The following is a 72,089-nucleotide window of genomic DNA, read 5'->3' as shown; positions in this document are numbered from 1 at the left end:
ATGACTTGTCTTTCATTCACTTTACAGTGTCTTCCGCAGAGCATAACTTTTTAATTTCAATGAAGTCCAACTTATCCATATTTTCTTTCATGGGCTGTGCCTTTGGTGTTGTATCTAAAAAGTCATCACCTAAACCCAAAGTCTTCTAGGTTTTTTTCTTATGTTGTTTTCTAGGAGTGTTGTAGTTTTGTCTTTTACACTTAGGCTCAAGATCCATTTTGAGTTTCTTTCTTTTTTTTTTTTTTTGAAAGGTATAAGTTCTGTATCTAGGTTCATTTTTCTGCATGTGGATGTCTATGTCATTGCTTTTAAAAATTCTATTAATATAGTGTATGACATAGATTTATTTTCTTGTCCTGCTTGATCACGGTCTGTAAACCTTTTAACGTGCTGCCAGAGAACAGTTTTCTACTATTTTGTTGAAGGTTTTTCCATTTATATTTATAAGCAACATTGGTCTGTAGTTTTGTTTTGTTTTTCCTTGTGATGTCTATGGCCATGGTGTCAGGGTAATACTGCCTCATAGAATATGTTCAGAGGTATTCCTCTTTTTCTATCTTTTGGGAGAGTTTGAGAAGGATTGGTGTTCATTCTTTAAAGATTTGGTAGAATTCATTAGTGAAGTCATCTTGTCTTAGGCTCTTCTTTTTTGGAAGTTTTAAAAAATTATTTGTTACAGATTTATTTATTATTTTAGGTAGAGAACATGAGCAGGAGGGGTGTAGGGAGAGGGCTATCCCATGACCACTAGACTACCACCCAAACTGAAACCATGAATCAGATGCTTAACTAACTGTGCCACCCAGGCAGCCCACTTGCTGTAAGTTTTTGATCGCTGCCTCAATCTCTTATTATAGGTCTATTCATATTTCCTGTTTCTTCTTGCATCAGTTTTGGTATTTGTGTGTTTCTAGGAACTTACATGTTTTATCTAAGTTAACCATTTTGTTGGTATACTATTATTCATAGTATTCTCTCTCTCTGAAAAGAAATGGACTCTCTTATAGAGAGAGGGAGAGAGATTTTAAGGAATTGATTGGCTCACACAATTGTGGAGATTGACAAATCCAAAATGTGGGTAGACTAGCAGGCAAGTGGCCTAGTTAAGAGTCAATGCTGGCAGCTCCAGTCCAAAGGCAGTCTGCTGTCAGAATTCCCTCTTCTTTAGAGGGTCATTTTTTTTTTTTAAATGCTCTCCATGTGTATGTGGTACCTTTTTAAAAAAAATTTATTTTTTAAATTTCTTTTCAGTGTACCAGAATTCATTGTTTATGTACCACACCCAGTGTTGCATGCAATATGTGCCCTCCATAATACCCACCACCAGGCTCACCCAACCTCCCACCCCTTGCCCCTTCAAAACCCTCAGATTGTTTCTCAGAGTCCATAGTCTCTCATGGTTCATCTCCCCCTCCGATTTCCCTCAACTGCCTTCTCCTCTCCATCTCCCCATGTCCTCCGTGTTATTTGTTATGCTCCGCAAATAAGTGAAACCATATGATAATTGACTCTTTCTGCTTGACTTGTTTCACTCAGCATTAATCTCTTCCAGTCCCATCCATGTTGCTACAAAAGTTGGGTATTCATCCTTTCTGATGGAGGCATAATATTCCATAGTGTATATGCACCACATCTTCCTTATCCATTTGTCCATTGAAGGACATCTTGGTTCTTTCCACAGTTTGGCAACTGTGGCCATTGCTGCTATGAACATTGGGGTACAGATCCCCTTCTTTTCATTACATCTGTATCTTTGGAGTAAATACCCAGCAGTGCAATTGCAGGGTCTCATAGGGAAGCTCTATTTTTAATTTCTTAAGGAATCTCCACACCGTTTTCCAAAGTGGCTGTACCAACTTGCATTCCCACCAACAGTGTAAGAGGGCTCAAGGGTCATTTTTTTTTTTTTCCTGTTTAAGGCCTTCAACTACTTGGATGAGACTCACCCACGATATGAAGAGTAATCTGCTGATTTAAGTGTTAACCACATCTAAACCACACTTTTACAGAAATGTCTAGAATAATGTTTGGCCAAATCTCTGGTACCATGGCCTAGCCAAGTTGACACATGAAATTAACCACAATTATTTAGAAGAGTATTATTTGATTTCCACATATTTATGAGTGTCCAAATTTCTTCATTATTGATTTCTAAATTCATTCCATTGAGGTAGGAGAACACATATTATTTCTAGCATTTAAAACATATTGAGGCTTGTTTTATGACAAGGCATGTAATCTATCCTGAAGAATGTTTCTTATGTACTTAAGCAAAATATGTGTTCTGCTACAGTTAGATGGCATGTTCTATAGATGTATATTAGGTTTAGTTGTTTCCAGTGCTGTTTAAGTCTTCTATTTCCTTGTTGATATCCTTTCTAGTTTTCTATCCATTACTAAAAGTGGAATATTAGAGTGTTCAACTATTACTGTTGAATTATCATTTCTCTCTTTATTTTGTCAGTTTTTGCTTCGTGAATTTTAAGGCATAAGTCTGCTCATAATACTATATCTTCCTGGAGGATTGAACCTTTTATCATTATAATAGTATCCATGTATCTCTAGCCATATATATGTATCACTAGCCATGTGTGTGTGTGTGTGTGTGTGTGTGTGTGTGTGTATAATTTTAAGTATCTTCTGTCTGATATTAGGATAGTTCCAGCTTATGGTTGCTATTTACATAATATATATTTTTTATGTCCTTTTACTTTCAACTTATATATTTGAAATTGTTGTGTTTCTCCCTTAGAGAACATATACTTGGATGTGTTTTTATTATTCTAGTATGATAATCTCTGCCTTTTTTGGGGCTTGTTTATTGAATGTTACTCTTGATATAGTTGGTGTGTGAGTGGAAGAAGGGAGACTTTGACCTTCTAGCTGCATCTGCCTGAAATTTAGTCCTGGTAACATGTAAATATGGGGAATGAGAAATGCTGGCAATCTGCCCATCCCAGAAAGATATCATAGTCCTCCACTGGGAGGTGGGGGGCAATAGAAACCCTGTGTTCTGGTCATACCCAACTTGAATGGAGTTTCTATCCTGTTGAACTTGTGGTTGGGGAAGCCAATAGATTGTAGTTCAAATGCTGAAGACACTTGTAATTCTCATGGTTTTAGTAGATTGGTAGATTTAGTCCATCTTTAGTAACTTTTCATAAATAAATATTTTGTCTCTTGCTGCATGCCCTTAGCACAATTGCAGATTTTTTTTACATGGTTGTTTTTATTTTTTATTTTTTAATTTTTTACTAACATATAATGTATTATTTGCTTCAGGGTTACAGGTCTGTGAATCATCAGTCTTACACAATTCACAGCACTCACCATAGCACATACCCTCCCCAATGTCCATAAACCAGCCACCCCATCCCTCTTCCCACCTCCAGCAAACCTCAGTTTGTTTCCCAAGATTAAGAGACTCTTATAGTTTGTCTCCTTCCCTGGTCCCATCTTGTTTCATTTTTTCCCCTCCCTTCCTCCCACGACCTCTCGCCCTTCTCAGATTCCTCATAGCAGAGAGATCATATGATAATTTTCTTTCTCTGATTGACTTATTTCACTTAGCATAATATCCTCTAGTTCCATCCACATCATTGCAAATGGCAAGATTTTGGTTTTTTTAATGGCTACATAGTATTCCATTGTATATATATACCACATCTTCTTTATCCATTCATCTTTTGATGGACATCTAGGTTCTTTCCATAGTTTGGCTATTGTGGATATTGCTCTATAAACGTTCAAGTGCACATGTCCCTTCGGATCACTACATTTGTATCTTTAGGGTAAATGCCCAGTAGTGTAATTGCTGGATTGTAGGGTAGATCCATTTTCAACTTTTTTATGAACCTCCATACTGTTTTCCAGAATGGCTGCACCAGCTTTCATTCTCACCAGCAGTGTAGGAGGGTTCCCCTTTCTCCACATCTTCACCAACATCTGTTGTTTCTTGATTTGTTAATTTTACCCATTCTGACTGGTGTGAAGTGGTATTCACTGTGATTTTGATTTGTATTTCCCTGATGCTGAGTGATGTGGAGCACTTTTTCATGTCTATGAAAAAGCGTCTATGTCTGTTGGGCATTTGACTGTCTTCTCTGCAGGAACGTCTGTTCATGTCTTCTGCCTATTTTTGTTTGGATTATTTGTTCTTTGGGTGTTGAGTTTTATAAGTTCTTTATAGATTTTGGATACTAGCCCTTTATCTGATACGTAATTTGCCAATACCTTCACCCATTCTGTCAGTTGTCTTTTGGTTTTGTTGACTGTTCCCTTTGCTGTGCAAAAGCTTTTGATCTTGATGAAGTCCCAATAGTTCATTTTTGCCCTTGCTTCCCTTGCCTTTGACAATGTTTCTAAGGAAGAATTTGCTGCAGCTGAGGCCTGTGTTTTCTTCAAGGTTTTTGATGAATTTCTGTCTCACATTGAGGTCTTTCATCCATTTTGGATCTATTTTTGTGTGTAATGTAATGAAATAGTCCAGTTTCATTCTTCTGCAGGTGGCTGTCCAATTTTCCCAACACCTTTTGTTGAAAAGACTTTCTTTTTATCATTGGAATTCTTTCCTGCTTTGTTGAAGATTGGTTGACCATAGAGCTGAGGATCCATTTCTGGGCTCTCTATTCTGTTCCATTGATCTAAGTGTCTGTTTTGTGACAGTACCATACTGTCTTGGTGATTACAGCTTTGTAATAGAGTCTGAAGTCTGGAATTGTGATGCTGCCAACTTTGGTATTCATTTTTTAAAAGATTTTATTTATTTATTTATTTGAGAGAAAGAATGAGAAGAGACAGTATGAGAGGGGAGAGGGGAGAGGTCAGAGGGAGAAGCAGACCCCCAGCCGAGCAGGGACCCTGATATGGGACTAGATTCTGGGACTCTAGGATCATGGCCTGAGCCTAAGGCAGTTGCTTAACCAACTGAGCCACCCAGGCGCCCCCAACTTTGGTATTCTTTCTCAACATTCCTCTGCCTATTTGGAATATTTCCTGGTTCCATATAAATTTTAAGATTATTTTGAAAAAAAAAAAGCTGATGGTATTTTGATAATGATTGCTTAAGGTAGCATAGACATTTTCACAATATTTTTTCTTCCATGAGCATGGAACATTTTCCATTTCTTTGTGTCTTCTTCAATTTATTTCATGAGTACTTTATAGTTTTCTAGTACAGATTCTTTGTCTCTTTGGTTAGGTTTCAGTAAAGTGTCAGGACATAAAATCAATGCACAGAAATCAGTTGCATTTCTATACACCAACAGCAAGATAGAAGAAAGAGAAATTAAGGAGTTGCACCCCAAACCATAAGATACCTAGGGATAAACCTACATGGTTGTTTTTAAAACAATTTTTTGCCAGTTATACTTAATTCATTGAGGAATGGGTCCACAGACCTCCTTGCCATTCCTGAAGTAAAACATATTTTGGGGATTCTATTTGACTAGCATTTTTAAAAAAAGATTTTATTTATTTATTTTGACACAGAGAGAGAGAGAGATCACAAATAGAGAGGCAGGCGGGGTGGTGGGTAGCAGGCCCCCTGCCAAGCAGAGAGCCCAATGTGGGGCTTGATCCCAGGACCCCGAGATCACAAACCGAGCTGAACACAGACGCTCAGTCCACTGAGCCACCCAAGCGCTCCCATTAGTATTTTTTTTTATATCAGGAATTCTGCCTTTATTCTTCCCCTATGAAAATTTTAAGCATATTTAAACCCATGAGATAGTTTTAAAAGGCTTTGTGTGATAGGTTCACACATGGTCTAAACCAATGCCAGGTTGCCTAATCTTTCTCTCTCTCTCTCTTTTTAGCTACAATCATGGTCTTTATTTTTATTTATAATTTATATTCCACATACTTTTGGAAAAGATTTGGTCATATAACAACAACACATCTGACACTAAATAATTAAAATAAAAAATAAAAGAAGATTAGTAATTAAAGGAAAGAGAAAAAAATTGAAGTACCATGTATCTCTAGCCTGGAATTATTATTATTTTTAAATTTTTTTATATTTTTATTTTTTTAGTGTTCCAAGATTAATTGTTTATGCACCACATTCAGTGCTCCATGCAATACGTGTCCTCCTTAATACCCACCACCAGGCTCACCTAACCCCCCACCCCCACCCCTCCAAAACCCTCAGTTTTTTCCTCAGAGTCCACAGTGTCTCATGCTTCATCTCCCCCTTTAATTTCCCCCAATTCACTTTTCCTTTCCTTCTAATGTCCTCTGCATTATTCCTTATGCTCCACAAGTAAGTGAAACCATATGACTTTATCTGCTTGACTTACTTCACTCAGCATAATTTCCTCCAGTCCCATCCATGTTGATACAAAAGTTGGGTATTCATTCTTTCTGATGGAGGAATAATATTCCATTGTATATATGGACCGTATCTTCTTTATCCATTTGTCTGTTTTATTATTTATTTATTTTTTATTTTTTAAATTTAAATTCTAGTTAGTGGACATACAGCTCAATATTGGTTTCAGGAGTAGACTGCAGTGGTTCATCATTTACATATAACATCCAGTGCTCTTCCTAACAAGTGCTCTCCTTAATACCCTTCACCATCTAAAGAAATGCCCTCCTTAATATCCATCACCATCTATCCCATACCCCATCCACTTCCCCCTCAGTTTGTTCTCTATAGTTGAGTCTCTCATGATTTGTTTCCCTCTCTTTTTTCAACCTCTCAAATGTTCATTTGTTTTGTTTCTTAAATTCCACATATGAGTGAAATCATATGTTATTTGTCTTTCTCTGGTTGACTTATTTTGCTTAACATAATACAGTCTAGCTCCACCCACATCATTGCAAATTGTTAAGATTTCATTCTTTGTGATGGCTAAGTAGTATTCTAACATATATATATCACCTCCTCCTTATCCATTCATCAATGTCTGTCAACTGATGAATGGAAAAAGATGTGATATATATATATATATATATATTCTGTTCATATATATATATCGAATACTTCTCTCTCTTTTTGTAATGTTTTAATTTTTATTTAAATTCTAGTTAGTTAACATATACTGTAACATTAATTTTAGGAGTAGAATTAAGTGGTTCATCATTTACATAGAACACTCAGTGCTTATTATTTTTTTAAATTTCTTTTCAGTGTAACAGAATTCATTGTTTTTGCACCACACCCAGTGCTCCATGCAGTGCATACCCTCCATAATACCCACCACCTGGCTCCCCCAACCTCCCATCCCCCGCCCCTTCAAAACCCTCAGGTTGTTTTTCAGAGTCCATAGTCTCTCATGGTTCATTTCCCCCTCCAATTTCCCTCAACTGCCTTCTCCTCTCCATCTCCCCATGTCCTCCGTGTTAATTGTCATGCTCCACAAGTAAGTGAAACCATATGATAATTGACTCTGTCTGCTTGACTTATTTCACTCAGCATAATCTCTTCCAGTCCCGTCCATGTTGCTACAAAAGTTGGGTATTCATCCTTTCTGATGGAGGCATAATACTCCATAGTGTATATGGACCACATCTTCCTTATCCATTCATCCGTTGAAGGGCATCTTGGTTCTTTCCACAGTTTGGCGACCATGGCCATTGCTGCTATAAACATTGGAGAACAGATGGCCCTTCTTTTCACTACATCTGTATCTTTGGGGTAAATACCCAGGAGTACAATTGCAGGGTCTCATAGGGAAGCTCTATTTTTAATTTCTTGAGGAATCTCCACACTGTTCTCCAAAGTGGCTGCACCAACTTGCATTCCCACCAAAAGTGTAAGAGGGTTCCCCTTTCTCCACATCCTCTCCAACACACGTTGTTTCCTGTCTTGCTAATTTACACTCAGTGCTTATTACAAATGACCTCCTGAATGTCCATCGTCCACTTTTCCCATCCTCCACCCCTTCCCCTTCAGCAACCCTTAGTTTGTTTTCTATACTTAAGAGTCTATTTTATGGTTTGCCTCCTTCTCTCCCTTTTTCTCTTTCCCTTTTTCTGCTTTGTTTCTCAAGTTTAACATATGAGTGAAATCATATGGTATTTGTCTTTCTCTGACTGATTGGTGTTACTTAGAATAATACACTTTACCTCCAACCACATCACTGCAAATGGCAAGATATTATTCTTTTTGATGGCTGAATAACATTCATGTATATATTATACATTTATATATTATATAGGATCCTATATATAGATATATCTATATATTGGATATAATATATAGGATATGGGATGTATATATAATATGTACTATGTAACATGTATATATATGACATGTATATAGCATATCTTCCTTATTCATTTATCAGTCAATGGATATTTGGGCTCTTTCCATAATTTGGTTATTGTTCATAATACTACTATAAATATCAGTGTGCATGTGCCCTTTTGAATCAGTATTTTTTTTTAAAGATTTTATTTATTTACTTGACAGAAATCACAAGTAGGCAGAGAGGCAGGCAGAGAGAGAGAGGGAAGCAGGCTCCCTGCTGAGCAGAGAGCCTGATGTGGGGCTTGATCCCAGGACCCTGGGACCACGACCCAAGCCAAAGGCAGAGGCCCAACCAACTGAGCTACCCAGGTGCCCCTGAATCAGTATTTTTGTCCTTTGGGTAAACACCTAGTTGTGCAATTGTTAGGTCTTAATTAGTTCTATTTTTTACTTTTTGAGGAATCTCCATACTGTTTTCCAGAGTGGCTGCACCAGTTTTGCATTACCACCAATAGTGAAACGTTCTCCATTCCCTGCATCCTTGACAGCAAGGGTGTTGTTTCCTGTGTTGTTAATTTTAGTGATTATGACTGATATGAGGTGGTATCTCATTGTAATTTTTATTTGCATTTCTGTGATAATGATTGATATTGAGCATCTTTTTGTGAGCCAGTTAGTCATCTAGAATGTTTATTCACGTCTTCTGCCCATTCCTTGACTGGATTATTTACTTTGATAAGTACTTTATAGCCCTTTATCTGATGTGTCATTTGCAAATATCTTCTCTCATTCTATAGTTTGCCTTTTGGTTATGTTGATTATTCTCTTTACTGTGCAGAAGCTATTTATCCTGAAGAAGTCCCTATAGTTCATTTATGCTTTTGTTTCCCTTGCTTTAGATATGTGTCGAGCAAGATGTTTCTGCAACCAAAGTTGAAGAGCTTGCTGCCCACATTCTCCTCTAGGACTTTAATGGGTTCCTGTCTCACATTTAGATCTTTCATTCATTTTGAGTTTATCTTCATGTATGGTGAAAGAGAATGGTCCAGTTTCATTCTTCTGCATGTGACTGTCCAATGTTCCCACCACCACTTATTGAAGAGACTGTCTTTTATCCATTGAATATTCTTTTCTGCTTTGTCAAAGATTTGTTGATCATAGTGTTGAAGATCCATTTCTGGGTTCTCTACTCTGTTCCATCAATCTATGTGTCTGTTTTTGTGCCAGTGCCATGATGTCCTGATGATCACAGCTTTGTAACATTGCTTGAAGTCAGGAAATGTGATGCCCCAGCTTTGGTTTTCTTTTTCAACATTCCCCTGGCTATTCCAGGTCTTCTATGGTTCCATACAAATTTTAAGATTGTTGCATCTCTGTGAAATATGTTGATGGTATTTTGATAGGGACTGCTTTGAATGTGTAGATTGCTCCAGGCAGCATAGACATTTCCACAATGTTTGTTCTTCCAATCCATGAGTATGGAATATTTTTCCATAACTTTCTGTCTTCCTCGATTCTTTCATCAGTGTTCTTTAGTTTCTAGAATACAGATCCTTTACCTGTTTGGATAGCTTTATGCCTAGGTATCTTATGGTTTTTGGTGCAATTGTAAATAGGATTGATTCCTTAATTTCTCTTTCTTCAGTCTCATTGTTAGTTTATAGAAATACAAATGATTTCTGTACATTGATTCTGTATCTTGTCACATTGCTGAATTGCTGTATGAGGTCTGGCATTTTGGGGTGGAGTTTTTTGGGTTTTTCACATAAAGTATTATGTCATTTATATATAGAGAGAATTTGACTTCTTTGCCAATTTGAATACATTTTATTTCTTTTTATTGTCTGATTGCTGAGGCTAGACTTTTAGTTCTATGTTGAACAATAGTGGTGAGAGTGGGCATCATTGTTGTGTTCTTGACCTTAAGGTAAAAGCTCTCAGTTGTTCCCATTGAGAATGATATTCACTGTGGACTTTTTATACTCAGTTTTTATGGTATTAAGGTATGTTCCTTCTATCCCCATATGTTGAAGAGTTTTAACAAAGAAAAGTTGATGTATTTTGTCAAATGCTTTCTCTGCATCAATTGGGGGGATCCTATGGTTCTTGTCTTTATTAATGTGATCTGTCATGTTGATTGATTTGCAAATGTTAAACCATCCGTACATTCCAGGAATAAATCACATGTGGTCATGGTGAATAATCCTCTTAATGTATTGTTGGATTCTATTGGCTAGGATCTTGGTGAGTATTTTGGCTTCCATGTTCATCAGGGATATAGGTCTGTAAGTCTCCTTTTTGATATGGTCTTTGTCTGGTTGTGGGATCAAGATAATGCTGGCCTCAAATTAGCAAGACAGGAAACAACGTGTGTTGGAGAGGATGTGGAGAAAGGGGAACCCTCTTACACTTTTGGTGGGAATGCAAGTTGGTGCAGCCACTTTGGAGAACAGCGTGGAGATTCCTCAAGAAATTAAAAATAGAGCTTCCCTATGAGACCCTGCAATTGTACTCCTGGGTATTTACCCCAAAGATACAGATGTAGTGAAAAGAAGGGCCATCTGTTCTCCAATGTTTATAGCAGCAATGGCCATGGTCGCCAAACTGTGGAAAGAACCAAGATGCCCTTCAACGGATGAATGGATAAGGAAGATGTGGTCCATATACACTATGGAGTATTATGCCTCCATCAGAAAGGATGAATACCCAACTTTTGTAGCAACATGGACGGGACTGGAAGAGATTATGCTGAGTGAAATAAGTCAAGCAGACAGAGTCAATTATCATATGGTTTCACTTACTTGTGGAGCATGACAATTAACACGGAGGACATGGGGGGATGGAGAGGAGAAGGCAGTTGAGGGACATTGGAAGGGGAGGTAAACCATGAGTGACTATGGACTCTGAAAAACAACCTGAGGGTTTTGAAGGGGTGGGGGATGGGAGGTTGGGGGAGCCAGGTGGTGGGTATTATGGAGGGTATGCACTGCATGGAGCACTGGGTGTGGTGCAAAAACAATGAATACTGTTACGCTGAAAAGAAATAATAAACAAAAAAGATAATGCTGGCCTCATAGAATGAATTTGGAAGTTTTCCTTCTATTTATATTTTTTGAAACACCTTCTGTGCAATAGGTATGATTTCTTCTTTAAATGTGGGATAGAATTCCCCTGGAAAGCCATCTGGCCCTCAAATCTAGTTTTCTGGGAAATTTTTGATGACTGCTTCAATTTCCTTGCTGGTTATTGGTGTGTTCAGATTTTCTACCTCTTCCTATTTTAGTCTTGCTAGGTTATAAATTTCCAGGAATGCATCCATTTTTTCTAGATTGCCTAATTTATTGGCATATACTTGCTGACAAAAATTTCTAACAATTGTTTCTATTTTCTTTGTATTATTTGTGATCTCTTCCTTTTCATTCATGATTTTATTAATTTGGGTCCTTTCTATTTTCTTTTGGATAAGTCTGGCTAGGGGTTTATCAATCTTATTAACTTTTACAAAAAACCACCTTCTAGTTTCATTGATCTGTTCTACTGCTCTTCTGGTTCCCATTTCATTTATTTGTGCTCTAATCTTGTTTATTTCTCTTCTCCTGCTTGGTTTAGGCCTTCTTTGCTGTTCTTTCTCCAGATCCCGTAGATGTAAGGTTAGTTTGTGCACTTGGGATTTTTCTAATTTTTTTGAGAGAGGCTTGGATGACTATATTTCTCTCTTAGGACAGCCTTTGCAGTATCCCATAAATTTTGAATGGATGTTTTCATTCTCATTAGTTTCCATGAATTTTTAAAGTTCTTCTTTCATATCCTGGTTGACCGATTCATTCCTTAGTAGGATGATCTTTAACCTCCAAGTGTTTGATTTCCTCCCAAATTTCTTCTTGTGATTGCACTACAGTTTCAATGAATTGTGGTCTGAAAATATGCAGGGAATAATCCCAATCTTTTCTTATCAGTTGAGACTTGATTTATGACACAGGATGTGGTCTATTCTGGAGAAAGTTCCACACGCACTCAAGTATTCTGTTGTTTTAGGATGGAATGTTCTGTACATATCTCCAAAGTTCAAGTGGTCCAATGTATACTTCAAAGCTTTTGTTTCCTTGTTGATCTGCTTAGATGATCTCTCCATTGCTGTGGGTTGAGTGTTGAAGTCTCCTACTATGAATGTATTATTGTTGATATGTTGCCTTACTTTGGTTATTATTATTATTATTTAAATATTTTATTTATCCATTTGACAGAGATCACAGGCAGAGAGGCAGGCAGAGAGAGAGGAGAAAGCAGGCTCCCCACAGAGCAGAGAGCCCTATGTGGGGCTCGATCCCAGGACCCCGGGATCATGACCTGAGCCAAAGGCAGAGGCCTTAACCCACTGAGCCACCCAGGTGCCCCAACTTTGGTTATTTTTTAAAAGATTTTATTTATTTATATTCCAGAAAGAGAGCGTGCACAAGCAGGGGTAGCCACAGGCATCAACATGGATGGAATTGGAGGATATTATGCTAAGTGAAATAGGTCAAGCAGAGAAACACAATTATATGGTTTCACTCATATTTAGAACATAAGGAATATTGCAGAGGATTATAGGGGTAAGCGGGGAATTGAATTGGAAGAAGTAAGAGAGGGAGACAAAGCATATGAGATTCTTGACTTCAGGAAACAAACTGAGTGTTGTGGAAAGGGAGTTGGTGGGGGATGGGCAACTGGGTGATTGGCATTAAAGAGGGTACCTGATATGATAAGCACTGGGTGATATACTCAAATAATAAATCTTTGAACATTATAAAACTATATAATAATATATATAATATACATTATACATATATAATATATATAATTATATATATATAATTATAACTATATAATAATATAGTTCTGTACCTTGGCTAATTGAATTTAAATTAAAAAAAAAAAGGAAAATTTTAGTTTGAAAGATAAATGTGTAGTGAGAACACACCTGTAGCTCAGTATACTATTTTCCCTTGGCGTTGGAGTTTTATAGTCTTGTGGGATCCATAAAATTGTAGTCCACCTGTTCTCCCAGTCTGTCTTCCAGGTAGGGGCCTGCTGTGCTTCTTCTCAGGTGTGTTTGCCTGGGGGTAGTTGCGCCACCCCCTGTCAGGGGGATGGGCTTAGTGGAAAATGGTCCTTTGTGTGGCTTTTGTTTCCTGGAGGCTTTCCGTGCCTCTTCAGAGGATTAGAGCAAAAATGCCCAAGCACAGATATCTGGCCCAGATCTGGGAGATTGTGGTTCTCCTTCTTCAATAAACCTCTGGGACAAACTGTTTTCACTTTTGTGTGTGCCTAACTTAGCAGACTCTTTTGGTGCATGCTCACTGCAATCCTCCCAAATGGGGAGTCGCAGGGACCCATGAGCATCACTGCCCTTTGTGCCATTACCAGTGTGAGTGGTTGCAGGCTCATGTGTGCTCCCAGCTCATGCCTGGGTGCCACCCTACTGTCCTTTCTGGGGTCGCCATTGCCCTGAGAATTGTTGCATAGTCATGAGCACAGCCCTTTCATCATCCCAGGGGATGGTAAACTGTCCCCACGTTCCAGTCCTTTTCAGGGTGCTCAGGCAAAGAGCAGTCTCTGTACTGGTCTCACTCAAGGTTTATGTTGTCCTGAGCTGGGAGTCCCTCCTGAGCTTGCTGACTGTAACCAGTTTCACAACTCCACTGCTTGGGCACTCTATCTGTTCAGACACCCCCATTTTTTTTAATGATTTTATTTATTTATTTGACAGAGAGAAAGGGATCACAAGTAGGCAGAGAGGCAGGCAGAGAGAGAGAGAGAGGGGGAAGCAGGCTCCCTGCTGAGCAGAGAGCCCAATGTGGAGCTCAATCCCAGGACCCTGAGATCATGATCTGAGCTGGAGGCAGAGGCTTAACCCACTGAGCCACCCAGGCACCCCTCATACAACCCCATTCTTTCTGTATCTCCTGGGATCCTAAGACCACAAGGATCCACCAAGAATTCTGCCCTTTTCATCCTCTGTGCCCCTTTCAGAAAGGGATGTCTCTCTCTCTCAAACAGTTTTCTAAAGATTCTGATTTTGTGTTCTGGTGTTATATCAGTTTCCAGTAACCAGCTTATGGAGCCTCCCCCTCTACCCCCCCATTTATCTCCCTGCAGGTTTACAACTCTGTACCTCCTACATTGATTTTCTACTTGTAGAGTTCCACTTATATTTTCTTACATCTCAGGCTGAATTTGTGGGTGTTCAGAATGGTTTGATAGATTTCCAGCTAAATTCAAGGGACCAGATGAAACGTGGTCCCTACTCTTCCTCCACCTTGATGTTCTTTCCCTAGAATTTTTTTTTTTAAATCAATGAATGCTGCACTTGTCAAATGCTTTTTTAAAAACATTTATTGAGAGGATCAAATGGTAATTATCAATTCTTTTATTAATGAGGTGTATCATGTTGATTGATTTGTGGGTATTGAACCACCCTTGCATCCTAGGAATAAATCCCACTTGACTGTGGTGAATAGTTCTTCTAATATATTTTGGATTTGATTTGTTAGTATTTTGTTCAGAATTCTTTGCATCTGTGTTTATCAGGGATATCGGCCTGTAATTCTCCTTTTAGTGGAATCTTTGTCTGGCTTTGAAATCTAGGTAATGCTGGCTTTGTAGAATGAGTTTGGATGTTTTCCTTGCATTTCTATTTCTTGAAACAGTTTGAGAAGAATACGTATTAATTCTTTAAGTGTTTGGTTGGATTCCCCTGAGAAGCCATCTGGCCTTGGACTTTTGTTTGTGGGGAGATTTTTGATTCCTGTTTTAATTTCTTTACTGATTATGGGTGTGTTCCAATTTCCTATTTTTTCCTGTTTCAGTAGTTTATGTTTTCTTGGAATTTATCCATTTCTTTCATATTTCCCCATTTGTTGGTATAAAGTTTTTCATAACATTCTTTTATAATTGTTTGTATTTCTGTGATTGGTTGTGATTGCTCTCATTCTTGATTTTCCATCCTTTTTCTTTTCTTTTTGATAAGTTTGACTAGGGGTTTATTAATTTATTAATTCTTTCAAATATCCAGCCCCTAGTTTATTGATCTGTTCTACTGTTTGTTTGTTTTTTGGTTTGTGTCTATGTCATTTATTTCTCATTTGATCTTTATTGTTTCCCTTCTGCTGGTTTTAAGCTTCATTTGCTCTTCTCTTTCTAGCTCCTTTAGATTGTGTATTTGAAATTTTTTTTGTTTCTTGAGGTAGTCCAGTATATAGACCTATACACTTCTCTCTTATGATTGCTTGGTTGAATCCCAAAAGTTTTGGACTGTCGTGTATTCATTTTCATTTGTTTCCATGTATTTAAAAAAATTTCATCTTCAATTTTCTGGTTGACTCATTCATTCTTTAGCAGGGTGTTCTTTAACCTCCATGTATTTGTGGTCTTTCCAAATTTTTTCTTATGGTTGACTTGAAGTTTCATAAAGCTGTAGTGTTTAAAAAAATGCATGTTATGATCTCAATCTTTTTGTATTTGTTGAGGCCTGATTTGTGACCCAGTATGGGATCTATTCTGGAGGATATTCCATGTGTATTCTCTGCTTTAGGATGAAATGTTCTGAATATATGTCTTAAATCCATCCGATCCAGTGTGTCACTCAAAGCCTTTTTTTTTCCTTGTTGATTTTCTGCTTAGATGACCCATCCATTGCTATAAGTGGGGTATTAAACTCTCCTACTATTATTGTATTATTATCCATGAATTTCTTTTAAAAGATTTATATATTTGGGTGCTTCCAAGTTGGGGCCATAAATATGTACAATTGTAGATCTTATTGATGGGTAGACCCTTAATTATAATATAATGTCCTTCTTCATCTCAGTCCTTTAAACAGCCTGGTTTAAAATATTATTTTTCTGGTATAAGTATGGCTACTCTGGCTTTTCTTGTTGTCCATTAGCATGATTGATAGCTCTCCATCCTCTCACTTTCAATCTACAGGTATCTTTAGGTCTAAAATGAGTCTCTTGTAGGCAGCATATAGATTTTTTTTTTTTAATCCATTCTGATACCCTTTGGATTGGAGTATTTAGTCTTTTTACTTCAGATTACTTATTGATAGAAATGAATTTAGTGCTATTGTATTACCTGTTAAGTTATTGTTTCTGGAGATTTTCTCTATTTCTTTCTAGTCTTTGTCACTATATTTTCCCCCCATCGAAAGAGTCTGTTTTCATATTTGTTGCAGGGCTGGTTTGTGGTCATCAACTCCTTAGGTTTTGTTTGTCTGGGAAATTCTTTATCTCTCATATTCTGAATGACAGCCTTGCTGGATAAGTGTTCTTGACTACTGATTTACCCATTAAGCACATTAAATATATCATGCCACTTCTTTCTGGTCTGCCAGGTTTCTGTGGAGAAATCTACTGCTAGTTTCATTTGTCTTCCCTCATAAGTTAAGTTATGACAACATTTAAGTTAAGACTTTTTTGTCTTGCTGCTTATAGGATTTTACCTTTATCTCTATATTTTCCAAATTTCACTATGATATGTATTGGTGTTAGCTTGCTTTTGTTAATTTTGATGGGAGTTCTCTGTGCATGCTGGATTTGGATGTCTGTTTCCTTCCACAGTGTGATGGGTATTAAGGAGGGTTTGTGTTGTGATGAGTGCTGGTGTTATATGCAACTAATGAATTGTTGAACACTACATCAAAACTAATGATGTACTATATGTTTGCTAATTGAACATGAAAAAAAATAATTTTTCAGTTATAATTTGTTCAGATTAACCTTCTGCTCTTTTTTCCTCTTTTCTTCTGTTGGTAATCTCATGATACAATTATTATGCTTTATGGAATCACTCAGTTCCCTAATTCCAGAATCCTGATCTAACATTTTTCTTTCCCTCTGTGTTTCAGCTTCATTATTTTCCATAATTTTATTTTTTATTCACTTACCTGTTCCTCTACTTCTTCTATCCTTGTGGGCATTACATGCAGTGGTTTTGCATCTCAGTTATAACATTTTTAAAATTTCAGCCTGACTAGTTTTTAGCTCTTTTATCTCTGAAGTAAGGGACTTCCTGGTGTCTTCTATGCTTTTCTCAAGCCCAGCTAGTATCCTTATCATTTTTGTTTTAAAATCTGGCTCAGGCATATTACTTATATCTGCTTTGATTAGATCCCTGGCTGTGACCTTTTCTTGTTCTTTCTTTTGGGATGAATTCTTCCCTCTTGGCATTTTAAGCATGTCTCATCTCTGTTAGGAAAGCCTATTATGTTTCCTGTCCTGATTTTTTAAAAGGTTTTATTTATTTATTTGACAGACAGAGATCACAAGTAGGTAGAGAGGCAGGCAGAGAGAGAGGAAGGGAAGCAGGCACCCTGCTGAATAGAGAGCGTGACGTGGAGCTCGATCCCAAGACCTTGGCATTGACACCTGAGCTGAAGGCAGAGGCTTTAACCCACTGAGCCACCCAGGCGCCCCCTGTCTTGATGTTTTATTAAGAAGAGATCATACCAGCAATTCCACTATTAAGTATTTACCCAAAGAATACAACATTCCTGATTTGAGGGGGCACATGAACCCTGATGTTTCTAATAGCATTATCAACAATAGCCAAATTACGGAAAGAGCCCAAATGTCTATCTACTGATGAATGGATAACAAAGATATGGTACAGAGCTGCAGGGCAGGGTGGGCAGGAGGGCCCTGGCTGGGGTGGGTGTTGGTGCAGGGAGTCCAGCAGGAGCTGGGGGGAGGCAGTGGGCATAGAGTCATGGTGGTGAGGTCACCAGTGGTGGCTCAGGGAGGGCAGCTGGGAGGAGAGGGGAATGTGGGGGTGGCTCCGCAGAACCAGCATTGGCTGGGGAGCAGTGGTGAGTTGGGGGCAAGGCCAGGGCTTTCCAGGCTTTGGTGAAGCTGCCACAGGACCCATCTTCTGGTGGTCACCAGAGTTTGCCGTGATTGTTGCTTCCACTGCCACTCCCCCGGCTGCCATCTCCTTCTCCTCGGCCACTGCCTCCTCTTTTTCCTCCTCCTCCTGGGCTGGGCCTGCCGTGTCTTGTCCCATCGCAGGGAGGCACCTGCTGCAGCTGCCTCCTTATTCATCCTCGGCACCACAGGTAGCACAGGCATCAAGATGTCCAACGCAGTGGGCTGCTGGGAAACCAGTCATGCCGGAGCTGGTACACAGCCTCAGGACTGCAGCTGAATGTGCCGCTAGAAGTTGGTTCTCACAAGTACAGTCTACAGAAAGACCTGCAACCCATCAGGATATACGTGCTGTGGGTCTTGTGCTGCTCATGCTTACAAACAGGTGGATCCATCTACTATCCTGAGAACCTTCAACCTTCTCTTCATGTGCCCCTCTCTCCATGTGCACTTTCCAGGGTGGATTTATATAGGACAACTCTGTGTGGCCTTGTATTGACTGAAAGATTGACGGAGAACTATGGAAGACAGGAATGTTTGAACGCGTGTCTCTGTAGACAGATGGAGATGAACACAGCACTGAAATGCATTTGCCTTATACAGCTAAAGCCATGGAAAGCCATAAGGATGAGTTAACCATTATTCCTGTACTGGTTGGAACTCTGAGTGAGTTAAAAGAACAGGAATTCTGAAAACTCTTTAGTAAATATCTAGTGGATCCTAGTAATCTCCGTGGTTTCTTCTGATTTCTGCCATTGGGGCTATGAGTATTATAGAACAACTAGGCCCTGTATCTTTTAGTGATTACTTGATGAAGTGCCAAAATACTCTATGTGGAAGACATCTCATTGGGGTGCTATTAAATGCTATCACAGAGCTCCAGAAGAATGGAACGAATATGAGCTTTTCCTTTTTGAATTATGCCCAGTCAAGCTAGTGTAGAAACTGGCAAGACAGCTCAGTGAGTTATGCAGTGGGAGCACTCATGGTCCACTGAAGCTCTGAATCCTCAGGGATGCCACCTGCACATACTCCTTCTCTGTCCAGGGCCCCCGCCTAGCCCTTACCAAGATACTGGTCCTGGCTTAGGGGGATTCTGAAACCTCAAACTAATAGAACTTTCTTCTCTTCTTTTCTAGTAGGTGTAGTTCTTCCCTTAACTTCAACTCATTAAAAAAATGCTTTATAGTTTAGAGCAGTGGAAGGAAGACTGGCATCAAAATATTTTGATCAAAGAGGATGGCAATGTGAAGGCCCAGTTGTGGCAGACAGTTTTTTGAAAGTAACTTGTAAAGCAGTTACCATATCCTAAATCTGTACTCTTTGCAGACTTGTGCACATATATTTCACTTTCAGAATAGTTTTGCAAATTGCACACAAACAAACAAAAAGGGTGGAAGCTTTTTAATAAAGAAATTGCATTTATAAATGATCTGTATTAGAATACAATAAATCTCCAGTTATAGTCGATTATACCCATGTCGTACAACAGATACCTTCTTTTTTAGTCCCTAAAAAGGGCTTCATAACTAAAAAAAAAAAAGTTGTGGTATATAAATACAGTAGACTATTACTCAGCCATCAAAGAGGGGCCATTTGAGGGGCGCCTGGGTGGCTCAGTGGGTTAAGCCTCTACCTTCGGCTCAGGTCATGATCTTAGGGTCCTGGGATCAAGCCCCGCATCAGTCTTTCTGCTCAGCAGGGAGTCTGCTTTCCCTTCTCTCTCTCTGCCTGCCTCTCTGCCTCCTTGCGATCTCTGTCTGTCAAATAAATAAATAAAAACCTTAGAAAAAAATCTTGCCATTTGTAACAGCGTGGATGGAGCTAGAGTGTATTATGCTAAGCGAAATAGGTCTGTCAGAGAAAGAAGTACCATATGATGTCACTCATATATGGAATTTAAGACAAAACAGATGAACATGGGGGAGAGGGAAAAAAGAGAGAGGGAAACAAACTGTAAGAGATTCTTAATGATAGAGAACAAACTGAGGGAGTTAGGCTTTGGATAGCATAAATGGCGATGGGTATTAAGGAGAGCACTGGTTGTGATGAGCCCTGGATGTTATATGTAAGTGATGAATCAGTAAATTCTACTTCGGAAACCAATATTACCCTCTATGTTAACAAACTGGTATTTAAATAGAAACTTGAGGTGCCTGGTGATTCAGTCAGTTAAGCATCTGCCTTTAGCTCAGGTCATGATCTCAGGGTCTTGGAAATGAGCCCCATAACTTATCTTGGGCTCCCTTCTTAGCAGGAAGTCTGCTTCTCCTCCCTCTCCTTCTATCTCTCTCCCCCTACCTTGTGCACTCTCTCTCTCTCAAATAAGTAAATAAATAAAATCTTTAAAAAAATAGAACCTTGAAAGCAAAAGAAGAAGAAGAAGAAAGAAGAAGATGAACATCATTTCATGAAGTGTTTCTGGTGTACGCCGTGTGCACTCTGCTGTTGTGTTTTGGCTGCTGTTTCCCTTAGGTCAGTCCTCTGCAGTGTTTCTCCTCACCTGCAATGGGGAGTGCTTGGACCTTGGCCAGTGTGAGGCAAGTTTTAACTAGCTATACTTCGTTATGCTCATTAAAAGAGATACGATCCTATTTCCACTAGAGCTGAAGCTTTGCAGCACTGTATGGTCTGTAGACTTGGTGTGTGCATAGGGTTTGTGCTGGTCTTCTTGGGGAGAGACTTGTTTCTCTGGTTCTCAGGCATACTTGTCCTAGTAAAGAAGTGCAGCAGAGCATAGATGGTTGGGGATTGGTGAGGGCAGCTGAGGCCTCCCTGTGGGCACTGTGCTGCTCAACCGAAGTCAGGCAATGCTGTTGGGTAGGGAGATAAATGGTACCTGCCCTTTACCTTGTTCCTGGAAGGGGGAGTTCACACCTGCCATTGTCTGAGAAGCCCTCACAGAAGAGCAAACAGTCTCCCTTCCTGTGTCCCAGGGTCCCTCAGATTCTGCCTTCACCCTATCTATATTGAGGCCCTCTGCCCACCACACACCCCAGCACACCTGTGTTCTATATCAGGCACACTGGCTGTTTCAAAACTCCAAACTTTAGGGACTGGGAAAGGTGTGGACACATGCTCATTCTGCTGGGGCTGGTGCTGGTTTGTCCCAGGAAGAAAGTTGCATGAATGTGCAGGAGGTTGGAGTCTAAAGTGCAGCAAAAAGCTGGTGTCCAGGTTAGCTGCCTTCAACTAGTGTCTCTGTCCCTATGCTAAGGAGCTGGGCAGCACATTGGCATCTGGGCTTTTTTGTCTCTTGAGAGGTGGTGCTCCCTCTCCCAGATGCACTCCAAGGAGGGGAAACGTGCATCCCCATGTGTCTCAGGCATCCTCAGATTGCTGCATCTGCTCTTGGGTCTTTGTTCTTCACAGCAGCACCACTGCACCCACTGGGCTTCACACTGGCCATGGTGCAGACTTCTGAAAAATCAGTCTTTCATCTCTGGTGGTTCTAAAAATATCATGATAATTAGCCTCTCTCATTTTCTAGTGAATGGGTTTGGAAAAGTGTTTTTCTTGCGTGATCCCCTGTGCACCGCTTGCTCTACTGCTCTCTTACTCTCTCTCTCTCTCCCTCTCTCTTCTCTGGGACCAAGGCTCCCTCCCCTCCCTCAGCACGCATGATTCTTTTCTCCCTCAAATCATGTCTCCACACCTCCTACCTTCCATGATGTGGCCTCTTTGCTCCCTCTAGTTTGCAGTTTTGTTTCTCAGTCCTCAAATTGATTTCTTGGGTGTTCAAAATGTTTTGATATTTTTCTAGCTGTGTTTGAGGGACAAGGCAAGCATAGGGTCCCCCTACCAGCCTGCCATATTAGCTCCTACCCTCTGCCTAATCTTAATGACCATATTTGGACTCAGAAAAGAGACTTGAACCTGGGGACTAAAGCTCCAGAGCAGTTAGCTCTGTTGGAATAATACATCTGATACTAGACTGAATTCTGTCTTATAATGTCTTTCCTGGGGTAGGAAAGGGGGAAGGACATGGGTCAAAGTCACACAGCTCATGAAAACCAGAAATAGAAACCAAGTCTATATTCTGTATACTCCTCTTGTCACCAACATCAATATAGACGCTCCCCTGTTTCACCCTTTAATAACTAATTTAATATGTCTGAAATGGCATTATATTCCTAAATGAAAATTCCATTTGAATGAGTCACAAAGACATGGGAAGCCTGTCCTTATACCCATGAGCCAATAGACACAGCTCTGGAAGCAACTTGCAGGAAATAGTCTCATGAGTTGTCTGTTTTCAGCTGCCTTCTCTTGTTTTATTCTTCCTTTAGGTCTGACAATCTTTCTTAACTCTTCTCCATTCTAGCTGCTGTCTTTAAAACAAACCAAATAAAAGAATGAGGTCTATGCCCTAGGGGTTCACAAGCATATATCTGGAACTTCCACAGGGTTTCCAATTTTATTTTGAGAAATATAGTAAAAGAAAACCAAAATAAAACACAACCAGCACTACCGTTTGTCATCACCATCAAAGTGACTGGAAGCTAGGGCACCTGGGTGGCTCAGTGGGTTAAGCCTCTGCCTTTGGCTCGGGTCGTGATCTCGGGGTCCTGGGATCGAGTCCCGCATTGGGCTCTCTGCTTGGCAGGGAGCCTGCTTCCTCCTCTCTCTCTGCCTGCTTCTCTGCCTACCTGTGATCTCTATCAAATAAATAAATAGAATCTTAAAAAAAAAAAAGTGACTGGAAGCTATTTGTTACATCTTACTGAAGTAGGCCAGTCTTGCCTGCTGGTGGAGGCATATTCTGTCACAGGTTGGTGGGATGCAGCAGGCAGCTACATCCAGAAAGAGCCCAAGTTTTGTTCTGGTTCTCACAGAGGAAGCAGGATGGAAGGAGGGTCCTGAATGATCCTTTTTTTCTCCTGCATCCCCATTTTCCCTAATTTCCATTGTTCTGTCTCTTTTTATGAAGCCTCCACTCTTGTGTCTACTCTACCATCTTCCCATTCCCTAGGGAAACTCAACTCCACTGCATCCCAAAGGACACAGAGCCTCATCATTTGTTTCTTTCCGGGGTCTCCCCACTACCATCACTTTGGGCTCTGGCCAGCTGTTAATGGAGGCTGATTTCTGTCCAGGGTTTCTGGTTCTGATGGATAGAAGGATGAGCAGGGAGATAGGTAAACAGACCCAGTTCAGACACAATAGTGGGAGGTTACTTCACTCACTACTCAGAAGGTAAAATTCAGTGTTAATATTCTTCCCAAGACAATGTAATTCATTTATATCAAGAAAGTGTGTCTTCTTGTCAATATGACTTTGACTCTGCTCCACTGCACATGGCCATAATAACCTTGGCTTGATGTGTAAGGGATACTGGTTAGTCTGGCTCGCTTACCACACTCATTGGAAATGATGTAATCAGTGGAAAATTGATTATTTCTCATTCTGTTTTGTAGACAAGGGGCAGGAAGTCATCAACTTCTTTCATCTAGGTATATATTACTTATTTTACCATCTTACAGATAAGAAAATTGTGACTCATGGAGAAAAGTTAGCATGTAACTAGTAAATTGCAAAACTAAAACACCTCTCTTCTGCCAATAAGGCCAGTGCTCTTTGCACCTCCTCTATGCCATTGTGAGAAGAACCAACATAAAATGTTGAAATGAGCTGAGGAGGGTGTGAATACTGGTCTTTTGATTCTTCCATAAACTGGTATTCCTTTGCTCAGTCCCTTAAGCAAGCTATATTCTTCTTCACCAATGAGCCTTTTTTGCTCATGATTTTTGCCCTCTCCAGGGAACCATCTGATCTCCTTTCCCTTGTCTGGTCCCTTCTAATCTCTCAGAGAAGTCTCCCTCCCTCAACCTTATTCTTTCCTACCTCAGCCACCATTTTGTTTCCATCACAACTCTTCGATTTGCAATTATCTTTATTTGTCTGTTTACTTTTATTTTTAAAACGTTTCCTTGTTTGGTTGTAGTTGTTATCAGCTTAAAAATCTCAGGGAAGGCAAGGAACTCCTCTATCTCATTAACTTTGTAACCCCACTACCCAGTGCTTAACATAAAGGTGGTAACACATGTTTGTGGAATAAATGAGGACATTTAGGTCTTTATTGTCAGAGAAAGGGTGGGGGGAAAGGAGCCGTCATTTTCATTGAGTGCTTTTTGTGTGTCCGCCACTGTGTGAGTCAACATCTGTGTGAAATAGCATTGCTCTTCTTTTGTTTTGATGGAGATGGTGAGAATCTCATTAAACGAGGTTACAGAGCTAATAACTGGTGTAGCCAGGTGTCAAGCCAGGCCTGTCTGTTAGTTTTTGTTTTTCCTCACCAGTCCGGTGGATGTCCACAGTAGTAGATCATACAAACAAACTGGTTTTATAATATTGACTACAACGATTTTTCAAATATGCCTTGTATTTAGAGCATGGCGTTTTAGGGAAATGATCATATTGAAAACTGCCTGATGTGATGATTGATTTAGTGCTAGACATGTCGCCTACCACAAAGGAAGCCCAGGGAAACTGTCAGTGACTGAGTTAATTGACAATAATGGCCTAATTTCCTTAAGCTAAATTTATAATAGTATATGCATTGTACAAAGAGTATCTCAATCTTTATGATTTCAGGTGAGGAAGTCAAGACTCAGAGAACAAGTAAGTAAGTGTTTAAGCTTAATCCCTCAGTAGGTAGCAGAGGTGCACTCTGAGGCCAGGCTTCGCCTTAGCCCCAGCCCTATATGACTTTGGTATTCCCCTAGTGTGGTGTCACTGGTGTAAGCTGAGTGGCAGCAGTGGGAGCCATCGTTTTTAGAGCCCTTACAACATGATAGGTACATACTAAATGTCTGCCCAAGTGATCTCTTCTAACCATCAGAACAACTCTTAAGAAGTAGGTGGCATTGTATTTTTCCATTTTGCAGATGGGGAACCCAAGACTGAGAGGGTCATTATCTGGCACAGGGCAAGGACTGTTGGCAGGGTTGTCTTTCAGAGCACTGCCATACTCACTGAGTGCTGTGTGCAGGTCAGGAATACTGGAAACAACATTTTTAGTTTGCTTTCACATTTCCAAGTTGGAGGGAGAAGCCAGTCAATGAAAGCTCCCTGAAGTAAATACAGACAGAGAGCAGGTGAAACATGGGGGGAAGTTCTCAACTGGGATACTTAGCTGAGTTTTTGGCTTGGACCCCTATTGGGGTTTCTGCTCTCGCTGCCCAACCGTGCTCACCTCCGCATACTTATTCCAAAATAGAGTGGACCCCTCTGAGAACTCACCTCCAAGATTTGCTGATGGTTTAGGGAAACTCAGGAGAAGCCCATTTCCAACATAGGTTTCAGATTCACACCCCAGAGAGACTGTCCACTATCTGGACGAGTTTCAGCTTATTCCTGTTGAATGGTCATGGGGACATCCAGCCTTGTTGTCTTATAGGGATAATACCGGCACAGTGCCTGAAACGTGCCAAGTATCCTTAATTTAAGAGAAAAATTTAGACAGTGTGTTGAGACCCTGCCTCTCTTGGGTCCCTGGACTTTTTTGCTAGTCAGAAGGAGGGTTTACTTTGGGGGCACTATTTTTTTTTGTAACGCCTTATGAGTGATCCCAGCCTTCTGGCTCTGAGAGTCCCATGCTGACTACAGAGAGGAACAAAGAGAAGGAAAGCAGGTCAATATTCCCAACCCTGTGAGGAGACACTGGCCCCACATGAGTTGTGTTGCAGTGGAAAGAATGTTGGCCCAGGTGTCTTAAGGCCTGGAAGAGAGGCCTCTCTGGGGCTTAGCCTCCTCATCTGTCAAGGGGGTTTATGATACCCATCTGTACACTATCTAGACCTCGGGATGGGCAAATCTGAGACCGCTGTGAGTGGCTGCACATAGCCCAGTTCAGGATCTGCAACCACATCACACACGATCAACCCCTGCTTCTCATGCCATTGTTGTTACGTGACGGAGAAAACACAGTGGGACGGGGTGAGGGTTCCAGGAGGAAATGCACAACCAGCAACCACTTCTTCAGGGTCTGATGGTTCCATTTTACAGACGGGGAGCTCAAGCCCAGTGGGCCAGGTTAATAAATCACTTATTTATGAGGGGCAAAAACTAGATTCATGAAGTCTTTGGCCCTTTTGCCCGGGTGTCTGGTGCCTTCTGCGAAGGATTACTGTCGCTTAGCCTGATTCTCCTCTCGATTCTCAGTGTATTACCAGAGTGGTCCTTGGGGCTGTTATTGTGTTTTTCAAGTCTTCCATCTTTGGCTGGGGAAAGCCCAGTGCACAGGACCTTTTTCTCACCCACATCCTGCTAGATGTGGTGGCTCCTGCTACCACCTCTCCCACTGGGCTCTCCCAGGTGGCTGGAGTGAAGACATAATAAAATTCGGTTAGGGAGGGAATTACCTTTGTTTAGGAAAAGGCTGTTGTCACCAGCCTGAAGGCAGAAAGGGTGAAGAGGAGAAAATGAGAGATGGCCAGAGGCTCTGCTTATAAAAAATGACTTAAATTTTGCTTTCTTCATGACACCAGTGCTGCAGACCCGACTATTTAAAATTGAATCCTGTTTCCCCCAGCATGGTTGGTCCTTCGCCTTTGCTTTTCACTGTCTTTTTGCTAGAACAATCACAAAATTCTACTGTACCCTGTCATTTGCTTATTTATCACTATTTATATTGTCTGTCTCCTACTCTAGACTACAGTCCAGGAGAGCAGTCTCTTTTCGTTCAGATACTTCCCAAATGCCTAGAGCAGACCCAATGCATGGTGCAAAAAAACCCAACCAAACAAACAAAAACCAAAAAACAACTCACCGCCACGACCATCACAAAAACAAACAAACAAATAAACAAACAAAAAACCCCCCAGACCCCCGAAAACCCAGCAAATATTTATTGGATGAATGAATGGGTCTGGGAAAGGGAGGGAGAGCTGAGCCACCAAATACAGAGTGGCAGCAAACGGATAAGGGGTATTTTCAGGAGCAGGGAACTCCAAGTCTAACTGCAGGCAAGGGGTGTTGGTGTGATGTGCCCCCAACCCCTGTATGCTTGGTCCTCCTCACCAATCTTGTGTGTGTGTGTGTGTGTGCATGCACGCATGTGGTTTATGATGTGTGTGATTTGAGTGTACATGCATGCCAGTGTGTGCATCAGTGTGTAGGAGTGTGTGTGTCTGAGGTGGCAAGGACTGCAGAAAGATGAGAAGCGCCAAGAACTCCAGTTCACACTCAGTGCTCAAGAGCATGCATGGCTTGGTGTGAAGGTGCTGGGAGGGGCTGACCTAGGCTCTCACCAGCAGTGGCTTCCCAGACAGTTAGGCTGTCTGAAGTGCCTAGAGTCTTGGCGGTGGCAGCAGTGATGTTTGTGGGCCCCTCACTTTGGTGTATAGACTAGGCTTCATGGCCCCTTTACCCTGCAAGACTGTATTGTGGGTTTACCTTCATCTTTGTTGGACTTAGAGAGGTTAAGACAGTGGCCCCAGAGGGCCTGACCCCCTTTCCTGAGCTGCATGGTCCCCATGTGGCCTGATTCTGACTTCTGACTCTGCCTAAGCTGTGTTACCTTGGACAAGTCTACGTTTCTCTTCTGTGCCTTGGTTTCTTCATTTGTAAATGGCCCAATGAAGATGACTGCCTTATCAGGCTGGAGTAAAGTGATGCTTGTGATTTATTAACAGATATTGGAATGCATTCAGTGGACCAACAGGAGACAATGTCAGGGACACACCTTCCTCTCTTGCATGTTACGCCAAAGTCGGGCCTTAACCAAAGTCGCACCCAGTTTCTGGAGGTCTAAGAGGGTTGACCAACAGCACAGCTGCCAAAGGCTTAAGCCGCCTGTGGCCCTATGGCTTGGCAGAGGCCAGTCTGGCCCAGAAGCCTCTCCCTGCAGGCAGCCGTACTTCCTGATTGTTCAGTCACCTGCTATATAAGGCCCTTCACACACCTGCTGTAATCCTGTGCTGGGATCCACCTTCTGCAGGGCAGTCTCCAGGCCAGACTCTGAAGGTGAGGGGCTGAAGCCAGCATGTGGTCGGGGGTGGGCAGCTTAGGAGAAGCTGAAACCAAGAGAGGGGCATTGAGGGATGGCTGGGGTCCAAGACATTCTCATGGCTCTTGCTCCTTTTGCAGTGCTCAGGAGAAGGAAGTCTGGACAGGAGAGGTGTGTGGGCTGGGGTTTGCTCTCCGTTGTGCTGTGTCCTCTTCTTCACAGCTGCGTGGAACTTGCCTGTGTATAAAATGAGAGCAGATGTGGAAAGACTCTTTCAGAAAATATCCAATGTAGATGAGTGGGAAGGACTTTGCAAAGGGGTTTTTCAGATGCTACTTGTTCTCCGTTTCTGTTTGAGGTCTCCTGCCCCAGCTGCCACATCGCTGATTTCTCTCCTCAGAAGTGGTGAGCAGGGCCCAGGATTTTGCCACTTCTAGGCTCTGACTCTCTGCTGTGTGTTTCTGGGCTGGATCCCGATGTCTGTGGGCCTCCTTTTTTCCTCCTGAAAATGAGGCTAATAATCAGGCTTATACCATAAGAAGAAGTGATTTTTGCAGCTGACATGGCTGCTGTGACCTCTTTACCCTCATCTCTTTCCATCCCCTTCCCTTCTCCACAGTCACAGGCTTGAGAGGCCCTTCCCAGGAAGTTCTACCTCTGAGCCTCTCTCCCTACAGGGGTTCCAGGTGTGGAGGGGTGAGCAGGCAGGGGGGCATGCAGAATGCAACACACGGAACATCTACCAAAAGTTCCAAACCAGACATTCTTAATTTTTCTCCTTGAATTTCTGTATGATGTGGCCCTTAGATGGGCCCCTCTGCCACCCTTGACTGAACTTGTTTCTCTTCCTTTCCGCCAACCCCTAATAAGTCAACGAAGGGGTCATAGTTGCCGTGGTATATGTGGTGTGGTGTGTGTGTGTGTGTGTGTGTGTGTGTGTGTGTGTGTGTGGCATATGTGTGGTGTGGTGAGTTGAGAGGTGGGAGGCTAGCTGCAGCTTCTAGGTAAAGGTCCCGTCTCCCTTGGTAAGTAGAGCTATCATGTTGCCACTCAGCTTTGGAGCTGGAAAGATGCAGAATGAAGTCCTAGTTTTGGCATACGAGGCTGGGGGACTTGGGGCAGCTTTTCTTCTCTCTCCATGGGCAGGTTTCTACCTGCCAAGTGGGGCTATAAGCCACACTGTGCACTGGGAGTTTCTGCAGTGACAGGAATGTTCCAGAGTTGTGTTGGCGAATATGTAGTCACTAGCCAGGTGACTGAGAAACATAATTTTTTTTAATTCTTTCATTCCTTCAGTGAGTCTAAATTTAAGTAGCACATGCACTTTGTGGCTGCCATTTATAGGCTAAATGAGCTAACAGTCAGGAAGGACTCAGCACAGAGCTAGAGGCTTCCCCTCCGTGGGGCTCTGATACACGGGCAAGTTGAAATTCTGGGATCTCTCATTCAGGATCCTAATAAATACAGGTAACTTAGCTCTCTGATGACTGGTGACATACCAGTCGGAGGTGTGCTGGGGCTTCTGGTTCCTTCCTGCAGGTTGCGTGTGTCCAGGCCTGGGTCTCTGGGAGTCCCATCTGTTGGAGGCAGTGTGTGTGGTGATTAGGGGCCTGGGCCAACCCGAGCTCTAACATCTCCCAGGAACGTGATCTTGACTTTGACTGGTTTATGTGGTCTCTCCGGGACTTGATTTCCCCTCTGGAAGGAGGGTGATGCTCACAGTAGTCCCTGCTTGCTACAGTGGAGGCATTTCATGAAGTAATGAACATGAACTGTTCAGAATCAAGTAAGTGCTCAGTAAGTGTCTACCTATTGGGGTGGTGATGACAGCGACAGAGGCCCTAAGTGAATTATGTGACTGTGAACAGATATTAGCTAGAGAGCTCCATTATGCTCTGGGAGAGGAGAGCCCAGCTTTCTTCTTGGACCCCATCCCCCGTGGGGCCGGCAATCATCTGCCTGCCTATGCTGTGTCTGAAGTGGCTGTGGGCAATGCTCAGGCTGTGTTTTGTGTCTCTGTGTAGATGCTTCTATAGACATCCAGGACTGGGGACAACCCAGACCCTGGCACAGGTATAATGGCAGCATGGAAACTGTGTCACAGCTCTGTGCTCCCAGCTGAGAGTGCCGATTCCTTCCGTCACAAGGATAGGCTGTGTGTGTGATGTGTCGAAGTCTGACTGCAACCCTAGGGGCTTTTGTACCCCAGCAGCCTTGCAGGCCCCCTGACTGCCTTCTTTGTGTCTCTTCAGGCATAAGGTTCTGTGCCACCATCCTCATCCTTGAGAGACACCAGGTCCTGAACCATGAAGAGCATTCTTGTTGCTGCTATCATCACAGGATTCGTGGTGGCAGCTGTAGGTGAGGGAACCCACTGACACCCCTTGGGAATGAAGACCTCTTTTTGTACTTCATCAGAGTCTTCTCCCTTGGTGTTCTGGGGTCCTGTCCCATGGCCTCTATGTCAGGTTGTGGTCAGTGGAGAACATGAGACCCCTCTGAGCACACTGCTCTCAGAGGAGCTGCTCTGTGCTGTGGGTCTTCCTATTGGGAAATGGTGGGCAGAGATGAATGCGGGTGGCTCCATCACACAGCCTCAAGTTTGGGGCATCCGAGAGGGAAGGGATGCTGTCCTGACTCTTCTTTTGCCCTGAGCTGGATGTGGTGCTTTGTCCAGTGTACAGTCTATAAGTGTCCCCATGAGTGTTGGCAATGCTGTCCATCTTGTCTTCCCAGAATCCCTACATTGTGTGCAGTGTAATTCATTGACAAACCCTTGTAACAACAGCATCATCACTGAGTGTCCCCCGGATGCCAATGCCAGCTGTACCAGTTTCATGACCAACTCTTCTTTAGGTGAGCCTGGGATGCCATAACCCCTGTTTTTGGGATTTGCATGGGGACAGGAGCTAAAGAGGGTGGTCAGGGAGGAAAGGAAGGCTGAGGAAGGGCCAGGCTATGCAAAGACAGAGATGGGGTGATGAAGATGCCTTCCAGAAGAAGCAGCACACAGGAGTGAGATGAGAATGTAGGGGCAAGCAGACAAGCCCCGCAGAATTGCTGCCCTTGACTGAAACCTCAATCTAGACCTATACTGGTGGATGTGAGAAGCAGGGGCGGCTCTTCGTTAAGTTCCAAAGCAGGCGATTTGCTCTGGGTACTTGCATTCTTCCATTTTTTTGCATCCTTCTTCCTCTCCTCAGTGCTCCTTCCTGTTCCAGACCTAACAGGCTTTCACCCAGTGTGATTTGCTGGCATGATTGTTACCTCTCTCCCAGAGCACTTAGATTTCTTATTAACTTTTATTGTGGACATTTTCAAATATGCATAAGAACAGGAAGAAGAGTGTAATGAATTGCCATGTAAGCACTATCCTGTGTCAACAATGATCAAAATTCTGCCTTTTTTTATGGTGGTATTTCATTTCATTTCATTTTTTTTTTAAAGAAGATTTTATTTATTTATTTGAAAGAGAGGGAGTGAGAGAGAGAGAGAGAGAGAAATCATGCACACAAGCCGGGGGAGGGGGAGCTGGAGGGAGAGGGAGAGAGACAACCAGATTCCCTGCTGAGCTAGGAGCCTCACAGAGGGCGATTCCAGAATCTGGAGATCACGACCAGAGCTGAAGTCAGACAGTCAGATGCTCAACCAGCTGAGCCACCCAGGCGCCCCTGCAGTGGTATTTTAAAGCAAACTTAGATATCATGTAAAGTGCACTCAAAATACTTCACTATTTATCTCTGATAAGGACTTTTTTTTTCTTTTTATGTAACTACTATATCACTATATACCTAAGAAAATTAATAGTAATTCTTTAATTTCTCTATTAGAAAGCCATCTTAGACATGTCCCAATTGTTTCTGATGTTGTGTTATGGTTGATGTCTTAGAATTTGGATACAAACAAAATCCTCACACAGCATTTTGCTGTTAGGTCTGCTATTTCTAACTTGTTTTATAATAGCTACCATCACCTTTGTTTTGTTTTGTTCAACACCATTGATTTGTTGGAGAAACTGGAATGTTTGTCCTATAGCTGTCCCATATTCTGGCTTTGGTTGATTGCTTCCTTGTGGTGTCACTTCTTTTTTCCCCTATTCCTGGTGTTTTCTTGTAAATTGGACCCATACTGCTCAGTAGAACTATTTTTAATAATGGAGATGTTTTTACCAATGCTGTCCTATATGGTAGCCACATGTGGACCGTCAGCCATTTAAAATATGGTTATATGACCAAAGAGCTGAATTTCAAATAGCCACATATAGCTACTGGCTACTATTCAATAGCTCTGGTCTAGAAGCTCGAATGTATGCAGGTTTAACATCATATTGCACGTAGGACCATCACGTCTGCTTGGCTGTTTATAGAGATGCTAATACAGGTCAGGGGGCCTTGGAATGTTGGCCTGAACCACCATTTCCAAGCTCCCCATCAGTCCTTGACCTGAAGTTTAGCCTGCATCTCTGCTCATCTCCTGCTAAAGGAAGGAACTACTTTATGGGGAAGGGTTTTTCTGTTTGCCAGGAAATTCTCTCCAGTGTCTCTGAAATCACATTGAACTGAGGGTATGTTTTCTGCTGTTGCTTAAAGCAGTCACTATTCAGGGTCTCTGCCCTTTCTGAAACCACCTACCCAGGACTGACAGTCTGTGTTTCTCTTTGTGTAGGAGCAGCCAACATATACCAGGACAAAGCCTGCTCTGCAGAGAACTGCAGGGAAGGCAGAGACATGGTTGAAGCCTTCACTGTCCATGTGTCCGATAACGTACACTTCCGCTTTGTAAGCCAGTGCTGCCAAGGAAAGGAGTGCAATGAGACCAGTGATGCTCTGGGTGGGTGCTGGCAATGTGCCATCCTTCTTCTATCCTCCCAGCTCTCTCCTTTCCTTTTCCACCTCTGGTCCTCACCTTCTGGTGGACATCTCAAGTCCAAGCACTTCATTGTATACCTGGGTAACATCAACAGCTGACTTAAAACAATTGCTTGGAAAACAAATGGGAAAATCATTACTGCTGTCATACTTTCCTCTTTTCTCAGTATAGACAGAAATCAAAGCACTCCAAGTTGTATGGAATTAGATGCTTATTAGTATTTCTCAAACTTTGTGGCCCCAGGCCCTATTTTAAGACTCTAAATATTCAAAATTATTGAGGACTCTAGAGAAATTTGATTCATGTGAATCATACTGTCAATATTTGCAGTACTAGAAATTTCAAAAATTCACAGAATTTCCAAAAAATTTTAAAAATCTGTATTTAGTTCACCAAGAAATAATAAACCCATTACATGTTAACATTAATAACATTTTTTAAAAGATTTTGTTTATTCATTTGACAGAGAGAGATCACAAGTAGGCAGAGAGAGGCAGAGGGAGAGGAAGGGAAGCAGGCTCCCTGCCCAGCAGAGAGCCCGATGCGGGGCTCGATCCCAGGACCCTGGGATCATGACCTGAGCTGAAGGCAGAGGCTTTAACCCACTGAGCCACCCAGGTGCCCCATTAATAACATTTTTATATAGAAACTGTATCTTCCAAAACAAAAAAAATTAGTAAGAAGAATGGCATTTGTTACATATTTTCTCAAAGCTCTTTAATTTCTGGCTTAATAGAAGACAACTGGGTTCTCAGATTTGCTTGTGCATTTGGTCTGTTGCAATCTCTCATGCCATGTAGCCTCTCAAAAACTCAGTACATTCATGAAAGAAAGAGTAAAAGAGGCAAAGAACATCTTAGTATTATCATGAAAATAGCTTTGACCTTGTGGACTCTCCAAAAACGTTCTTGGGGATACCCAGGATTTCCTGGACCACAATTTGAGAACCACTGGGCTATACCAAAGCTCTCTTTTTGGAGATGAAAACATGAGCTAAAAAGGCAAAGTTAATATGCCATAGTTCTGGAGTACAGGTCATTCATAGCAGAACTGGGTCTCAGTATAATTTTGTATTAAGTACTAAATAATGGCGTATGTTCATCTATTCGGAGAAAGAATTAGTAATAACTATACACCTATTGGCTAATGTGCAGAATAGCTGGCTAATGCTGACATTGATTGGTTTTAGATCAAAATCTTACCTTTCCCTTCTCAGCCCAACACATCCCTTGACCAGAGTTCTTAAAGACTGAGTGATTTGTAAGGGGAGGTCTGTGAGTTTGTGTGCTGTAACTGTTTTGATGGGACAGGAGGTTAGGTTGACTGTTGTCTTTGTGCAATTGTCCCATTCTTAAGATCTGTCTGGCCAGGATCTTTGCTTGCTTGTCCCCTTTGGTACAAGGCAGTACCATGTTCTATGTTATGACTGTTCTAAATTAATGGTTCTCATCCTACCAGATCCTCCAGTGGGAGATATGTCCAGCAACATAGAGTGTCTTGCATGTTATGGATCTAATGAAAGTTCCTGTAATGAGCAACCCAGGAAATGTTATAAAGAAGAACGATGTGTCAATCTAGTTGCAGAATTTAAGAATGGTATGTCCTGGGGTTTCAATTCCCTGTTACGGAACTTGAGTTGGAAACATATTACACCTTGGGTAATAAGTTTGGGGTTAACAAAAGAAGGCTGGTGGAGTTTAGTAGGAGAAAAGGATAAAGTCAGAATGCCTTTGAGATAGTGAGGCTGTCAATGTAGCCTGAGGCTGGTTGCTCTTTCTACCTCCTTAGTCCAGAACCATTCTTCCTGGGCTGTCCGACTCTTGAACCCTGTTCTCCTGTGGCATATAATCAAGTCAGGCTCATTTAAGTGCATCATGTCATTCCTGGCATTTACTTCTTTACTAGGTTGCATTGTTCTGTGTGTGCATGTGGGTTGGACTTTTATTTTCTTTTATCCCTACATTTATTTTCTCTACCGGTCACTGAGAGGTGCTGGCTTATGACAACTTGGGTCACCTCACTGAAAAAGAGTCAGAATGGGCTTTAATAGCCAACCAGTTGTTCTTTTCTACAGAAATAATTTGATATTAACCATTATGGAATACAAATTAACCAGTATAAAATACAGATGTTATGACATAACATCTGCCTGAATACTTAAAGGATAATATAGTTATTAGTTGGGGTAAGTTAATTACTGTTAAACAGCAACCTCTAACTCATCTGGCTCTATGTAACAGATGTTTATTTCTTGCACATATGGCAGTTCCTTGCAGGGTCCCTGGGCCTGTGTTCTTTCCATCTGGAGGCTCTGGCTCCCACCCGCCCAGGACTGGGCAGCTCCCTGCTGTATTCTGTGCCTCTCACCAGCAGGTGGGGGAAGATAGGGAGTGGAGGAAGTCAGGAAGGTTTTCATAGGCAAAGCCTGGAATCACGTGCATCACTCTCCCTCACATTCCGTTGGCTGGGACCAAAACGTCACTGGAGGGTGGTGTTTAGTGGTGGTCCAGCAGGAAAGGAAGAGACATGAAGCTAAAATGCACAGCTAGCCAGTCTCTGCCACAATATGGTTCAGAATAGTAACAGCTTAAGAGCACTAACACCCAGGTACAATACAATTTGATTTCAGCTTTTATTAATGGCAACTGTAGTACTGGAAATCCATGCTGAACTGTAATTGCAGGTTTCTCAGTGAGGCCAAACACCTCAAGTATCCTGAACCTCTTCTTACTTTTTTTTTAAGGTTTATTTTTTAAGAACAGTTTTAAATTCATAGCAAAACTGAGAGGAAGGTAGAGAGATTTCCCAGATATCCCTGTCCCTACACATACATACCTTCCCCACAGTCAACATTCTCCACCAAAATGGTACCTCCATGTATCCATGAATCTACGCTGATGCATCATTACAGGGTCCAAGCTTTACACTAGGGTTACTGTTTATGTTGCATATTCTATGGGTTTTGACACTTGTGAGTATAATCTGGCATTATAGTATCACACCGAGTAACTTCACTATCCTAAAAATCCTCTGTGCTCTATTAATCTCTAACCCCTGGCAACCTCTGATCTTTGAAATCTCCCCATAATTTTGCTGTTATCAGAATATCATATATTTGTAATCATACAGTATGTACCTTCTCACATTGACTTATTGCACTTAGTAATATGTATTTAAAGATTTAAAAAAAAAATTTAAATCCCTAGGATGTCTACACAGCTCTGATGTTTAATTCTTAAGCTATGTGTGAGGATAACAATAACATCAGGAAGAATTTCTTTCTGTTCACTTTGTTCCCAGGTGTCTTTTGATGCCAAGAATGGAATTTTTAAAAAAATCCGTAATGTTCGACTTAATCTGAAAGCCAGACAGATCAAAGCCATCATACACGTAGGGCTTTTTTCTTTGCTTACTTTTGCCCAAGGTCACTTTTCCCCCCAAAACTATAGATATGTGCCAAACAGCACATTTTTCTAGCTTGCTGTAATTCAATCTCCAGCACTGCTATTTGCTACAAAAAAGGACTTAATTGTTTTCTTCAAATGGATTTGGAGATTTCTCTTTCCTTTTTGGAGCAAGTTTGTAGCCCTTCTGATAAGTAGCTAGTCCCGTCCTCCAGTTCCTTCCTTCCCTGTGAACTGCATGTCCTCTAGGCCTGTTGAAGTTGTAGCCAACAGAGCAATACTGGCACATAGTAGGAGCTCAATAAAGGTAGTGCAGTCACATTTTTGTTTGCACATTCCCTTGGCCTTTTCCTAGGACTTGCACCTTAAAAAAGAGCTAAACACAATATAATTCAGATTTAGAATTAAGATCACCTCCAGCTATTTTTTCCTTCTCAGAGAAAACTCAGGTCCAGAGAAGAGTGGGGATGGAGAGCAGAACCTGGAGGAGGGGAGCCTGGGAGGAGTCTTTCCTGGATTGAGAGCACAGGGCCCTAGGGTGTCTGAGCCCATCCCTGGAATTTATCACCTGCCAGCTCCTCAGGAAAACTTTGGAGACATGAGTCCCAGGCCTATTTCCGGCCTTCGTCTGTGAGGTCAGGCTTCATCCATGTTCTGGAGCCTCAGTTTCTTTCGGGTTAGGTGGGGGAGGGTGTCTGGGCTCTGACCTTCATGGTTCCTCTGCCATTACCATTTGGTGTTCTTAATCCTGGGCTCCTTCCTCCAAGCTCCTGTTTTAGGACCAGACCTAAAACAGGTTGCTGAGAGACCTGCAGAGGAAGGATGAGAGGGCCGTGAAGTCCTTATCATCTCCATTGCATTCACAGAGACTAAGAAGCTCGTGCTGAGGGGCTGTTCCAACATCAGCAACTCCACCTGTCAGTTCCTGTCTGCTGAGAACCGGACAGTTGGAGGAGTCATCTTCCGAAAGCTCGAGTGTGGAGACAGTGCTAACTCCTCCTCAACTGCCATTCCCAACCCAATCCCGACCACTCCTCCTGCCAGCAGCTCCAATGCCTCCTCAGCACCCACCTCCAATGAACCCACCACCCCGGACACTGGCTCCAAAGTCTCCTTCACCCCTGCAGCCCTTGCCAGCCTCCTCCTGCTGGGGCTGCTGATCTGAGGTCCATCCTGCCCTCAGCTGCTTCACCTTTCCCCTATTTAACTGCTCAGTAAATAGCAGCCACAGCCCTCCAAGCAAAGCCCTGTAACAGCTGCATTTTTCTGCATTATTAAAGCACTGTTCACTGGCTGGCCAAGTCTGTCCTCATAGGTTCCTTTGCATCAATTCCTAGTTCCTTGCATTGAAATCTGTGCACCTTAGTGTGTGGGCTCCTAGGACATCCCTAATCCCCGTATATCTTGAGTTTGAGAAACACAGCTTTCACATTGTTGGCACTTTCTGCCTGCAGCCCTGACTTCTGGGGACTTATCTGCCACCATCCCCACCCACACACTGAGGGCGTACCCAGCCATGCCTGTAATGTCTTGTGTTGTCCCTAGCACAGATATCTGTCCCCTCAGTGATTGTCCAGGCTCTGGTCACAGGCCCATAGTGACATAGTCCACAGGACCCAAAGTGGGGTACAGAGGGGTTGCTGAAGGCTGGCAGACTCCTCTGCCTAAACTCCCAGGCAGACACATAATGCTGTTGGTGCTCAGGCTGACCAGATATCTCATAGCCTTGTACAGAATGGAACATAGCTACAGAGCCCCAGTCCCTCTTCTCAGAGAACCTATAATCAAAGGCAGAGTTTTTGACTCCATGTCTAATACCCAGGGAGCAAGAAAGTTGTTCAATACAATATGCACAGAAGTCCAGGTTTGGCAGATAAGCTGGGTCTTGAGCTGGACTTGGGAGAATGGCATTTTCTGTAATAAAAAAATTTTAAATGTGTAAACCAGTGTGTGTCTTTGTTGTCCAGACCTACTAACAATACATCAAGAGTGAAGCCACCAGCAAGGCAAACTGGTGGTAGCTCATCATCACATTCATTCTTTTTTTTAATCAATTAATTAGCATGCAGTGTATTATTAGTTTCAGAGATAGAGTTTAGTGATTAATCAGTTGTATATAACACCCAGTGCTCATTACATCATGTTCCCTCCTTAATGTCCATCACCCAGTTACCCCATTTCCCCCCCACCTTCCCTCCAGCAACCTCAGTTTGTTTCCTATAGTTAAGAATCTCTTATAGTTTGTCTCTGCCTCTGATTTTGTCTCATTTTATTCTTATTTATGTATTTATTTTAGCTTTTTATTTCAAGGTAATTTTAGACTTACCAAAAAGTTGCAAAAATAGCACAGAGAATTCTAGAAACCCCTTTGTTAGGTCCATAATCAAAGGAGCAAGACTGATACAAAGCGAAGGTCAAGCAAAGCTTTATTTCGTGCCAAGAATCAAGAATCAAACTGACCGGTTGGGCTGTCTCTTACAAAGAGGCAACCTCTCCCCTCACAGACTAACTTTTATAGAGCAAAGGCCATGTGGTTGAGCCTGGCCACACACAGGTGGCCAATGTGATTGCAACACACAGAGACAACTGCACAGTCATGCTAGGTCACACACAGGTGGCCAACTGAATTTCAATTTACCCTAGTAGATATTTGAACCAGCCTATCACCTTGGTCAGAATTGGCGCCCAAAAGGCGGGACCCACACTCCTTGGTAGCTAGGGGGACAGTATGCACACCCCACTGATTGGATGTTTCCACCTGGCCTGACCCGCCTTGTATTTGGGCTTTGTTACCTGGGACTGGTTTCCCGGACTTGCTTTTAAGTAAGTTCCCTGCGGGGGGGTTGGGGGGAAGAGGTCAGTTTAAGTTTTACTGCATAAACAACAAAATCACTGTTTAACCGGATGGAATCGCTCTGGCTAAATAGGCCCTTACACCCCTCATCCACCTTCCTTTCACATTTGCATGTTACATAGTATGCTACAGTTACTGAAACCAAGAAATTAGGATTAACACAGCATTATTTACTAATAGATCTTCACCAACTTTCACCAACTTTTACTAATGTCCTTTTTCTGGTCTAGGATCCAACTTTTCGCTTTTAATTGCAATATTTCCTCAAGCTTCTACAATCTGTGACAGTTCTGGAGTTTTTCCTTTACTGGTCAGTTATTTTCCAGAATGTCCTTCAATTTGAGTTTACCTGAAGTTTTGTCATCACAAGATTGACGTTATGCATTTTCAACAAGAATCCTACAGAAATGGTGTGTCTTCAAACCGAGGGTTGCTGGAAGGGAGAGGGGTGGGAGGACAGGGTGGCTGGGTGATGGACATTGGGGAGGGTATATGTTATGGTGAGTGCTGTGAATTGTGTAAGACTGATGAATCACAGAGCTGTACCCCTGGGGCAAATAATACATTATATGTTAATAATAATAAAAAAAGAAATAACATGTCTTTCTCAGTGGGTCTTACCAGGAAGTATATGATGTTGATGTGTTTTATCGCTGCTGTTATTTAACCTTGCTTGCTTGTTGAAGTGGCATATTCCAGGTTTCTCCAGTGTAAAATTATTTTTTCCCCTTTGTCGTTAATAATAGGCTATGTTGTGCTGCTTAACAAATGAGTCTTAGTCAAAAATATTTTTTAATATAAGCAAAAGGATTTAATTCAATGATAGTTCATTTCTTATTTACTTAAACTTCTACAGATGTTCCTGACTGGGCAACTGTCCTGGGAAGCTATCCTCTGAGAGTGAAAAAGAAACCATGCTCCTTTTATCTCATGGTTCCCCCATGCCATGGAACTCTTGGGCTCTCAGTGAAGTGTTCTGTGGCTAGCTGACTGACAGGTGGAGAGACAGAGGGAGCCTAGAGGTCTACATGGCATGCTCTGGGACAAGCCCTGGCAGAGGCATCCATCACTTATGCTCATATCATCGGCTAGAACTGAATGAATTACATGGCCTGGGAGGAAGTAGTTCATCCACAGGCACTTCCAAAACTTTGCCTCAGAGGCAATATGACTCAATGGTCAAGGGCATATCCTCTAGAGTCAAGGAATATGGCTTCAAAATTCAGCCCTGGAACATTGGGCAACAGATATCACCTTTCTGTGCCTCAGCTTCCCACCTGCACTGAAAGGATAGTGTTAATGCCTGTCACATGTGTTTGTGAGAGTGGCCAACATAGTTCTTCTTGGTAATGAGCAAAAACTAACCATTAGTAAATTACTCCAGTTTGAAACTGGCTCCCCCACATGCTTTAGGGAGAGGAGAACCATCAGAAATGGTGACATGGAAGGCATATACCTGGCCCGTATCCCTCAAACCATGCTGATCTCACTGCTTCCATGTTCAAGGATTCCCTCTCTCATTTCACCCTTCCCTACACACTTCATTGCTGCTGTCACCCTATAGACCAGAAGTGGCCCTATAGACCATAGCAAGGGTCATTTGCAACCCCTACATGGCTGTCTACTCCAGGCAGGCAAGACCACCACCACAGCTTTCTGTTCCTAGAAGCCCCTGGAATCCCCTATGCTCAGCATTATTGATGTGAGGAAGCAGTGGTAATTTTGGTGAACTTCAGAATCACTCAGGAATGGAAACCAGGATGCTGAGAATTGGGATGGAGGCTGGAGAAGGGCCTCATCCCAGGAGGTCTCTGCATGTTGCAAGGACTCTGGCTTTAGACAGAGAGGTGAGCAGAGCCACAGCATGAGCATATGAGTAGGAGTGGGGTTAAGTTTCCATTCTGGGAGCCTCTCCCAGACTGCTGGGTATAGGTGGAAAGACAGAAGAATGATAGGACAAGGAAGAAATTTAAACAGAGAAGCAGTGGGGACCTGCCCAGACAGATGCTCTGTTATCCTGCTATAATCAAAGTAATTCAAACCCTAGAAATACACTCCAATTTGCACCGATGGCTCCTGACTCCTCACCCATGGTAGGGAAGAGGGCTAAGCACCACTTGTGCTCAATGTCTACGTTACTTTCCTTAGTTGTCCATGCTGAATTCCAGACTCTTGTCCTCTGGGCCAGGTCTTGGGCTCCTCACTGAGATAAAGCCCTTCCCTGCCAATTCTCCCATAGTCCTGGTCTAGGCTCTAGGATAAGCCCTTATGTCTGAGAAGTTCCACAGAATTCTTCACTCACAACTAGACTAATCACAAATCACTGCCTTGTCTTTCCAAAGCACTTTACAGTTTGTAAAGCATTTTTTGCTCAGGTTATTTTATTTTATTTAGAAGCAGCTTTTTATTCAGGTATGATTTACATATAATAAAATGCATGCATGCAGACTGAATTTTGTTAAACATGCCCACTCCTCCAGTAAAGATACAAGTGTTCCTCCCACCCCCTGAGCTCCTCTAGGATCCCTTGTAGTCTGTTCTACCAGCCCCAGACATCTGCCTGCATCTCCACTCTCCCCTCCAGTAAGTGTTAGGAAACTCTTCTGCTCACATTCCATTGAGCTGAGCAGTCAGTAACCACCTGGATGCAAGGCAATGACCCTGGGTTGGGGGTGTGAACTATTCCCAGCAACTCTGCACCATGGAAGGGGGAAGTCATAGGACTATTTCCACCAGATTCCAATCCCTTCCATCTACTCAGTGCTTTGACTATGAAGACAGAAGGAGGATGTGGATTCTCTTCTTTGTGGGCTGGATGTAGCACCTCTTGGCTGAATTATGATCTGAACTAACTCTCCAAATACTTGATCCAAAATATGAACTGAACTAAAGCTAAAACCACTAATCACTGTAAATCTCATCAATGTTCGTTTTTAACTAGATGAGTGAGTATGCTCCAGGGGGATGTGAGAGGGATGCTGGTCTTGAGATGTTCTGCAGGGGTCTTAAGCAACCGAGTGTAATTGTAGATCTGAACATCAGAGTGAAGAGGGTTAAGGGAAGGGAAGTCTCTGGCAGGATGAGTAGTGGGCTTGCGGTGTATTGCTCTAAGGCTGGAGGGACCAGCTACTTCAGCCAAGTGATTCCAGACATTCTTGTGTTCCCAAAAGTGCTGTCACTAGCAAAGTTAACAAGAGATATAAGGCTTCAAGTACAGTGTCTCAGGAAAAGGGAAGAAGAGCAATGAGTTAGAATTTTGGTGCCAGGGACACACAGTGGATCATTCCCAGAAGTGTTTTGTTTTTGTTTTTGTTTTTGTTTTTGTAAAGATTGATCAATTTGGGGCACCTGGGTGGCTCAGTTGTTAAGTGTCTGCCTTTGGCTTGGGTTATGATCCCAGGCTTCTGGTATCGAACCCCTCTTTAGGCTCCCTGCCCAGCAGGAAGCTTGCTTCTTCCTCAAGCATGTGGCAAATGGGGGAAGGGGTGGAGGAAGAGGGAGAGAGAAAAACTCAAGCAGACTCCTCACTAAGGCTGAAACCTGATGCAGGGCTCAATCACATGACCCTGAGATCATGATCTGAGCCTAAATCAAGAGTTGAATGCTTAACTGACTGAGCTACCCAGGTGCCCCAGAAGTGGGTTTTAAAGCAGGATGAAGTGGAGGGGCTTGCATTGCCCCTTGAATATCGAGCTTTAAGCAGGAGGTAGGTTCTGAACCCTTATTGGGTATGCTACCTGGGGGGAGGGCTCCTGAGAAGCCTAAACCAGAAGATGGTTGAGAAAATTGAGAAGGATCTGTGAGGGAGGAAGAGAAGGAGACTAAATCAGAGGGGTTGAGAGCCCCTACGACATCAGTAATCCATGCCCTTCAGGCTCACGTGTAGGTCCAGACCCAGGACAACTTTGTGTGACTTGGAGTTAATCCAATAACAGAACTAACAATTATGGTAACAGTGGTGATGATAGTAGAAGTCAATGCTCCCTTTGAACAGCTGGCCCTGTGCCACACTTTATTCTCAAGGAGGCAGATGATACCTGGTTGTCCAGTTGAGCAAAACTTGCAGAGGCCAGGTACCTTGGCACACAGGTAGGTTCTGGAATCATATCCCATTCTCCCTGACTACAAAATGGAGGAAGAGTCAAGATGAGTGGTTGTCCCTCTTGTGTGAGCAGCTGGGTCCCTGAGTGAGTTGTGTTCCCTGGCTTCAGGATCCCTCAGAGTCCTTCCTGTCTGTGTGCCTTCAGAACCTTGTAGTCACAAGGAGGACTTGGGCTTAGGCATTAACCTCTGCAGGCTTCAAGGCAGATGTGGGGTGGGGGGAATACAGAACTTGGGAGTACTTAGGGTCTCAAGTAAGCACAGTAGCCTTGGCAGGAGGCTGGAGATGGTCAAGCTTTTTCCTCAGCTGAGGCACTCAACTGAGTGCCCTAATGCAGGAGCATTAGGGCACTCAGTTTTCATGTGTGCCCTAATGCAGGAGCATTAGGGCACTCAGTTTTCATGTCAGCTGGGAGTGGACTCTCACTTTCTTCCTACCTCAGCTCTTCATCTCACTTTTCTATTAGACTCTACTGCCTCATTTATGTTCCTCAAGCTCAGCTCATCTACTTCCATTTTCCCTTCCCCTATGAACTGTACACAGAGTAGAAACTAAAGTGTTTCCATTTTCACTTCTTACATTGAATAGTTTCTATTGTTTCTCTGTAAATTAGTCACTTTCTACCTGGATGAACCAAGTTTTTATTTGTTTTCTAGTTTATGTATTTAATTTATTCCTGAGGGTCAGAGACATTCTTGTCCAAAGGATTCTCTGTTCCCCAGCCTTACTCTCACGATTTTTGAGACCCAAGCACCCTAGGGAGCTTGGAAAATGTCTCAGTTGAGCTGCAGAGGATTTGCATTCAGCTTGAGGGCCCACCATCCAGAGCTTCCTTCTAGAAGGAGCCTGTCTACACTTTGGTGAGGAACAGTCCCCTCCAGCAAAGGACCTCTTGTGGGACTTAGACTTCTCTTGGACCTGACTGTTGTCCTGGTCACTCTTTCTAGTCATCTTGGAATTGCAGACATCAACAAGTTAATAACAGCCAGCACAGGGGAGCTTACTATAGCTAGATTTCCTCAACTTTACTTTTCTCTTCACAGAGAAGTCTCTCGACAGTTCATTTATGTTGTCTCCTCATTCTGCTCTAGGGCTGCTCAAGACTCCAGGATGTGGCTTTTCAACCTCTCCACACTGTAAGGGTGTTTTGGTTATTCCAATATTTTGCAATCAGAAAAAAATGCCTCAGGAGCACCTGGGTGGCTCAGTTGGTCAAGCAACTGCCTTTAGCTCAGGTCATGATCCTGGAGTCCTGGGATGGAGACCTGTGTCAGGCTCTCTGCTCAACAGAGAGTCTGCTTCTCCCTCTGTCCCTCCCCATCTCGTGCTCTCTCTCTTTCATTCTCTCTCTCTCAAATAAATAAATAAAATCTTAAAAAAAGAAAAACAATTAAAAATGCTTCAATGAATACTTCAGTGCATATGTATGCCCAATTGCTAGAACTATGACTTCAGGGTAGATCCCTAGATGTGAGTCAAAGAAACATTAAATACATATGTAGTTTAGTTAAGTTTGTCACATTCCCCTCTTGAAGGGCTGTGCTATGTCTGCATTCCACCAGCAGTTTCTGTTCCCCCACAGCCTGACCAAAGAATGTGTCATTTTACATTGTAATGTTTTGCTAGTCTGATGGGTGGGAAATGGTATCATAGTGGTATTTTCATTTGCATTTCTCTAATTATGGAGTATGAATATTTTTTCACATGTTTAAAGGCTATAAGGATTTTGTATAGATCTTACATATTTTGTCTTTTAAAGCCTTTCCCCTAATATTCTGTTGAATTTCAGTTCTTTGCCCTTCAATTTTTAAATTTTGATTTAATAGGTACAGAAACAAACACTATAATCATATCAGTAGTGTGTCTTCTAAATTTACAAAAATATAACGCATATTTTACTTCATTCAATACTCATCAGATGGTTGTGACATAAGTTAATAAAATTATATCCAATGGAAAAAAGGAATCTCTTCAACATATGGTGTTGGGAAAACTGGACAGCAACATGCAGAAGAATGAAACTGGACCACTTGCTTACACCACACACAAAATAAATCCAAAATGGATGAAAGACATAAACCATCAAAATCCTAGAGGAGAACACAGGCAGGAACATCTTTGACCTGGACCACAGCAACTTCTAACTAGACACGTCTCTGGAAGCAAGGGAAACAAGAATGAAAATTACTGGGACTTCAGGTAAAAAGCAGTGAACAAAACAATCAACAAAACTAAAAGGCAATGTATGGAATGGCAGAAGATATTTGCAAATGACATTTCTGATAAAGGGTTAGTATCCAAAACCTGTAAACAACTTATCAAACCCAACACCCCAAAAACAAATAATCCAGTTAAGTAATGGGAAGAAGACATGCATAGATATTCTTCCAAAGAAGACATCCAGATGACTAACAGGCACATGAAAAGATGCTCAATATCACTCAGCATCAGGGAAACACAAATCAAAACTATGATGAGATATCACCTCACACCTGTCAGAATGGCTGAAATTAACAACACAAGAAACAACAGGTGTTAGTGAGGATGTGGAGAAAGGGAAACCTCTTGTACTGTTGGTGGGAATGCAAACTGGTGCAGCCACTCTGGAAAACAGTATGGAGGTTCCTCAAAAAGTTAAAAATAGAGCTACCATACTATCCAGCAACTGCACTGCTAGAGATTCATCCAAAGGATAGAAATGTCCTGATCCAAAGGGGCACCTGCACCCCAATGTTTATAGCAGCTATGCCCACAATAGCCAAACTATGGAAAGAGCTCAGATGTCCATCAACAGATGGATTGATAAATAATACACACACACACACATGCACACACACACACACAATGGAATATTACTCAGCCATCAGAAAGAATGAATATTTACATTGATGTGGATGGAACTGGAGGGTATTATGCTGAGTGAAAGAAGTCTTTCAGAGAAAGACAATTATCATATGGTTTCACTCATATGTGAAACTTCAGAAACAAAACAAAGGATCATAGAGGAAGGGAGAGAAGAATAAAATAAGACAAAATCAGAAAGAGAGAGAAAACCCTAAGAGGCTATTAACTATAAAAAACAAACAGGGTTTATGGACCACATCTTCCTTATCCATTCATCCGTTGAAGGGCATCTTGGTTCTTTCCACAGTTTGGCGACCGTGGCCATTGCTGCTATAAACATTGGGGTACAGATGGCCCTTCTTTTCACTACATCTGTATCTTTGGGGTAAATACCCAGCAGTGCAATTGCAGGGTCATAGGGAAGATCTATTTTTAATTTCCTGAGGAATCTCCACACCGTTCTCCAAAGTGGCTGCACCAGTTTGCATTCCCACCAACAGTGGAAGAGGGTTCCCCTTTCTCCACATCCTCTCCAACACACGTTGTTTCCTGTCTTGCTAATTTTGGCCATTCTAACTGGTGTAAGGTGGTATCTCAATGTGGTTTTGATTTGAATCTCCCTGATGGCTAGTGATGATGAACATTTTTTCATGTGTCTGGTAGCCATTTGTATGTCTTCCTTGGAGAAGTGTCTGTTCATATCTTCTGCCCATTTTTTAATATGATTATCTGTTTTGTGTGTGTTGAGTTTGAGGAGTTCTTTATAGATCCTGGATATCAACCTTTTATCTGTACTGTCATTTGCAAATATCTTCTCCCATTCCGTGGGTTGCCTCTTTGTTTTGATGACTGTTTCTTTTGCTGTGCAGAAGCTTTTTATCTTGATGAAGTCCCAGAAGTTCATCTTTGCCTTTGTTTCCTTCGCCTTTGGAGACATATCTTGAAAGAAGTTGCTATGGCTGATATCAAAGAGGTTACTCCCTATGTTCTCCTCGAGGATTCTGATGGATTCCTGTCTCACGTTGAGGTCTTTTATCCATTTCGAGTTTATCTTTGTGTACGGTGTAAGAGAATGGTCAAGTTTCATCAGAAAGGATGAATACCCAACTTTTGTAGCAACATGGACAGGACTGGAAGAGATTATGCTGAGTGAAATAAGTCAAACAGAGAAAGTCAAGTATCATATGGTTTCACTTATTGGTGGAGCATAACAAATAATATAGAGGACAAGGGTAGATGGAGAGGAGAAGGGAGTTGAGGGAAATTGGAAGGGGAGGTGAACCATGAGAGACTATGGACTCTGAAAAACAACCTGAGGGTTTTGAAGGGGCGGGGTGGCAGGGTGGGGGAACCAGGTGGTGGGTATTAGGGAGGGCACAGATTGCATGGAGCACTGGGTGTGGTGAAAAAACTATGAATACTGTTACGCTGAAAATAAATAAAAAATGGGAAAAAAAAAAAAACAAACAGGGTTGCTGGAGGGGTAATGAGTGGGGGGATGGGGTAACTGGGTGATGGGAGTTTAGAAGGGCATGTTACACACAACTGATGAATTTTTGAACACGACATCTGAAAATAATGATGCCATATATGTTGGCTAATTGAATTTAAATGAAAATAATAATAATAAAAATGAGCACTGGGTGTAATATGCAACCTGATGAATAACTGAACTCTGCATCTGAAAATAATGATAGACTATATGTTAATTAATTGAATTTAAATTAAAAAAAGATACCATTGCCAAATCCAAAGTCATGAAGATTTATTTCTGTATTTTTTTTTTAACCTCTGGGTAAATCCCTAGTAGTGCAACTGCTGGGTCATAGGGTAGCTCTATTTTTAATTTTTTGAGGAACCTAAACACTGTTTTCCAGAGTGGCTGTACTTGGCAATAGTTTTATAGTTTTAGCTGTTATATTTATATATTTGATCCATTTTGAGTTAATTTTTGTGTATGTGTGAGGTAGGGGTCCAACTTCATTATTTTGCAAATGGTTATGCAGTGATACCACCACCATTTATTAAAAAGGGAGTTTTTTCCTGTAGAAGATCTTGTTATCAAGTGAATCAAGTGAATGTGGATGTGTGAGCATATTTCTGGACCCTCAATTTCTAATACATTGATCCAGATGTCTATTGTATGCCAGCACCACATTGTTTTAATTTGTGGTAAGTTTTTGTTTTTGTTTTTGTTAAGAGAAAGAGAGAGTGTATGAGGTGGGGAGAGGGACAGAGAAAGAGAGAGTGTATCTTAAAAGGTAGGCTCCACACTCAGTGCAGAGCCCAGTGTGGGGCTCAATTCACAACCCTGAGACCATGACCTGAGCCAAAATTAGGAGTCAGCTGCTTAACTGACTGAGTCACCCAGGTGCCCCAATTTCTAGTAAGTTTGGTAATAAATGGCAGTAAGTACTAGCTTTGAAGCAAGTTTTTGGGTGGTGTGTGAGTCCTCCGTATTTGTTCTTCTTTTTCAAGGTTGACTATTCAGGTTCTGTAATTGCAGAAGAATTTTAGGGTTGGATTTTCCACTTCTACAAAAAAGACTGCTCAATTTGGAAGGGATGGCATTGAATCTGTAGATGACTTTGGGGGGGGGGCTTGTGATCTTAACCATTTTGTGTTCCAATTCATAAACCCGAGATATCTTTCCATTTATTTAGGCCTTCTTTAACCATTTCTCAACAGTGCTCTGTAGTTTTTAGTGTACAAGGCTTGTGGCAGTTTGCCTAAGTTTATTACTGTCTTAAAATCTTTTTGATGCTATTGTAAATGGAAATGCTCTCAAATATTTTTGGGGATTGTTTATTGTTAGTATATAGAAAAAGAACTGTTTTTTGTGTGTTTATCTTGGATCCTGTTGATTTGCTGAATTCATTTATCAGCTCTAATATTTAATTAATTAATGGATTAATTTAAAAAAGATTTGTTTATCCATTTGAGAGAGAGAGCATGCACAAGCAGAGGGAGGGGCAGAGGGAGAGGGCAAAGCTCCAGTAGACTCCACTGAGCGTGGAACCCAATGCGGGGTGCAATCCCATGACCCTGAGAACCAAGAATCAGATGCCCAACCAACTGAGCAACCCAGCTCTAAATTTTTTTTTTTGGTAGATTTTTACAAATTTTCTATCTCTGGTTTAAAATTTTACTGTGAATAAAGAATTTTACTTTCTCCTTTTCAATTTAGATGACTTTTGTTTATTTTTCTGTGTTCCTCCTAAATTTCAAAAGTTCTTTATATTATGAAGCCCATATTTGTGGTATATATTGCAAATATTTTCTCCTATTTTTGTCAGTTATTTTTTGGTTTTGTGTATATTTTCTTTTTTTAAACTTATTTTATTTAAATTCAATTAGTTAACTTATAGTGAATCATTAGTTTCAGATGTAGAGTTCAGTAATTCATCAGTTGTGTCTAACATTTGGTCCTTATTACAGCACATGCCCTCCTTAATGCCCATCACCCAGTTACCCCATCCCCCCACCTATCACCCCTCTAAAGACCCTCAGTATGTTTCCTATAGCTAAGAGTCTCTTATGGTTTGTCTCTGTCTGATTTTGTCCTATTTATTTTTCCCTCCCTTTCCTATGATCCTCTGCTTTGTTCCTTAAATTCCACATATGATTAGTATTAATTAGTATAGTAACTGTTTGAAAGCCTTGAGTTCCAAAGTTTGACTTTTGTTCTTCTCTTCACACATCTGGAAGGTGGGATACTCTGACAGGGCTCAGATTATCATGTTGATATACAATTATCTGTGTTTAAACTGATTTATTTAAATTCACACGCCAATTTTAGTTTCCTAGTTGGAGATTTTTAAAAGAAAATAGAATTGAGATGAACCAAATAACTCTGAAGAGAAGGCTATGAAAACTATATTTTGCTAGAGAAGTAAAAAATAGAATATTTGTATTTTTTCTTTTAAAGTGACTGATTTTTCAGAACTTGTTTTGTACTTATAACATTTTACTTCTTTTTCCATTTTTAGGTATATAACTTATTTTTCTTGTCTAATTGCATGGACTAATACTTTTATCCTAGTATGATGTAGACGAGATCTACCTGGATACTGTTTCAAATGTTTTCAGGTTTAGGACCGACTTAAGTCTTTCTGGTTGTGGTTTCAGAGCAATCTTAGGCCTCATTGTTAGCTACTCTCTTCTTTCCCTGAAAATTTTTGCCATCTGCTTTGTTTGCCATAAAGCATTGTGGCAGGATGGGGGTCAAGTGGAGGTGAGGCAGGGAAGTGAGAGATTCATTCCGAGATTTGATGATTTTTCCATTTTGGTTTATAGTTGTTTTCAGGTTTTGACATTATCTAACTTCAAGTAATGCTGATGGCAGATTTAATTTTATTTGTTGTGTTTTGATTTGAACACTTTTTTTCATTTTTTAAGAAAGATTTTATTTATTTATTTGTCAGAGAGAGAGGAAACACAAGCAAGGGGAGTAGGAGAAGGAAAAGCAGGCTTCCTGCTGAGCAGGGACCCTAATGTGGGACTCGATCCCAGGACCCTGGGATCATGACCTGAGCTGAAGGCAGACACTAAACAACTGAGCCACCCAGGCACAACTGATTTCAGGGGTTATATTGGGAGACATGTAGGTAGGTGGCACTATTGTCTTTCGCTACAGGAAAGTCTGTATTATATATGTATTTTTGCCCACTCTCAACACTCTTGTTCAACATAGTGTTAGAAGTCTTAGCAAAAGCAATCAGACAACAAAGAGAAATAAAAGGTATTCAAATTGGCAATGAAGAAGTCAAAGTCTCTCTCTTCACAGATGACATGATTCTTTATATGGAAAACCCAAAAGACTCCACCCCCAAACTACTAGAACTCATACAGCAATTCAGTAATGTGGCCGGATACAAAATCAATGTACAGAAATCAGTTGCTTTCCTATACACTAACAATGAAAATACAGAAAGTGAAATGAGAGAATTGATTCCATTCAGTATAGCTGAATGAATATATATATACATACACACACACACACACACACACACACACACACATACATATATGTGTGTGTGTGTGTGTGTGTGTGTATGTGAAATACCTGGGAATAAACCTAACCAAAGAGGTAAAGGGTCTGTACTTGAGGAACTACAGAACACTCATGAAAGAAATTGAAGAAGACATAAAAAGATGGAAAAGCATTCCATGCTCATGGATTAGAAGAATAAACATTGTTAAAATGTCTATACTGCCTAGAACAATCCATAATTTCAATGCCAACCCGATGAAAATTCCACCCGAATTTTTCAAAGAGCTGGAACAAACAACCCTAAAATTTGTATGGAACCAGAAGAGACCCCGAATTGCTAAGGAAATGTTGAAAAAGAAAAACAGAACTGGGGGCATCACGTTGCCTGATTTCAAGCTTTACTACAAAGCTGTGATCACTAAGACAGCATGGTACTGGAACAAAAACAGATACATAGACCAGTGGAACAGAGCAGAGAGCCCAGATATGGACCCTCAACTCTATGGTCAAATAATCTTTGACAAAGCAGGAAAAAAAAATCCAGTGGGAAAAAGACAGTCTCTTCAATAAATGGTGCTGGGAAAATTGCACAGCTATGTATAGAAGAATGAAACTTGGCCATTCTCTTACACCATATGCAAAGATAAACTTGGAATGGATAAAAGACCTCAACATGAGGCAGGAATCCATCAGAATCCTAGAGGAGAACATAGGCAGTAACCTCTTCGATATCAGCCACAGCAACTTCTTTCAAGATATGTCTCCAAAGGCAAACGAGACAAAATCAAAAATGAACTATTGGGACTTCATCAAGATCCAAAGCTTCTGCATTGCAAAGAAAACAGTCAACAAAACAAAGAGGCAACCCACGGAATGGGAGAAGATATTAGCAAATGACAGTACAGACAAAGGGTTGATATCCAACATCTATAAAGAACTCCTGAAACTCAACACACACAAATCAGATAATCATGTCAAAAAATAGGCAGAAGACATCAACAGACACTGCTCCAAAGAAGACATACAAATGGCTATCAGACACATGAAAAAATATTCATCATCACCAGCCATCAGGGAGATTCAAATCAAAACCACATTGAGATACCAACTTACACCAGTTAGAAAGGACAAAATTAACAAGACAGTAAACTACATGTGTGGGAGGGTATGTGGAGAAAGGGGAGCCCTTTTACACTGTTGGTGGGAATGCAGGTTGGTGCAGCCACTTTGGAAAACAGTGTGGAGAGTCCTTAAGAAATTAAAAATAGAGCTTCTCTATGACCCTGCAATTGCACTACTGGGTATTTACCTCAAAGATACAGATGTAATGAAAAGAAGGGTCATCTGAACCCCAATGTTCATACCAGCAATGGCCATGGTTGCCAAACTGTGAAAAGAACCAAGATGCCCTTCAATGGACGAAAGGATAAAGAAGGTGTGGTCCATATATACTATGGAATATTATGCAGCCATCAGAAAGGATGAATACCCAACTTTTGTAGCAACATGGATGGGACTGGAAGAGATTATGCTGAGTGAAATAAGTCAAGCAGAGAGAGTCAATTACCATATGGTTTCACTCATTTGTGGAGCATAAGGAATAACACGGAGGTCATAGGAAGATGGAGAGGAGAAGGGTGCTGGGAGAAATTGGAAGGGGAAAAGAACCATGAGAGACTGTGGACTCTGAGGAACTAACTGAGGTTTTTGCAGGGGAGAGGGTGTGATGTTGGGTAAGCCTGGTAGTAGTTATTGTGGAGAGCACGTATCGCATGGAGCACTGGGTGTGGTGCATAAACAATGAATTCTGGAACACTGAAAAGAAATTTAAAAAGTAAATAAAAATTTTTAAAAAAGTAATGTTATTAAATCCCACTTTGCATACAAGAAAATCAGATACACAGTTCAATGAGTTTTGGCAATTGTGTATAGTTGCATCATGACCACTAGAATCAAGATGTGTAGTATTGATTTTTTTTGGTAGTATTGATAATGTAGTATTGATAGATTGTAGTACTGATTTACAATTACAGGTATTCTAAAATAAACACTCCAGTATTTCCAGTATTTCCAGTTGCATCATGACCACTAGAATCAAGATGTGTATTATTTCCAGCACCCTGGAAGATTTCTTCATTTTCCTTCCAGTCAATCACCCACCCTGATCTTATTTATGACACTATTGATTAGGCAAGAGGTCTCAACCTCACAATATTGACATTTGATGCTACATGAATCTCTGTGGTGGGAGGTTGTCTTGGTATCTTCTGTGCTATAGGACTTCTAGCAGCATCTCTGACCTTGTCCTACTAGATGACAGGAGGACCTTTAGATGTGGTAACTCAAAATGTCTCCATACAGTGCCAGACGTCCCCTGGGGAGCTCATAGATTAATTGGCCTGTTCTTGGACTTCATATAAATGACATAATAGAGTGTATACTGTTCTGTGTTTGGCTTCTTTCCTTCAGTATAATGCCTTTGAGATTCATCCATGTTGCTACATTCATTCTTGTTGCTACATTCATTCACGTTGTTACATTCATGTTTCTACATTCATTCACGTTGCTACATACATAGTTTCATCCATTTCATTGTACATGGACATATCACCATGATTATCATATATTCTCTCTGGCGTTTGATCAATAGTCAACACACTTTTGGAGTGTTCTGTCCCAGATTTCTTCTGGGACAACTCTATTGGACATGACAATTTTATAATCAAGTGTCTGCTCATGTAAGTATTCTTTTCTTTCTAGGCAACTTTGCATTTTCACCCTTTCTGGGCCACCTATCATGTCACCTTATTGCTCGCAAGTCAGCCACCTTTGGCACATGCTCAGGGTCACAGTGTTGGAAACACTGATTACTTAGTAACTTAACTCATTCCATACAATTGGCAAAAGTCAGGAGGGCATTTGCCTGGAGTATGAGCTTTCAGTTACTTTGCTCTCCTTCCTGGTGGAGGAGGGTCTGGGTCAACGACCAGACCTCAATCCTGCCTCACCTTCCCATCTGTGAGGGGCTCTCAGCAGCTGCTGTGGCAGAGGAATGGGGGATGAGAAAAAGCAGGGAGTGGAGAAGTCTGTCCTCCTTGCCCTCCTTGCCCTCCTCCTGCAAATCTTCTTCTTCTTCTACCACACTGTAGGGGGCCCAAGGGATTTGGGACTAATCAAGGCAAAGCATACGATCATGAACAGTACTTTTTTATTGCTAGTACCTGGATAGGGCTGTATGATTGGGAAGTATGGGAGAGACTTCTTACAAGGGGAAAAGGGCAAGGGAACTCCTTGGGGACAGGGGATCAGAGGAGGGGCTTATGTATTTGAGTGATGACACTTAACAACATGATGGGGAGTCGCTAGGTCAGAGAACTCTGAAAGCCCTTAGCAACTCGGGGCCTTCTAACTGCAAGACCCTATCTAAATGCTGTTGGGTGAGGTTTCATGGTAGTATACAAATGCAGTCTCTAAATGACTAACATTTTGCTTTTTGGGGCTATTTTAAAAATAATTAAAATTTTGAGTTTGGTGATGGCAGGCTTTTGAGCTAAAGGTCTCAGCCTGCTGTGATGAAATAAACAAGCTATGAGCCAATACAATACACAGAGGCCATCTATGGTTCGTTTATATGACACATACCCAACACTCAGGTGCTCTCACTTGATGCTTTTGCCTTCAGGGATGTTGTTCAGTAAGCCACAAAACAGTGCCATCATTGCCTTTCTGCAGAGATACCTTAAAAACTTTTGAGTCCAGGACTAGTGAAGGCTGAGATAGACAGTGGCCAAGAAAGAGGGAGATGGGACCCACAAATGGAGAGAAAGTTTCCAGATTTTTAATTATAAAGAGAAATAAAGAAAATTTTGGGAGAGAGCTATAAGGAAAAGTAAATAAAGAGTGAGGCTGGTGCCAGGTCCTCAAGGCCATTACTGTGGGCTGCCTACTTAATATGTAGCTATTTATCTGAGGGCTCAGCAGACTCATCCCACATGGTCAGGTTTAGTGGACATTCAGCATGGGATGAAAGCTGTAGATAGATGCCTCTTGGTGGACCTAACTCTGAAGTGAGCTCTGCACAGTGTTAGCGGGCTCAGTAATTCATCCTTTACCAGCAACTTTTCCTTTCCCTGGATCCTTCCTGTCCTGCCCTACTGGTGTTTCCTAAAGAACGCTCTTCAGGGTCTGCTTGTGTCACCTGTTAGAAATGCTACCACAAGCTCACTCTGCAACCTTGTAACTTCCTGAGCCTCAGTTTCCTCCAGTAGAATGTGAGTCACTGTAGAACCCACCTAATAATGTTCCTGTGAGGATTAAAGAAGTTAATACATGGAAGAGTTTTGAACAGTGTCTAGCATATAAGGAATACCCAGTAAATATTAGCTTTGAGGATTTGCCAACTTTTATTTTGCCAAGTGAGGACATTAAAAGACAAACCCTCTACTGTCTACCATTGCCATATCCTCTCATACTCCTGGCCTCCTGCAAACCATTTGGCACAGACTAGCCAGATCCCTCTAAAACTAATCATGGTCAGGGATACTGTCTTGCTTCAAATATTCCAAAGTTTCCAAGTAAAATACATATCTCCTTTGGCCCTTGTGGCTCTGCAATGCTGCCCATAGGTCTCTCTTAGATACTATCTCCCCAGTTCTTCCCCCAGTCTCTCAGCCTGCTCCAGAAACACACCCCACTCACTCCTTGCTCAGAGCCTCTGTGATCACAGGGTCTCTGCTAGAACATTGTTCCCCATGTATCTGTGGGTCTGACCAATCCATTTCTGTAAGTTGGCCCAAATGTCCCTTTCAGAGAGGTCTTTAGGAAGAGGACCATTTAAGGGACTGCTTTTCCCCACTCCCCTCATTTGATTTCTCTTCCCTGCCCTGGGAACTTTGGGCATATCTTGTATGCATTTGATACAGTGTTAGCCTGAGCTCCACTACCTCCGGGGTGTGTTTCTCTCAAACAGGTGGGAGGAATGAACTTTGAATGAATGGACAACTAGAAGAAAGATAAACATTTTAGCCTCCTGATTTGCAGATTAAAGCATAGACTTCAAATGGAATTTTTTGTTTTTCCCCAGAGTGGTACCAGTGGATATCAGAAAACCCTGCTATTGTCACTGCTCAAGTGAGAGGCTGGTTGGAGCCAAGTCCCCCGCTTTGAAAGCAGGCATCTGTGTACACTCAAAGCAAAAACTACATTAGACAAAGTTAAACATGCAAGGAAGACTTTACTCAAGACTACTGCAATAGGGGATAGGCCAAAACTCAGTCTGAACTCAACTCCACTGAGACAGTGAGGATAGGATTTTTAAGGACTGGCATGAGCTAGTGGGAAAATACATTATAAGGAAGTCATAGTCATTTGTACTTGTGAATTGGCTTTATCCACAGGAAAAGTAGTTTCACCTTTATGTCAGGAGGTAGTTTTGCAATTTAGAGGAAGTCACCCACCAGAGAGATTGGGAAATGTAAGCATTATGAAGCTTGCTTGAGATTCTCTCTCCCTCTCCTTCTGCCCCTCTCTGTGCTCTCTCTCTCTTTCTAAACAACAACAAACCCGTATATCTCATCTAAAGGGAATTCAAATCTATCTATGAAAAACCCACAGCAAATATCATCCTCAATGGGAAAAAGCTTGCAGCCTTCCCATTGAGATCAGGAACACGACAAGGATGCCCACTCTCACCACTCTTGTTCAACATAGTATTAGAAGTCCTAGCAACAGCAATCAGACAACAAAGAGAAATAAAAGGTATCCAAATTGGCAAGGAAGAAGTCAAACTCTCTCTCTTCGCAGATGACATGATTCTTTATATGGAAAACCCGAAAGACTCCACCTCCAAACTACTAGAACTCATACAGCAATTCAGTAATGTAGCAGGATACAAAGTCAATGTCCAGAAATCAGTGGCTTTCTTATACACTAACAATGAAAATACAGAAAGACAAATTAGAGAATCGATTCCATTTACTATAGCACCAAAAACCATAAGATACCTCGGAATAAACCTAACCAAAGAGGTTAAAGATCTGTACTCGAGGAACTACAGAACACTCCTAAAAGAAATTGAAGAAGACACAAAAAGATGGAAGACCATTCCATGCTCTTGGATGGGAAGAATAAACATCGTTAAAATGTCTATACTGCCCAGAGCAATCTATACTTTTAATGCCATTCCAATCAAAATTCCACCAGTATTTTTCAAAGAGCTGGAGCAAATAATACTAAAATTTGTATGGAATCAGAAGAGACCCCGAATTGCTAAGGAAATGTTGAAAAACAAAAATAAAACTGGTGGCATCACGTTACCTGATTTCAAGCTTTACTACAAAGCTGTGATCACCAAGACAGCATGGTACTGGCATAAAAACAGACACATGGACCAGTGGAACAGAGTAGAGAGCCCAGATATGGACCCTCAACTCTATGGTCAAATAATCTTTGACAAAACAGGAAAAAATATCCAGTGGAAAAAAGACAGTCTCTTCAATAAATGGTGCTGGGAAAACTGGACAGCTATATGTAGAAGAATGAAACTTGACCATTCTCTTACACCGTACACAAAGATAAACTCGAAATGGATAAAAGACCTCAACGTGAGACAGGAATCCATCAGAATCCTCGAGGAGAACATAGGGAGTAACCTCTTTGATATCAGCCATAGCAACTTCTTTCAAGATATGTCTCCAAAGGCGAAGGAAACAAAGGCAAAGATGAACTTTTGGGACTTCATCAAGATCAAAAGCTTCTGCATAGCAAAAGAAACAGTCATCAAAACAAAGAGGCAACCCACGGAATGGGAGAAGATATTTGCAAATGACAGTACAGATAAAAGGTTGATATCCAGGATCTATAAAGAACTCCTCAAACTCAACACACACAAAACAGATAATCATATTAAAAAATGGGCAGAAGATATGAACAGACACTTCTCCAATGAAGACATACAAATGGCTACCAGACACATGAAAAAATGTTCATCATCACTAGCCATCAGGGAGATTCAAATCAAAACCACATTGAGATACCACCTTACACCAGTTAGAATGGCCAAAATTAGCAAGACAGGAAACAACGTGTGTTGGAGAGGATGTGGAGAAAGGGGAACCCTCTTCCACTGTTGGTGGGAATGCAAACTGGTGCAGCCACTTTGGAGAACAGTGTGGAGATTCCTCAGGAAATTAAAAATACATCTTCCCTATGACCCTGCAATTGCACTGCTGGGTATTTACCCCAAAGATACAGATGTAGTGAAAAGAAGGGCCATCTGTACCCCAATGTTTATAGCAGCAATGGCCACGGTCGCCAAACTGTGGAAAGAACCAAGATGCCCTTCAACGGATGAATGGATAAGGAACATGTGGTCCATATACACTATGGAGTATTATGCCTCCATCAGAAAGGACGAATACCCAACTTTTGTAGCAACATGGACAGGACTGGAAGAGATTATGCTGAGTGAAATAAGTCAAACAGAGAAAGTCAAGTATCATACGGTTTCACTTATTGGTGGAGCATAACAAATAATATAGAGGACAAGGGTAGATGGAGAGGAGAAGGGAGTTGAGGGAAATTGGAAGGGGAGGTGAACCATGAGAGACTATGGACTCTGAAAATCAACCTGAGGGTTTTGAAGGGGCGGGGTGGGAGGGTGGGGGAACCAGGTGGTGGGTATTAGGGAGGGCACAGATTGCATGGAGCACTGGGTGTGGTGAAAAAACTATGAATACTGTTACGCTGAAAATAAATAAAAAATTGGAAAAAAATACAGAAATAATAATTACAAAAAAAATAAAGGGAATTAATTTATAATTACAGGTATTCTAAAGTAAACACTCTAAGAAATGGGAAGTTAGGGGCTTAGAGTCTGGAGGCTGTCTTAAGTTTAGTCAAGGTAAGGGAGATAGCAAGGTCATCTAGTGTAGCATCTAATATCACATACACAATTATATAAACACAGGGAATTCAAGGGCCCCTGAGCTCATTCTCAGATCAAGAACAGGAGACCATGATTTTGGAAGTGGAAGTGATTTGGGAGCAGCTGGGTCTAGATGCCTGAGATGGGAAGAAGAGAGAGTCTAGAGAGGAAGATAGAGGCTGTGAGAATGTGGAGAGGGGGAAGCATCATCCCAAACACACAGGGCAGGGGCAATCTACAGTGGAGACCCACAAGTGGCAGGAGGGGCCTTGGTGGGAGCATGGGGCATATGTGGACCTTTGTCTCTTAACTCCTGGGTGGGCAAAATGGAGAAGGTGCCCTGTGGACTCTTGAAGAGCAAGCTTGCTGTATTTTTTTCAAACCCTTTATTAAGGTATAACTCAGATGTAAAAAGCTGCATGTATTTAATGTATATAACCTGGCAACTTAAAGGGTAAGTATATATTCAGGAAGCCATCACTACCATTGAGTCCAGAAACATGTCTATCACCTCCTAAAATTTCCTTCTTCCCCATATATTATTATTATTATTATTATTAATTATTATTATTATTATTAGCAGTAGTAGTAGTAGTAGTAGCTGTAGTAGTAATAGTAGTAGCAGTAGTATATGTGTTTGCTAAGAACACTTAGCATAAGATCTACCCTCTTAACCCATTTTAGGTGTACAGTATAGTATTGTTGATACTTATAGGCACTATGAACTGGTTTTCTGACAAGATTAATAAAGGGGGTAGGAAGGGGGCAGGCACTAGACAGAAGCCTGCTGCAGCTCACAAAGGCCTGGTTTGGTGACACATTTGCCTCTTGCTTCTCTTTTCTTCTTGCTTGCATCCTAGACTGACATCTGGGTCCTCCCAGATTGAGTAGGGCTCCTCTGTCCTTCCCTTCTGCCCACTGGCTCTCTACTCAGCTGACTTGGATCTGCTTTCACATCTGCTCCAGTTCAGGCCACTTCCTTGCACTCCCACTGGAGGCATCTGCTCAGGGCTGCATTGTATGCTCTAGGGCCAGGAAGCATCAGATCCGGTTCTCTGTGCAGGCCCCCGACCCTCTCTCCCATCGCTTGTGAAAATGTTCCTGGGCATGCCATATGTGTGGCTAAACCAGTGTTATCTTGGGGCAGAGACTTGAGCCTAGATGGCCCTCCAAGTCATTTCATCTCCCAATCTCCATTGAACTTCAAGTTTCCCCTATACTAATCACCACAATGCATGAGGACATTCTGCACCAAGGAGCCTCTGCCCTGGGCATGTACAGGTGGTCCTGGGCACACCCCCTAGCCAACCACTCTGGAATGTACATCTACATTTGTTACGACCAGGAATGCTTTCTTTATAACAGCCTTTACTTTCAAAATCATGCATTATTTTAAAATATTTTCAAAATGATTTTCTTTTTTTTTTAATTAAATTTTTTATTTATTTTCAGCGTAACAGTATTCATTGTTTTTTCACCACACCCAGTGCTCCATGCAATCTGTGCCCTCCCTAATACCCACCACCTGGTTCCCCCACCCTCCCACCCCGCCCCTTCAAAACCCTCAGGTTGATTTTCAGAGTCCATAGTCTCTCATGGTTCACCTCCCCTTCCAATTTCCCTCAACTCCCTTCTCCTCTCCATCTACCCTTGTCCTCTATATTATTTGTTATGCTCCACCAATAAGTGAAACCATATGATACTTGACTTTCTCTGTTTGACTTATTTCACTCAGCATAATCTCTTCCAGTCCTGTCCATGTTGCTACAAAAGTTGGGTATTCGTCCTTTCTGATGGAGGCATAATACTCCATAGCGTATATGGACCACATGTTCCTTATCCATTCATCCGTTGAAGGGCATCTTGGTTCTTTCCACAGTTTGGCGACCGTGGCCATTGCTGCTATAAACATTGGGGTACAGATGGCCCTTCTTTTCACTACATCTGTATCTTTGGGGTAAATACCCAGCAGTGCAATTGCAGGGTCATAGGGAAGATGTATTTTTAATTTCCTGAGGAATCTCCACACTGTTCTCCAAAGTGGCTACACCAGTTTGCATTCCCACCAACAGTGGAAGAGGGTTCCCCTTTCTCCACATCCTCTCCAACACACGTTGTTTCCTGTCTTGCTAATTTTGGCCATTCTAACTGGTGTAAGGTGGTATCTCAATGTGGTTTTGATTTGAATCTCCCTGATGGCTAGTGATGATGAACATTTTTTCATGTGTCTGGTAGCCATTTGTATGTCTTCATTGGAGAAGTGTCTGTTCATATCTTCTGCCCATTTTTTGATATGATTATCTGTTTTGTGTGTGTTGAGTTTGAGGAGTTCTTTATAGATCCTGGATATCAACCTTTTATCTGTACTGTCATTTGCAAATATCTTCTCCCATTCCGTGGGTTGCCTCTTTGTTTTGATGACTGTTTCTTTTGCTATGCAGAAGCTTTTGATCTTGATGAAGTCCCAAAAGTTCATCTTTGCCTTTGTTTCCTTTGCCTTTGGAGACATATCTTGAAAGAAGTTGCTGTGGCTGATATCAAAGAGGTTACTCCCTATGTTCTCCTCGAGGATTCTGATGGATTCCTGTCTCACGTTGAGGTCTTTTATCCATTTCGAGTTTATCTTTGTGTACGGTGTAAGAGAATGGTCAAGTTTCATTCTTCTACATATAGCTGTCCAGTTTTCCCAGCACCATTTATTGAAGAGACTGTCTTTTTTCCACTGGATATTTTTTCCTGTTTTGTCAAAGATTATTTGACCATAGAGTTGAGCATCCATATCTGGGCTCTCTACTCTGTTCCACTGGTCCATGTGTCTGTTTTTATGCCAGTATCATGCTGTCTTGGTGATCACAGCTTTGTAGTAAAGCTTAAAATCAGGTAACGTGATGCCACCAGTTTTATTTTTGTTGTTCAACATTTCCTTAGCAATTCGGGGTCTCTTCTGATTCCATACAAATTTTAGTATTATTTGCTCCAGCTCTTTGAAAAATACTGGAGGAATTTTGATCGGAATGGCATTAAAAGTATAGATTGCTCTGGGCAGTATAGACATTTTAACGATGTTTATTCTTCCGATCCAGGAGCATGGAATGGTCTTCCATCTTTTTGTGTCTTCTTCAATTTCTTTTAGGAGTGTTCTGTAGTTCCTCGAGTACAGATCTTTAACCTCTTTGGTTAGGTTTATTCTGAGGTATCTTACGGTTTTTGGTGCTATAGTAAATGGAATCGATTCTCTAATTTGCCTTTCTGTATTTTCATTGTTAGTGTATAAGAAAGCCACTGATTTCTGGACATTGACTTTGTATCCTGCTACATTACTGAATTGCTGTATGAGTTCTAATAGTTTGGGGGTGGAGTCTTTCGGGTTTTCCATATAAAGAATCATGTCATCTGCGAAGAGAGAGAGTTTGACTTCTTCCTTGCCAATTTGGATACCTTTTATTTCTCTTTGTTGTCTGATTGCTGTTGCTAGGACTTCTAATACTATGTTGAACAAGAGTGGTGAGAGTGGGCATCCTTGTCGTGTTCTTGATCTCAACGGGAAGTCTGCAAGCTTTTTCCCATTGAGGATGATATTTGCTGTGGGTTTTTCATAGATAGATTTGATGAAGTTCAGGAATGTTCCCTCTATCCCTATACTTTGAAGCGTTTTAATCAGGAACGGATGCTGGATTTTGTCAAAAGCTTTTTCTGCATCAATTGAGAGGATCATGTGGTTCTTCTCTCTTCTCTTATTGATTTGTTCTATCACATTGATTAATTTGCGAATGTTGAACCATCCTTGTAACCCAGGGATGAATCCCACCTGGTCATGGTGGATAATCTTTTTAATGTGCTGTTGGATCCTGTTTGCTAGGATCTTGTTGAGAATCTTAGCATCCATATTCATCAGGGATATCGGTCTGAAATTCTCCTTTTTGGTAGGGTCTTTGCCTGGTTTGGGGATCAGGGTAATGCTGGCTTCATAAAAAGAGTCTGGAAGTTTTCCTTCTGCTTCCATTTTTTGAAACAGCTTCAGAAGAATAGGTATTATTTCTTCTTTGAAAGTTTGATAGAATTCCCCAGGGAATCCATCGGGTCCTGGGCTCTTGTTTTTTGGGAGGTTTTTGATCACTGCTTCAATCTCGTTACTAGATATCGGTCTATTCAGGTTGTCAATTTCTTCCTGGTTCAATTTTGGGAGTTTATAGTTTTCCAGGAATGCATCCATTTCATCTAGGTTGCTTAGCTTATTGGCATATAACTGTTGATAATAGCTTCTGATGATTGTTTCTACTTCCTTGGTGTTAGTTTTGATCTCTCCCTTTTCATTCATAATTTTATTAATTTGGGCTTTCTCTCTTTTCTTTTAGATTAGTGTGGCCAATGGTTTATCGATCTTATTGATTCTTTCAAAAAACCAGCTTCTAGTTTCGTTGATACGTTCTACTGTATCTCTGGTTTCTACCTCGTTGATCTCTGCTCTAATCTTGATTATTTCCCTTCTTACGTGTGGAGTTGGTTTGATTTGTTGTTGATTCTCCAGTTCTTTAAGGTGTAGAGACAGCTGGTGTATTCTGGATTTTTCCATTTTTTTGAGGGAGGCTTGGATGGCTATGAATTTCCCCCTTAGGACCGCCTTTGCTGTATCCCATAGGTTTTGGAGTGAAGTGTCTTCGTTCTCATTGGTTTCCATAAATTGTTTAAGTTCTTCTTTGATCTCCTGGTTGATCCAAGCATTCTTAAGCAAGGTGGTCTTTAGCTTCCAGGTATTTGAGTTCCTTCTGAACTTTTCCTTGTGATTGAGCTCCAGTTTCAAAGCATTGTGATCTGAGAATATGCAGGGAATAATCTCAGTCTTTTGGTATCGGTTGAGCCCTGATTTGTGACCCAGTATGTGGTCTATTCTGGAGAAGGTTCCATGTGCACTTGAGAAGAATGAGTATTCTGTTGTTTTAGGGTGGAATGTTCTGTATATATCTATGAGGTCCATCTGGTCCAATGTGTCATTCAATGCTCTTATTTCTTTATTGATTTTCTGCTTCGATGATCTGTCTATTTCTGAGAGAGGCGTGTTAAGATCTCCTACTATTAATGTATTCATATCAATAGGACTCTTTATCTTGATTAATAATTTTCTTATGTAATTGGCTGCTCCCATATTGGGGGCATAGATATTTACAATTGTTAGATCATCTTGGTGGATAGTCCCTTTAAGAATGATGTAGTGTCCTTCTGTATCCCTGACTACCGTCTTTAGTTTAAAATCTAATTTATCTGATATGAGAATCGCTACCCCGGCCTTCTTTTGAGGCCCATTGGCGTGAAAGATGCTTCTCCATCCCTTCACTTTCAGTCTGGGTGTATCTTTAGGTTCAAAATGGGTCTCTTGTAGACAACATATGGATGGGTCCTGTCGTTTTATCCAATCTGCAACCCTGTGTCGTTTTATGGGCGCATTTAGGCCATTCACATTGAGAGTGATTATTGAGAGATACGTTTTTATTGACATTGTGTTATCTTTGAAGTCTTTCTTTCTGTCGATTGTCTCTATATTTCTGTTCAATGCTATTCTTAGGATTTTTCCTCTTTTATAGAACCCCCCTTAATATTTCCTGCAGTGTCGGCTTGGTGGTTGCATAGTCTTTCAAGCCTTGCCGGTCTTGGAAACTCTTTATCTCTCCATCCATTTTGAATGTCAGTCTTGCTGGATAAAGTATTCTTGGCTGCATGTTCTTCTCATTTAGTGCCCTGAATATATCTTGCCAGCCCTTTCTGGCTTGCCAGGTCTCTGTGGACAGGTCTGACGTTATTCTGATGGGCTTTCCTCTGTATGTAAGGAGCTTCTTTGTCCTAGCGGCTTTCAAGAGATTGTAGCTACAATTATGATTCCTCAATTTTACTATGAGGTGCCTTGATGTTTTTTTTTGAATTTATAATCTTGGGGGGGGGACCTTTCTACTTCTAGTACATGAACACTTGTTCCATTCGCAAGATTGGGAAAATTTTCATGAAAAACTTGTTCCACTATATCTTCTAGAGTTCTTTCTTTCTCCTCCCCTTCAGGGATTCCAATAATTCTGACATTGGAACGTTTCATGGCATCATTTATTTCCCTGATTCTGTTTTTGTGGCTTCTAAGCTGTTTGTTCCAGGCTTCCTCCTGATCCTTTCTCTCTATCTGTTTGTCCTCCAGATCACTAATTCTATCTTCTGTCTCAGTTACCGTAGCTTTTAGAGAATTTAGATTAGATTGGAACTCATTGAGAGCGTTGTGAACCTCATCCCTGGTGGCCTTCAGCTCTGCCCTAACATTATGAACATCCTCCCTGGTCGCTTTCAATTCTGCCCTAATCAATTCCGTTTGGTCATCCATGGCTTTCTCCAACCTAGCTATTGCCTGGATAATTGTTAGCCTGAATTCTCTTTCTGACATATTGTCTATGTTGATAGCCATTAGCTCTGTTGCAGAAGGCCCATCCTCTGTATTCTTCTTCTGTTGGGGATTCCTCCTCCTAGTCATTTTGGTGAGAGATGACTGGACAGATGCAGCTGGATGTATCGACTGTGGTGCAGTCAATGTGCACCCTGGAACGCTTCTGAGGACTCAGGATTCCCCACCCAAACGAGAGAAAAAAGAAAAGAAAAAGAAAAAAGAGGGAGAGAGAGAGACAGGAAAAAAAGGGAGGATAAAAGAGAAGGTTCAGCCCAAATGGGCCCCAGGGTAAGTTTTATGACGTATACAAACAAAAACAGACAAACAAAAAGAGTGATAAAAGTATATGACGAGAGAAAAATATATATATATATAAGCAAAAAAAGGAGGAGCCTTGTCAAGAAGAACCCCAAGTATAAGATTTATATACTATCAGGACAAACATAAATACACAGAGACACTGGCAGAAGAAAAAGATGGGAGCATGGTTATAGATTCTCGGTGTGGGCGAAGAAGGTTATTTTGATTCTTCCTGGATGTATCTTGATATCTTTGTTAAAGGACTCAACTTTCCTAAGAAAAAGGGGGATTAAAAATTGGTTCACCTATAGGGGTAGCATTGCTTGGAGAAAGGGGGTTACCTTGAAGTTTAACTCGATATGAATATTAGAAAATAAAAAAAAAAAAGGAATAAACTGGACTAAACTAAATTAAAAATTTTTTTAAAAATTAAGAAAATAGAAAAGCAAAAGAAAAACACATGTGTATGTATCGAAAAATTCAGGTTAGAAGTTTATCATGGAATTTGATGTACTGGACATCTCACTGTGATGGTAAATAGGTTAAAAAATTATCTATATAAAAAAAGAAAAAAAAATGAACCAGAATAGTGGGAAAGAATTAAAAATAAAAGTTGTATCTATGAAGTAGTGGTGGTTGTTCTCTTGTAGTCTTTTTTTTTTTTTCTTTCCTGATTTGTTTTCTGGGGGAAGGGGCTGCCACGTGGGTTTTCAGTCAATGATGTTCCCTGAGTTAAGTCCTCCCGACCTCCTCAAGGGGGTGGGCTCTGAGAAAAACAGTTTTTTCAGGTTTTTGTTCTCTGGAGGTTTTTATGTTTGTTCACTTCTTTTGTCTCGCCTTGACAGCTTTTGATGGTTTTTGTAGGTTTAGAGGAAAGAAAACTGCACCCCGACCTCCCTCTCAGAGAGAAGCCTCAGTCTGCTCCCCTGCAGGTGCTGCAGCCACTGGGCCGCTAGCAGAGCAGGTTCTGAGTCGCGGTCCCTGCGGACGCGGGATCTCCTGCTTGTACGCAAAACCAAGGCAGCGGTGGCTGTCTGGGCAGCTCCAGACCGCCAGAGAGGTTCCAAGCAGCAATCGCACACTGAGATTTTCCCGCTGGCTGGGCCTAAGAGCGCCGGGCTTGCGCGCACCTCTCCCAGGGGAGGGTTTGGGGCGCGGCGCCTCCAGCTCTATCGGCTCTATCGGCTCTATTGCCGCGTGGGTCCAAGAACACCAGTCTGGGCATTCGTGCACTCTCTCAGGGGAGGTTGAGGCACGCGTGCATCTCCAGTAAGGTGCACGTTCTGCCGTCTGGTGTGGCTCCCAGCCCCTCACGGGAGCCGGACTCCACCCGTTCTCGGGCGCACTGGCGGCTCAGGGACAAAGACCAGGTTTCTCCGCTGCACTCTCTCTGGCTCAGCGCCAGGGGAGGCTGTCCTGGGTCTGGGGACTTAAGCCCCTGTCCCTAACCGCCCTGATTCCCACAATTTCCCCGCGCGATCCTTTGCTCTTTTGAGTGCTTTCAACAAGACTCCAAGTTAATGCTTGTCCCCAGATGCAGGGCACTCTCGTATTGGGGTATTATTTTCCAATCGGTCGCCTCTGGTGGCTCCCTCCCCCTTTTGTTTATCTTCCGATATCAGTCCGACGTTCCCACTCCACTTTACCTGCCCACTGGCATCTTCTGGCCCCCGTAGAGATCCAGACGTGTATAATTCTGATCTCAGGCTGATTTCATGGGTGATCGGAGTTCTTTGTTAGGTAATCAGCTCACTTTAGGGTGCAGGTTGAAAAGGCGCCTCCTCCTACTTCCCCGCCATCTTGTCTCCCCTCAAAATGATTTTCTTTATTCAGATTAAGTAAGTATAGCAAAGTCTTTTAAGCTTCAGAAATGTGCATAAAGACTAAAAGAAGAAAAGAACTTAAATAACCCAAGATAATCACTCATAAAATTTAAGTGTGTTTCTTTTTTTTTTCATTTTATTTTATTTTATTTCTATCAGTGTTCCAAAATTCATTGTTTGTGCACTACACCCAGTGCTCCATGCAATACATACCCTCCTTAATACCCACCACCAGACTCACCCATCCCTCCACCTTCCTTCCCTCCAAACTCCTCAGTTTGTTTGTCAGAGTCCACAGTCTCTCATGTTTCATCTCCCCTCCGATTTCTCCCAACACCCTTCTCTCCTTCCAGTGTCCTCCGTGTTATTCCTTATGCTCCACAAGTAAGTGAAACCATACAATACTTGACTTTCTCTGCTTGACTTATTTCACTCAGCATAATCTCTTCCAGTCCCATCCACGTTGCTACTGATGGAGGCATAATACTCCATACTATATATGGACCATATCTTCTTTATCCATTCATCCATTGAAGGGCATCTTGGCTCTTTCCACAGTTTGGCGACCATGGCCATTGCTGGTATGAACATTGGGGTACAGATGGCCCTTCTTTTCATTACATCTGTATCCTTGAGGTAAATACCCAGTAGTGTAATTGCAGGGTCATAGAGAGCTCTGTTTTTAATTTCTTAAGGACTCTCCACACTGTTTTCCAAAGTGGCTGCACCAACCTGCATTCCCACCGACAGTGTAAAAGGGCTCCCCTTTCTCCACATACCCTCCCACACATGTAGTTTACTGTCTTGTTAATTTTGTCCTTTCTAACTGGTGTAAGTTGGTATCTCAATGTGGTTTTGATTTGAATCTCCCTGATGGCTGGTGATGATGAACATTTTTTCATGTGTCTGATAGCCATTTGTATGTCTTCTTTGGAGCAGTGTCTGTTGATGTCTTCTGCCTATTTTTTGACATGATTATCTGATTTGTGTGTGTTGAGTTTCAGGAGTTCTTTATAGATGTTGGATATCAACCCTTTGTCTGTACTGTCATTTGCTAATATCTTCTCCCATTCCGTGGGTTGCCTCTTTGTTTTGTTGACTGTTTTCTTTGCAATGCAGAAGCTTTGGATCTTGATGAAGTCCCAATAGTTCATTTTTGATTTTGTCTCGTTTGCCTTTGGAGACATATCTTGAAAGAAGTTGCTGTGGCTGATATCGAAGAGGTTACTGCCTATGTTCTCCTCTAGGATTCTGATGGATTCCTGCCTCACGTTGAGGTCTTTTATCCATTTCCAGTTTATCTTTGCGTATGGTGTAAGAGAATGGCCAAGTTTCATTCTTCTATACATAGCTGTGCAATTTTCCCAGCACCATTTATTGAGGAGACTGTCTTTTTCTCACTGGATTTTTTTTTCCTGCTTTGTCAAAGATTATTTGACCATAGAGTTGAGGGTTCATATCTGGGGTCTCTACTCTGCTCCACTGGTCTATGTGTCTGTTTTTGTTCCAGTACCATGCTGTCTTAGTGATCACAGCTTTGTAGTAAAGCTTGAAATCAGGCAACGTGATGCCCCTAGTTCTGTTTTTCTTTTTCAACATTTCCTTAGCAATTTGGGGTCTCTTCTGGTTCCATACAAATTTTAGGATTGTTTGTTCCAGCTTTTTTAAAAATTTCGGGTGGAATTTTCATCGGGTTGGCATTGAAATTATGGATTGTTCTAGGCAGTATAGACATTTTAACAATGTTTATTCTTCTGATCCATGAGCATGGAATGCTTTTCCATCTTTTTATGTCTTCTTCAATTTCTTTCATGAGTGTTCTGTAGTTCCTCAAATACAGACCCTTTACCTCTTTGGTTAGGTTTATTCCCAGGTATCTTATGGTTCTTGGTGCTATAGTAAATGGAATCGATTCTCTAATTTTCCTTTCTGTATTTTCATTGTTAGTGTATAAGAAAGCCACTGATTTCTGGACATTGACTTTGTATCCTGTCACGTTACTGAATTGCTGTATGAGTTCTAGTAGTTTGGGGGTGGAATCTTTTGGGTTTTCCATATAAAGTATGTCATCTGTGAAGAGAGAGATTTTGACTTCTTCCTTGCCAATTTAGGTACATTTTATTTCTCTTTGTTGTCTGATTGCTGTTGCTAGGACTTCTAACACTATGTTGAACAAGAGTGGTGAGAGTGGGCATCCTTGTTGAGTTCCTGATTTGAAAGGGAAGGCTGTCTGCTTTTCCCCATTGAGGATGCCATTTGCTGTGGGTTTTTCATGGATAGATTTTATGAAGTTGAGGAATGTTCTATCCCTATACTTTGAAGCATTTTAATCAGGAACGGATGCTCTATCTCATCAAATGCTTTTTCTGCATCAATTGAGAGGACCATGTTGTTCTTCTCTCTTCCCTTATTGATTTGTTCTTTCACATTGATTAATTTGTGAATGTTGAACCACCCTTGCAACTGAGGGATAAATCCCACCTGGTCATGGTGGATAATCTTTTTAATGTGCTGTTAGATCCTATTAAGTAGGATCTTGTTGGGAATCTTGGCATCCATATTCATCAGGGTTATTGGTCTGAAATTCTCCTTTTTGTTGGGTCTTTGGCTGGTTTGGGGACCAGGGTAATGCTGGCTTCATAAAAAGAGTCTGGAAGTTTTCCTTCTCTTTCTATTTTGAAACAGCTCCAGGAGAATAGGTATTATTTCTTCTTTGAATTTTGGTAGAATTCCCCAGGGAATCCTTTAGGTCCTGGGCTCTTGTTTTTTGGGAGGTTTTTGTTTGCTGCTTCAACCTTTTTACTGGATATTGGTCTATTCAGGTTGTCAATTTCTTCCTGATTCAGTTTTGGAAGTTTATAGGTTTCCAGGAATGCATCCATTTCGTCTAGGTTGCTTAACTTAATGTCATATAACTGTTGATAATAATTTCTGATTGTTTCTATTTCCTTGGTGTTAGTTGTGCTCTCTCTCTTTTTATTCATAATTTTATTAATTTGGGTCCCCTCTCTTTTCTTTTGGATTAGTGTGGCCAATGGTTTATCGATCTTATTGATTTTTTCAAAAAACCAGCTTCTAGTTTCATTGATGTGTTCTACTGTATCTGTAGTTTCTATCTCATTGATCTCTGCTCTAATATTGATTATTCCTCTTCTTGGGTGTGAGGTTGGTTTAATTTGTTGTGGATTCTCCAGTTCCTTAAGGTGTAAAGGAGGCTGGTATATTCTGGATTTTTCAATTTTTCTGAGGGAGGCTTGGATGGCTAGGTATTTCCCCCTTAGGACCGTCTTTGCTGTATCCCATAGGTTTTGGACTGAAGTGTTTTCATTCTCATTGACTTCCATGAATTGTTTAAGTTCTTCTTTGATTTCTTGGCTGATCCAAACATTCTTAAGCAGGGTAGTTGTTAGGTCCAAGTCTTTGAATTTTGAATTCCTTCCAAACTTTTCTTGTGGTTCAGTTCCAGTTTCAAAACATTGTGATCTGAGAATATGCAGGGAATAATCTCAGTCTTTTGGTATCAGTTGAGCCCTGATTTGTGACCCAGTATGTAGTCTGTTCTGGAGAAAGTTCCATGTGCACTCGAGAAGAATGAGTATTCTGTTGTTTTAGGGTGGAATGTTTTATATATATCTATGAGGTCCATCTGGTCCAAGGTGTCATTCAATGCTCTTGTTTCTTTATTGATTTTCTGATGATCTACTATTGCTGAAAGTGGCATGTTAAGATTTCCTACTATTAATGTATTCATATCAATATGACTCTTTATCTTCATTAATATTTGTCTGATGCAGATGGGTGCTCCCATATTGGGGGCATAAAATTTACAATGGTTAGATCTTCTTGGCAGATAGTCCCTTTAAGAATGATGTAGTGTCCTTCTTTGTCTCTGACTACAGTCTTTAGCTTAAAATCTAATGTATCTGATATGAGAATCACTACCCCAGCTTTCTTTTGAGGCCCATTGGCATGAAAGATACTTCTCCATCCCGTCACTTTCAGTCTGCATGTATCCTTAGGTTCAAAATGGGTGTCTTAGCATGGTACTGGCATAAAAACAGACACATGGACCAGTGGAACAGAGTAGAGAGCCCAGATATGGACCCTCAACTCTATGGTCAAATAATCTTTGACAAAACAGGAAAAAATATCCAGTGGAAAAAAGACAGTCTCTTCAATAAATGGTGCTGGGAAAACTGGACAGCTATATGTAGAAGAATGAAACTTGACCATTCTCTTACACCGTACACAAAGATAAACTCGAAATGGATAAAAGACCTCAACGTGAGACAGGAATCCATCAGAATCCTCGAGGAGAACATAGGGAGTAACCTCTTTGATATCAGCCATAGCAACTTCTTTCAAGATATGTCTCCAAAGGCGAAGGAAACAAAGGCAAAGATGAACTTTTGGGACTTCATCAAGATCAAAAGCTTCTGCATAGCAAAAGAAACAGTCATCAAAACAAAGAGGCAACCCACGGAATGGGAGAAGATATTTGCAAATGACA

General features: G+C 41.5%; 1 protein-coding gene and 1 pseudogene across 2 annotated transcripts; both read left to right on the top strand.

Moving 5' to 3' along the window:
• The first annotated feature begins 18,307 nt into the window (after window positions 1-18,307).
• Window positions 18,308-19,096, top strand: LOC308342859 (protein MEMO1-like; annotated as a pseudogene). Its single transcript has 2 exons — window positions 18,308-18,447; window positions 18,485-19,096. The product of its transcript is annotated as a protein MEMO1-like (transcript).
• An 11,258-nt stretch (window positions 19,097-30,354) lies between these two features.
• LYPD8 (LY6/PLAUR domain containing 8) lies at window positions 30,355-37,486 on the top strand (the record flags this gene model as incomplete). Its single annotated transcript, XM_080803275.1, has 5 exons — window positions 30,355-30,409; window positions 30,785-30,904; window positions 32,714-32,878; window positions 34,376-34,513; window positions 37,188-37,486. The coding sequence occupies 5 exons, from the start codon at window positions 30,355-30,357 to the stop codon at window positions 37,484-37,486; spliced, it is 777 nt and encodes a 258-aa protein (XP_080659401.1).
• Window positions 37,487-72,089: the final 34,603 nt, after the last annotated feature.

The sequence above is a fragment of the Martes martes genome, assembly GCF_963455335.1.
Source record: "Martes martes genome assembly, chromosome: 5".
Classification (NCBI taxonomy): Eukaryota; Metazoa; Chordata; class Mammalia; order Carnivora; family Mustelidae; genus Martes; species Martes martes.
Note: the sequence above shows the minus strand (reverse complement) of the source record. Positions and strands in the feature narration are given on the sequence as shown.